General features: G+C 42.6%; 1 protein-coding gene and 9 gene segments (V, D, J or C); all 10 read right to left on the reverse strand.

Annotated features, from left to right (window-relative positions):
• The window catches only part of LOC121615601, a 3,161-nt gene extending 480 nt beyond the window's left edge, over positions 1-2,681 (reverse strand). Inside the window, exons 1-5 of the mRNA XM_041949986.1 lie at positions 2,404-2,681; positions 1,824-2,154; positions 1,661-1,694; positions 225-255; positions 1-141 (exon numbers count right to left, since the gene is read on the reverse strand). The exon at positions 1-141 is cut by the window's left edge and continues 480 nt beyond it. Of these exons, the coding sequence (XP_041805920.1) occupies positions 1-141; positions 225-255; positions 1,661-1,694; positions 1,824-2,154; positions 2,404-2,446 (580 nt within the window). The 5' untranslated portion in view covers positions 2,447-2,681. The remainder of the gene's footprint in view (positions 142-224; positions 256-1,660; positions 1,695-1,823; positions 2,155-2,403) is intronic.
• Positions 2,682-10,793: 8,112 nt separating this feature from the next.
• LOC121614493 lies at positions 10,794-12,953 on the reverse strand. The segment is given in 2 exon segments: positions 10,794-12,316; positions 12,563-12,953. Coding segments are annotated over 2 exon segments (411 nt in total).
• A 363-nt stretch (positions 12,954-13,316) lies between these two features.
• Positions 13,317-26,936, reverse strand: LOC121614492. The segment is given in 2 exon segments: positions 13,317-13,742; positions 26,640-26,936. Coding segments are annotated over 2 exon segments (417 nt in total).
• LOC121614494 lies at positions 20,141-21,076 on the reverse strand. The segment is given in 2 exon segments: positions 20,141-20,550; positions 20,797-21,076. Coding segments are annotated over 2 exon segments (411 nt in total).
• Positions 26,937-36,313: 9,377 nt separating the features above from the next.
• Positions 36,314-37,109, reverse strand: LOC121614443. The segment is given in 2 exon segments: positions 36,314-36,699; positions 36,946-37,109. Coding segments are annotated over 2 exon segments (411 nt in total).
• A 1,597-nt stretch (positions 37,110-38,706) lies between these two features.
• On the reverse strand, positions 38,707-39,573 carry LOC121614444 (the record flags this gene model as incomplete). The annotated part of the segment is given in 2 exon segments: positions 38,707-39,053; positions 39,332-39,573. Coding segments are annotated over 2 exon segments (390 nt in total), but the record flags the coding sequence as incomplete, so codon positions are not given.
• Positions 39,574-43,269: 3,696 nt separating this feature from the next.
• LOC121614440 lies at positions 43,270-44,252 on the reverse strand. The segment is given in 2 exon segments: positions 43,270-43,711; positions 43,990-44,252. Coding segments are annotated over 2 exon segments (429 nt in total).
• A 2,869-nt stretch (positions 44,253-47,121) lies between these two features.
• LOC121614442 lies at positions 47,122-48,001 on the reverse strand. The segment is given in 2 exon segments: positions 47,122-47,804; positions 47,901-48,001. Coding segments are annotated over 2 exon segments (414 nt in total).
• Positions 48,002-48,859: 858 nt separating this feature from the next.
• LOC121615602 lies at positions 48,860-49,814 on the reverse strand. The segment is given in 2 exon segments: positions 48,860-49,239; positions 49,518-49,814. Coding segments are annotated over 2 exon segments (423 nt in total).
• A 7,913-nt stretch (positions 49,815-57,727) lies between these two features.
• Positions 57,728-58,895, reverse strand: LOC121614441. The segment is given in 2 exon segments: positions 57,728-58,320; positions 58,599-58,895. Coding segments are annotated over 2 exon segments (423 nt in total).
• Between the last annotated feature and the right edge of the window lie 12,261 nt (positions 58,896-71,156).

Genomic DNA, 71,156 nt, shown 5'->3' on the forward strand with positions numbered 1-71,156 from the left:
GTTTTCCTGGATATTGTCGATACCAGAAGAAAGAATCACCAACAGTTGCTTGTTTGGAGTATTTGTAGGACAGAGTAACAGTGCTGTCTTCTAAACTGGACTCTTCATTGTTGACTGGACTGAGGTCTTCACAGCTGACACCTAAAGGAAAAAATAAGTCTGTAACTTTATGATGTGAAGGTTTGAATGAGTGAAGCTCTTTTAATGTTAATCATGTCACCTACCTCTTATTGTGAGCAGAAACAAAGTGACAAACAGACTGAAGTTGACTGACAGCATCTTAAAGATAAAGAGAATCTGTCTGTGTTTTGTATGAAACACCACTGTGAAAGTTTGTGTCTCTTCTGTTGTTGAGTCCCAGTTTTGCTCCTCCCTGAATCCCTCCCTCCTTCCTCTCACAACTCTGACAAATGGTGTGTTTGTCAGTGCTGTGGTGCTGTTATTCACCAAATCACATCATTTCCATCAGGGAAGAAGTACGGTGGCTGAGAGAGCTCAACGTGCTGCAACCTCAGAAAACTCATTCAAATCAAGAAAACATCATTGATTTGAAACACATTTGCAGCATTTAGAAAACATGCTGCAGATCCACAAAATGACAGCAGAAGTGTTTCCAGAGGACTCTGAAAGTGCTGAACACGGCTTGGACACGCTTGTTGTTGCTGCAGTTTGTGACTCATGTGGTTGTCTTGTGATCTAAGCCTATAGCAGCATTAACAGTGGACGGTCCAAGGCAAGCCTGAGCCAGCCCTCACTGTCAGCTTTATCAAAGAGGAAAGTTTTGTTTGTTTGTTTTTTACCATTTCAGGTGACTACCTCTTGAAGCTCATCAGAGAATGTCAAGAGTGTGCGAAGCAGTAATCAGAGCAAAGGGCGGCTATTTTGACGAAACTAGAATATAAATATGTTTTCAGTTATTTCACCTTTTGTTGTTAAGCACATAATTCCACATCTGTTCATTCATAGTTTTGATGCCTTCAGTGAGAATCTACAAAGTAAATAGTCATGAAAATGCATTGAATGAGAAGGTGTGTCCAAACTTTTGGCCTGTACTGTACACGAGGTAACAAGGAACAGGTGGAGACAATCAGGTTGGGGCATGTGGTTATTTTGTGATCCAAGCCTATAGCAGCATAAATAGGGGACGGTCCAAGCCTAGCCTGAGCCAGCCCTAACTGTCAGCTTGATCAAAGAGGAAAGTTTTAAGCCAACTATTCAACACAGAGAGAGCGTCTGCCTCGTGGACCGAGACTGGAAGATGGCTCCATCAACTTCATTAATCCCCAGCTGGGAAATTTGAGTATTACAGCAGCGTGTAATAACAGTTGGAAAGAAAAAAAGACATCGAGAAATAAAAAAAAACAAAAACAAAATACAAATATAAAAGTTGATGATATATATTAACATATTATACAAGCAATGATATAAAAGAAAGAAAAAATATGCATTCCCCCAATAAGTGTGGAAAATTAGCCATAGAAATATACTGCAACAAATGAACAAGTTTTACACGAATTGCACATGGTAATACTGAGAATACTGCTGCCCTTAGACCTTTTGGATATAAACTATCAACACTTCATCATTTTATCCTCTGAGACATTTGTTGGATATTTTGTCATAATTGGAGGGTTGTCTGAGGCTCAGTCCAGGACCTGACTGCATAATGAGTTGCTGTCTTAGTAACTGAGATGCTGAATAAACACAGATTACGACTGCAAACTCAATGAAAACAGCAGCACATTTGTGCAAAGACATTTTCTTAGCCAGTCTGGCCCTGTGTGTTTTAACTTTAGTGCTTCATTTTGTGTTGTTTTTATCACCACTGGCCACGACCATCACATCCCATTGAAGTTGAACAGTACAGAGCAGAGTCAGACACTGCAGCAGAGGAGATCTGCAGATTGACTCGATTTCTCTCCTCATTCAGTCGAGCAGTCAGTCGAGGGTTTGGAGGTGTTGCTTTCACCACTGACGGCTCTTTTGTATCAGTGATCAGGAGAAGGAACTGAGGAGCTGATCCAGGATGTTGTCGATACCACTGGAGATTATTGGCTTGAATTGAATAGTTACAGGACAGAGTAACACTCCGGCCCTCTGATGAAAACTCTTCAGCTCTGCTGGCAGTGATGTCATCTTCCATGGTGGAACCTACTGAGGGAAACGACATGTTTTATTGAGAGTTCTGTTCCAAAGTGAGAAATCCATCATTTGAAAAACATCACACATCAACGTTGATCAGTGAAAACAAATGATGCTGTGAACAGTTCAGTGATCAGTTATTAGTGATGAAGTCATCACATCTGGAATTCTAATTGTTAAATTGTGAACTTATTCATTCAGGATCTTTATTGCTTTAAAATATCTTTATACTTCTGGTTTTCTAGTCAAAAACATACAAACCTATGAGAGTTGAGAAGAACAAAATTGCAGTGAGTGTTTCCATCTTTGCAGAGGTGAAAAGTTGTCAGTGAACGTTCAGTATGAATGAGTTCTGTGAGTTGTTGGTCTGATGTTCACAGCTGGAAACAAACAGTTCTCATGAAACACTTCTGCAGTCAGTAGGAGGAGACTGGTCTTCATTTGTGAAGCTCATCATCACAGCTGTGTCTCATGAGTGAAAAGATTCAACACTGGATCATCACATCCCATTGAAGTTGAGCAGTGTGTGACTCCCTCTAGTGGACGTTGTGGAGTATTGTGTTGTGTTTCCTGCAGAGGTTTTTGTGCAGAGTTTTGCTGTTTCCTGTCACTGTGGGCTGCAGAGCACAGTAGTACACAGCAGAGTCAGACAGCTGAAGCTTCTGGATCTTCAGAGGAACTGACTTATTCTTGATTGCAGCATTAAATCTGTCTTTCTGGAACTCTGCAGCATTTTCTGCTGTTGTTGAGAAACGTTTCAACATGTACTTTGGGAAACCATTTTCTTCTTGTTTGTACCAGAACAAAGTTGGAGTGTTGGAACTGGTCTCAAATGTACAGTCCAGTGTAACTGTGTCTCCTTCAGTAGCAATGACATCTGCAGTTGGCTGGATCACTCTGTCTTCTCCTTTACACTCTGAGGAAGAAGAGAACATGCAGAGGAAGACATGAATCAATGAAGATGATTGATTAAAGTTACCTGGTCAGAGTCAGACACACAGACATGTAGAATAGTTGTGACGTTCACTGACCATGATCAGATTGAACCATTTCAGTTATTTGTACAAGGTAGCAAGTGCTGACAGAAACAATCTGTTCTGCTTTTTCTACAATGAACATTAAAATGTGTGAATGTGCAGCTCAGAAATATGTTGAAGAGTTTTCAAAGGAAACATGATGTGTTTTATTTCTCACCAAAGCAAAGAGCAGCAAGAATAATCCACAGCCAATGTTCCATGTGTACAACGAGGCTGAAATGAAGAGGAGAAAGTAGCTGATGTTCAGCATTCAGAGTGAGAATGGTTCTCTTCACAGCAGCAGTTATTATTGACAGATGGTTGAACACAGTGCAGAAGTAGTGCAGCGCCTGCTTGATAATGTGGCCCTCTAGTGGAGGTAAAAAGCTGAGTGGAACAGTGTGGAAAAAAGGCTTCCAGCAGCTCGTCAGTGTGTCAGCTTGTGTTTTTGTACAGAGACTGTGGGTTTGCTGTCACTGTGGGCCTCACAGCACAGTAGTACAGAGCAGAGTCAGTCACTGCAGCAGAGGAGATCTGCAGATCCATTTGGGTTTGATCCTCACTCACTTTCACAGTCAGTCTGGAGACTGAATTAGATATTACTGTTCCTGTTCCAAAGTGAGAGATGAGGAACTCTGGTGGTTTTCCTGGATATTGTCGATACCAGAAGAAATAATCACCACCAGTTGCTTGTTTGGAGTATTTGTAGGACAGAGTAACAGTGCTGTCTTCTAAACTGGACTCTTCATTGTTGACTGGACTGAGGTCTTCACAGCTGACACCTAAACAAAGAGATAACTCTGTTTTACCATGTTGTCAAAGTGTGACTGAATGAATCACATCCAACAAACATGTGACTGAAGCTTTTTCATGCTGCGTGATCTAACATACCTGTTAGAATGGAAAGAAACAGTAGAGAAAACACACAGTGATGCAGTGACAGCATGTTGAATAAAGGTATTGTTTGTGGTCTGTGTGTTGAACTCTGCTGAATATGGAAGTTTCTCTCTCTTCTATAGTTGAGAAACAGCTCAGCTCCTCCCTCAATCTCTCCGTCTCCTCTTCGATCGGTATTTTCACTTCTCTCTGTGACTCTTCCTCCTGGTTATGATCTCAGTTCTAGACTCAGTCAGTTGTAGGAAGGTCTGGAACAGCAACACTTCACATATAATAAACCAACTGACACAATTTCAATGATGAAAGAAACATTGACTGTTTGTCAACCGTACGCAATGTTATTGACTTTGGATGTTGACAGCATAATGTTAGCTTTTAAGCTAGCAGCTGAGCCAAAGGTTCTGTGAGCTGAGTGGACTACAAATATCTCCTGCTGCCGAGTCATTAGATCAACTTTATTAATCCCCTGCTAGGGAATTTGGTGTTCCAGGCAGCATCAATAAAACAAGCAACAGCAATGGCAATGGAAAAGAAAAAATACAAAATAAGAAGTTGACTATATGTACATTTTATACAAAAGACTATATAAATTATATTGCCAAATGGAAAGACCTCGATAAATACTGAAAAATTGCACAAGGATTGAAACAACACTTGCACGTGGTTGTTATGGACAAATTCAGTTACAAATATATATATATGTGTCACAGGGGAAATAAAACGATGTATGCCTAGTGTAATATTTAAGGAAGAAGGAATATAATATTGCACAGGTTGTAGCATGTATGAGGTAAAAGGATGTTTACAGTCGTGCAAAGAAAAACAGTATATGTGTGAACACAGTGCAACATTATACAATGCCTGAGTTAAATAACCTAATGGCTGTTGGAATGAATTACCTGCAGTAGCGTTCCTTCTTACGGGGTGGATGCAGCAGTCTGTTGCTGAAGGAGCTGCTCAGGGCCACCACTGTGTCATACAGGGGGTGGGAGGGGTTGTCAATGATGGATGTCAGCTTGGATAACATCCTCCTCCCACCTACTGGTGTCCAGAGGGCAGTCCAGGACAGATCCAGCTCTCTTGACTCTCTTTGTTAAGTCTCTTTCTGTCCCTATCAGAGCTTCCACAGCCCCAGCAGACCACTGCGTAAAAGACTGCAGATGCAACCACAGAGTCAAAAAATGTTTCAACAGTGTCCTACAAACTCCAAAGGACCTTTCTTAGCAGATGCAGATGACTTTGGCCCTTCCTGTACAGGGCATCTGTATTGGTAGTCCAGTCCAGTTTATTGTTGAGGTGGACACCCAGGGGTTTGTACTCCCCCACGATGTCAATGTCCAAACCTGGATGCTCACTGGTCACCTGTGACCCCTTCCTGCAGAAGTCTATCACTATCTCCCTGGTCTTGCTTGCGTTGATGTCTGTATCATTGGAGAACTTTTGGATGTGGCAGCTGTCCATGTTATATCTGAAGTCAGATATGCAGAGGTTGATGGGAAGGGAAAGGAGCTGTAAGCATCCTTCGTGTTTGCAGAAGTAAGTCCAGTTTTTTATTGTCTCTGGTGTGGCATTTGACATACTGGGTGAAGGTGGGGAGAGTTGAAGACAGGGAAGTGTGGTTGAAATCTCCAGAGATGAGGAGGAGCGCCTGGGGATGCGGTGTCTGCAGCTGTGAGACTACATGGGATTGTAAAGATTGTTCCAGACATCAGTCAAACTACCAGGTGTTACCAAGGAAACTGATTTATGGCTTGTGAAAAACTTTTTGATTGCAGAACTCAAGAAATTCTAAATAGATTCAGTTTTGGGGGGCAGGTGACCATGGTACAAGCAGGATAATGCTCAAGGTCAGATTTATTTGTTGAGCTCAACTCAGCTATTCATCATAATCATGTCTGAGAGGACAGTGATTCCAGGCTGTGTCATCACATCCTGTTGAAATTGAGCAGTGTGTGACTCCCTCTAGTGGACGTTGTGGATATTGTGTTGTGTTTGCTGCAGAGGTTTTTGTGCAGAGTTTTGCTGTTTCCTGTCACTGTGGGCTGCAGAGCACAGTAGTACACAGCAGAGTCAGACAGCTGAAGCTTCTGGATCTTCAGAGGAACTGACTTATTCTTGATTGCAGCATTAAATCTGTCTTTCTGGAACTCTGCAGCATTTTCTGCTGTTGTTGAGAAACATTTCAGCATGTACTTTGGGAAACCATTTTCTTCTTGTTTGTACCAGAACAGATAGGGACTTGAACTGGTCTCAAATGTACAGTCCAGTGTAACTGTGTCTCCTTCAGTAGCAATGACATCTGCTGTTGGCTGGATCACTCTGTCTTCTCCTTTACACTCTGAGGAAGAAGAGAACATGCAGAGGAAGACATGAATCAATGAAGATGATTGATTAAAGTTACCTGGTCAGAGTCAGACACACAGACATGTAGAATAGTTGTGACGTTCACTGACCGTGATCAGATTGAACCATTTCAGTTATTTCTACAAGGTAACAAGTGCTGACAGAAACAATCTGTTCTTCTTTTTCTACAATGAACATTAAAATGTGTGAATGTGAATGTGTTTTATTTCTCACCAAAGCAAAGAGCAGCAAGAATAATCCACAGCCAATGTTCCATGTGTACAACGAGGCTGAAATGAAGAGGAGAAAGTAGCTGATGTTCAGCATTCAGAGTGAGAATGGTTCTCTTCACAGCAGCAGTTATTATTGACAGATGGTTGAACACAGTGCAGAAGTAGTGCAGCGCCTGCTTGATAATGTGGCCCTCTAGTGGAGGTAAAAAGTTGAGTGGAACAGTGTGGAAAAAAGGCTTCCAGCAGCTCGTCAGTGTGTCAGCTTGTGTTTTTGTACAGAGACTGTGGGTTTGCTGTCACTGTGGGCCTCACAGCACAGTAGTACAGAGCAGAGTCAGTCACTGCAGCAGAGGAGATCTGCAGATCCATTCGGGTTTGATCCTCACTCACTTTCACAGTCAGTCTGGAGTTTGTTGCATTTTGTGTTCCCAAGTGAAAGATGGGGAACTCTGGTGGTTTTCCTGGATATTGTCGATACCAGAAGAAATAATCACTACCAGTTGCTTGTTTGGAGTATTTGTAGGACAGAGTAACAGTGCTGTCTTCTAAACTGGACTCTTCATTGTTGACTGGACTGAGGTCTTCACAGCTGACACCTAAAGGAAAAAATAAGTCTGTAGCTTTATGATGTGAAGGTTTGAATCAGTGAAGCTCTTTTAATGTTAATCATGTCACCTACCTCTTATTGTGAGCAGAAACAAAGTGACAAACAGACTGAAGTTGACTGACAGCATCTTAAAGATAAAGATAAAGAGAATCTGTCTGTGTTTTGTATGAAACACCACTGTGAAAGTTTGTGTCTCTTCTGTTGTTGAGTCCCAGTTTTGCTCCTCCCTGAATCCCTCCCTCCTTCCTCTCACAACTCTGACAAATGGTGTGTTTGTCAGTGCTGTGGTGCTGTTATTCACTAAATCACATCATTTCCATCAGGGAAGAAGTACGGTGGCTGAGAGAGCTCAACGTGCTGCAACCTCAGAAAACTCATTCAAATCAAGAAAACATCATTGATTTGAAACACATTTGCAGCATTTAGAAAACATGCTGCAGATCCACAAAATGACAGCAGAAGTGTTTCCAGAGGACTCTGAAAGTGCTGACCACGGCTTGGACACGCTTGTTGTTGCTGCAGTTTGTGACTCATGTGGTTGTCTTGTGATCTAAGGTTATAGCAGCATTAACAGGGGACGGTCCAAGGCAAGCCTGAGCCAGCCCTCACTGTCAGCTTTATCAAAGAGGAAAGTTTTAAGCCGACTCTTCAACACAGAGAGAGTGTCTGCCTCGTGGACCGAGACTGGAAGATGGTTCCACAGGAGAGGAGCTCGATAGCTCAAGGCTCTGGCTCCAGTTCTGCTTTTGGAGTTTTGAGGAGCAGTTTGTCAGCCTGCATTCTGGGACACAGTGTTGTCGTGGGGTAATAGGGTGTTATGAGCTCTTTGAGATACGATGGTGTCTGACCCTAACCCTAACTCTGATTTTTACAATGTTGCGGAGGTGAAACAAGGCAGTCCTTGAAATGTGTTTTCTGTGGGAGTTAAAGGACATATTCTGATCAAACTTAACTCCCAGATTCCTTACAGTGGGCCTGGAGGCCAGTCAGACTAGAGCAGCACAAAGTGAACGGTCATCCAGGTCTTTGTGTCCATCAGATTAGCTTGAAGTTTCGTTCAGTGCTTGGCTTCATCTGGCTTCATTGATAAATATATGTGGGTGTCATCTGCATAGCAAAGAAGGTTTCTGTTGTGTTTCCTGATGATATTGCCTCAAGGAAGCTTATATTGGGTGAATAGAATCAGTCCAAGCACAGAACCTTGAGGAACTCTGTGACTAACGACAGCATGCACAGAGGAATCATGGCTAACATGTACAAACTGGAATCGAGTGTCCCAGTCTCTGTAATAAGATGTGATGGTCAGTGGTGTGGAATGCAGAACGAAGCTGGACCAAGACAAGTCCTTCGTCTGATGTAATTAGGAGGTCATTTGTAATTAAAGCTACTTTAAAGGACTGTGGTCCGTAGCCTGTTGACAACAACAGGTTGATGATATCAAGTAAAGAAGTGCCAAAGAAGACAAAAACGTCTTTGAACAGCCTAGTTGGGATGCTGTCTGAGAGACAGGTTAATGGTTTGGGTTCATCAAACAGGATGAGAAGATCCAGCTCCCTTCAAAGAACCATAACAGCCATCACCGATACAATCAGCACAGTTTTAAGGTGGACAGCCAAGATGAGTGTCACCATTTCAGTATCTGACCAAATGTGAAATATGGTCACAATCTCCCCTTCTGTTCCTGAGTTACGGTGTTGAGTAATGGTCAGAAAAGTTTTTTTGCAGAACATTGTTGCGCTGCAGTGAAGTTGACCTTTGACCTTTTGGATATAAACTATCAACACTTCATCATTTTATCCTCTGAGACATTTGTCGGAAATTTTGTCATAATTGGAGGGTTGTCTGAGGCTCAGTCCAGGACCTGACTGCATAATGAGTTGCTGCCTTAGCAACTGAGGTGCTGAATAAACACAGATTACGACTGCAAACTCAATGAAAACAGCAGCACATTTGTGCAAAGACATTTTCTTAGTCAGTCTGGCCCTGTGTGTTTTAACTTTAGTGCTTCATTTTGTGTTGTTTTTATCACCACTGGCAAGAATCTACACGACCATCACATCCCATTGAAGTTGAACAGTGTGTGACTCCCTCTAGTGGACGTTGTGGAGTATTGTGTTGTGTTTGCCGCAGAGGTTTTTGTGCAGAGTTTTGGTGTTTCCTGTCACTGTGGGCCTCACAGCACAGTAGTACACAGCAGAGTCAGTCACTGCAGCAGAGGAGATCTGCAGATGAAACTCCTTTGTTCTTGTGTCTTGTTTAAAAGACAACCTCGCTGTTTTCCCTGAATATCCTGAGAGGAGAAACTGTGGAGATGAACTGGACCTCTGTTGATACCAGTAGAAGTAATCAGGAGAGCCTGAATAGTTACAGGAGAGAGTCACATTGTCTCCTTCCAAAGCCAGCATTGCATCATTAAATGGTTTCAGTAAATACTCTGAGGATCCTGAAAAGAACAAAAATATATTTCACTGTGACGTTTGTATTTCTTTAAATTCAGTTTAGTCGTAGAAAAACGTTTGAACTCACGAAACATGAAATGGTTTTGATGATGTCTGACGATCTCGTTAAAGTTCACTTACCAGTCTGAAACATGAAGATCATCATCCAAACGAAGAAGAGCTGCATTACTTTCTCTTGTAGTGAATGAACAACAGACAGAACACAGCAGCTCTTCAGCTCCTCCTCTTGCTTTGGTCTGTTTCCATTCAGGCTGATGGAAGCTTTAGAAATGACAGTGATGCTGCAGTCGTCATCACCGTCATCGTCATCATCATCATCATCATCAAGAGGGTCGGACTGACGGAGGAATCTTCAGAAAATTCAGCTGAGTGAATCTGTAGAGAAACAACTTTGTGAAAAGTCAAACAGCCTCAGCTGCTTGCTGCCCTTCAGACTGCATTCCCACTTGGTTTTGAAGTTGTGTTTCAGCCATTATTAACTGCTCATTCTCTGCTGGTATTTTCTCCTCCAGTTTTAAACACACCATTGTTTTCCCTCTTATAGAGAAAGTCATCCATCTGTTTTACTTATTTAGACTCATCTCTGAGCTGCCATTTTTACCTGAGATTTAAGATCAGAGTTTCTCCCCTCAGGTGATTTCTCTTATTAATTCTCTTTTTTTTGTCTCCACTCAGCTCTGAGACTGCTCTTGTCGAGGTCACAGAGACGACTTCCTGCTTGCTGCCTGCACAGACCTGTGCTCCATTTGAACTGTCCTTGACCTCAGCGCAGCCTTTGACATAGTGAACCACAACGTCTCCACCAGCCGTCTGAAAGACCATGTTGTCATCAGTGATGTGGCTTTGGATTGGTTCATGTCTAATCTGTCCAACAGCTCCTTCTCTGTTCTGGTTGGAGGGGCCTCCTCCTCTTGTGCGCCTCTCTTTTGTGGGGTCCACCAGGGGTCGATTCTGGGTCCCCTTGTGTGTTACCCCTGGGGCAAAATGATTCACAACTGCAGTGTCGCTTTTTAGTGGTATGCAGATGATGCACAACTCTATGTCTCAAGGAAGCCTGGTCATGACAATGATAACAATAATAATAATAAACTTTTATTTGCACAGCACCTTTCACCCAATGCAGCCTCAAAGAGCTTACCAACAAAGAAATGACATGCACCAAGTGCTTCACGTAGAAACACAGAATGAACATGAAAACAGGGATAGAAACTGAATGTATAATAAGATGGAGAATAAATCCCACTTGACTGACTGATAAACTGATTGGAGGACAATTTTCCATCAGTGCGCTTTAGTCAGGTCTCTGCTAAAAACATTAAATGCTCATTCTTTACAGTGATCAGGTCATTAGACAAAAATGATTTGTCAGCCAAGGATCTCACATTAACAAGAGATGACTTAAGCTGTGATGTTTGGATATATCCCATCAGGCTTTAAGTGGTCTTTAAAGTTCCAAAAGATGTTGAGATTGTCTGTAAACTTTAGCCCAGGGTGGGGCATGCCGCTTTCAGCCACATATTCAGAGCAGGGAGTCTGCTGAAAGAGTCCATTCCTTTCCCCGAGGTTGGAATGGGGCCTGGTATGAATACATGTTCTGACTGACAGTCGATCAGTTTCTCCAGCAGTGGGCACAAGTCTTTATTCAGAACCTCAGAGCCAGTTTTCTTACGCAGAATGTCAAAAGATCCAACGCGAATAATTCTCCTGTCATTTGGATGTGTAGAGAGGCTGACTGGAAACAGCTCTGTTAGCTCTCTGACAGGTGTGGCTATAACTCTATGAAGTACATATGGCAAAGCATATACATAAGTGATATATTTATTTATGGCTTTAGAGACTTTTGGAACCACCAGTAAAGCCTGCATTCTGGGATGCAAGGTGAAAAAAGGCAGTCCTTGAAATTTGTTTGATGTGGGAGTTAAGGGACATATCCTCATCAAAGATGACTCCCAAATTCCTGACAGTGGTGCTGGAGGCCAGTCAGCAATGCCATCCAGAGTACTTATATCAACAGAGTTTCAAAGGTGTTTGGAAATTGCAGCCTGAGTAACTGAGGTGCTGAATAAACACAGATTCCGACTGCAAATTCAATGAAAACAGCAGCACATTTGTGCAAGGACATTTTCTTAGTCAGTCTGGCCCTGTGTGTTTCAACTTTAGTGCTTCATTTTGTGTTGTTTTTATCTCCACTGGCAAGAATCGACACGACCATCACATCCCATTGAAGTTGAACTGTGTGTGACTCCCTCTAGTGGACGTTGTGGAGTATTGTGTTGTGTTTGCTGCAGAGGTTTTTGTGCCGAGTTTTGCTGTTTCCTGTCACTGTGGGCTGCAGAGCACAGTAGTGCACAGCAGAGTCAGTCACTTTAGCTGAGATGATCTCCACATCTACACGTTTCTCTGTTTTGTTGATGTGAGCTGAGAAACCAGAACCAGTTGGATGGATCGATCCTCCCTCTGTGATGTAGAGCAGGAACTCTGGTCTGGATCTCTGGTATTGTCGGTACCACTGGATATTGTCGATGCCACCCTCATATTTACAGGCCAGGTTGATGTTTCTTCCCTCTGCAACATGTTCTTCAGTCCTTTCTGGCTTTATGCTGTTCATGGAACTCAGGGCTGCAAAATGAGTTTTATTCATGTCAGTTAGTCTGCAAGAGATTCTCACATGAAGAGACTCAGAGGAGGTTCTGGACTTTTTCTGTCATCTTTGACCTTTTTCAGATGCATTCAATGAAGCAAAAGTCTTTTCTATCATGGAAATTGTTATCTTGCACAGATAAAGCTGTTGTTGTGAAATGTAGAGCAAATATCTGGTTAATACAGCAGGTTAAATGAGACTTTGATCTGTGTTGTAACACTCACCTATAAAGTGAGAGCAAAGTAAAAAGAGGTGAAGCAACATGTCTTTGGAGTTGTTAAAGTCAAAGAGACAGCAGAGCAGCAATGTTCTTCCACTGCAGGAGAATGAAAAACTAAAGCGCCTCTCTGCTGCACAGCCCTTCTCCTCAACATCAAGCTGACTGTGCTTTTAGTTCCTCAAACCTTTCTGCTCTGGAGACAGAAATCATCTCATTGGTTGAGTTGAATGTCAGTGGGCGGGGCCAGAGAGCAGCTTTTTCGAGCCTCTCTGACCAAAGTTCAGTTCAACCAGTGAGATGATTGGTTGATCCAGAGCAGCTCTGCCTCAGAGAAATGTTTTCTGGATGTCCAGGTTCAGTCCTCCACACCGTTCTTCTTCCATTTGTCCATTTGTGTCACATTTGAGGACTTAGTAAAGCAGGAGAGGACCTGACTAAAGTCCATCAGCCTCAAAGTTCTCCCCACTTGAATGTCTCGGTTCATCAGTATTTGGTCGTCCATGAAGTTATTTCTTCAGTCAAATATTGAATTTGTTGGTTTCAGATTGTTCATTTGCAGCCTGGATGACATTAATTTCTCAGATGCTCAGTGAGAACCTTGACATGATGATTTTCATGGATGTTTTAATATTCATGAAGGAGCAAACAGCTGTGGAGAGAAAGGACTCTCTTGGTGGATGCTTGTCAGCTTTTAGCTCAGTTGTCAGAGGATTTGCTGTGTGATTCTGTCTCATGGATGGAAACAGCTCATCGACACAGTTACCATCCAACAACACTTGATTTCATCAGTTTCTGCTAGTGTGACTCCCTCTAGTGGACGTTGTGGAGTATTGTGTTGTGTTTGCTGCAGAGGTTTTTGTGCAGAGTTTTGCTGTTTCCTGTCACTGTGGGCTGCAGAGCACAGTAGTACACAGCAGAGTCAGACAGCTGAAGCTTCTGGATCTTCAGAGGAACTGATGTCTTGTTGACTGTAGCATCAATTCTCTCTTGCTCTTCATAATTACTTGTTCCTCCAGAGAAACGTCGAAGCACAAGTTTCAGGAAACCATTTTCTTCTTGTTTGTACCAGAACAGATAGGGACTTGGGTCACTGGTCTCAAATGTACAGTCCAGTGTAACTGTGTCTCCTTCAGTAGCAATGACATCTGCTGTTGGCTGGATCACTCTGTCTTCTCCTTTACACTCTGAGGAAGAAGAGAACATGCAGAGGAAGACATGAATCAATGAGGATGATCGATTAAAGGAGATCAATCAGTAGGTTTAAGAGTTACCTAGCCAGAGAGTCAGAATCAGGATGTTTCTCAGCCAGTGTTTCATGTCTGCAGTGAGAGGGGAGGAGAGAGAGGAAGAACATTGATCCTCTGATGGATCTGGGCCTTCACCTCATTGGTCCTTCCTCTTTATCATCTGCTGAGGAACTCTCAACGTTTCCATCTCATGTAGGAGATCTGCAGGTCAGGATGCTTTTCTCCTGACAGTTCAGTGGAGAGCTTTGCGTCTGGTTTTAGAGACTCTGCTGCAGAGTCGATGGCAGGATTATTGGGAGGGGCTTCAGATCTTTGGGGGCGGCGACAATAAATCAATACTTTGATGACACTTTCAAATCAGGACCTACTGCAGATGTTGTCTGTTGCTTCCAGCCTCAAAGATTTATAACGGTTATAAAATCAAAGGAAGGAATCACTGAGTAACATTTCTATAGTTTTCAGATTGTGTGGCTGCCTTGAGCCGAGACTTTTTGTCTGAAAGATCATCATGAGTATAACGAGGAGTATGCAGCAGTTTCAGCCTTGAAAGACACGACGTGTAAGATATGACCAGAACTGTCGTTTAAAACATTGGAGAAATGAACAGACATGATCACGTGAGACAACTGAAGACTTTAGAGGACCAGAAGACTTTTTACCAAGAGGAATGAAGCAGCTTGACCACCTGAGAAAACAAAGAGCCTCATCCACAACTATCACCAAAGACTGCGAGCTAGCATCGATGCTAAACGGGTCAACACACAGTCTGAAGAACGAAGGATCTGCAAACAGTTGAACGGGAACATATCAGTATTTTCTTTATAACTTTGTTTTGTTTAATGATTGTTTCATTCTGTGATGCCTTATAGTTTCATTTGAATCCCACGAAAAATACAAACCTCAGCTCTAAATCTGTACATTATATACAAGGAGTATAAAACAGTATGGCCTTGAGAAGGATGGCTCAGCTCTCAATGGAAACATGTTGAATTGTTGATGAGTATTGAACAGCTGAGACGTCTTCTGTTGTCCAGCTCAGACTTTGAACTGAAGTATTAAAGGTGCTGCTGATTCTAATGTTTGTCACTGAACTAATAATACATGAAGTGGAATGACTAAATATTCACACAGAATCAGACTTTCCATGTTTGTTTCTGTTTAAATTGAAAATCACAGATCAGACTCTGCTTTCCCGGTGAAATGTGGAACTTGTAGTTTTCTGCAGCAGCTTCAGGTCCACAACAAAGATGGAGGAGTGTTTGTGGAAGCTGCTGTCTTTAAATGAACCACTTTTACTCTTCAACTGGTCAACAGTGCTACGACTGGATGTGTGCTGCAGATCTTAACGCCTGAAAATACAAATTGTGAGTAAATCCAGAGTTGATGTCTCAGTGTGTTTGATCCCCAGTTATTTCTGTCTTCATTTGCTTTTTGTTGTCACAGTTTCTTGAGTTTGAAGCATCATCCAGCTGGTTTGTCATTGATTTGCTGCTCATGTGAATCCTCCCACAGTGTTTGATGAGCAGCTGTAACCACAGTGACTCTGATCAAACAGGAATTAGCAGAATCCATCTGATTTGAAGCTGTGGTTTGAATCCCACTTCCCTCCTCTTTGAAGAGTCGTCAGATATGTGTGTTCAGCTTTTTGTGCAGCCTCTTCTACACTTTGTATCACTGTGTTTCCAGAGCACAGTAGTAGAGAGCTGTGTCTGCCAGGGTTAGCTTTCTTATGGTCAGTTCAGTTGAGTCTGTTGATGTTTGACTGTCATATCGATCATCAGGAATATATTCCACATCACTCCTTGATCTTGCACCTTTCCAGAGTATAAACTGAGGCGCCTGAAGGTCAGAATGATGTCTGTACCAGTAAAGGTAAATATAGGTCTCAGTTGTCTCATATTGACATGTGAGTGTGACAGATTCTCCTTCTCTTCCACTGACTTCATCTCGTTCAGGAGAGATTTTGTCTCCAGCTGTTGGTCCTGGAAAAAGTGGAGAAAATGAAGCCATTAGACGAACATTGTTCATGAGGCTGAGAGGAGAAGACAGTGGAAAATGTCAAGTGTACAGTGTGATTGTATGGACACTGACAGTAAAAGACAAACGCGACAGTTCCATGAACATTCATTGTTCCAAGATGATGAAAAGGTGAGGTGCATTGTGTCCCAGCAAAGAAATGAGAAACGTTGTGAAATACAGGTTGTGTGTATGTGGTTAATGCAGCAGGTGAAAGCAAACTTCAGCTGCTGTTCTGTTGTAACACTCACCTATAAGGTGACAGAAGAGGAAAAAGAGGTGAAGCAACATGTCTTTGGAGTGGTCAAAGTCCAACAGACAGCAGAGCAGCAATGTTCTTCCACTGCAGGAGAATGAGTAAGAAATCATGTGATTGGTTGAGTTGAAGCTCAGTGGGCGGGGCCAGTCACCTCTTGATGTTATTTTGTCAGTTCAGCTCAACCAATAAATTGTTCCTCTGTTCACAGTAGCTCTGTCTCTAATCTGTATTGCTTCTTTTTTCTTTGTTGGATTTGTCATCAGTGCAGTGACGCTGGCTCAGACCGAAAAGGCTTCATGATGTGTGACTCCCTCTAGTGGACGTTGTGGAGTATTGTGTTGTGTTTGCCGCAGAGGTTTTTGTGCAGAGTTTTGCTGTTTCCTGTCACTGTGGGCCTCACAGCACAGTAGTACAGAGCAGAGTCAGTCACTGCAGCAGAGGAGATCTGCAGATCGACTCGATTTCTCTCCTCATTCAGTTGAGCAGTCAGTCGAGGGTTTGGAGGTGTTGCTTTCACCACTGACGGCTCTTTTGTATCAGTGATCAGGAGAAGGAACTGAGGAGCTGATCCAGGATGTTGTCGATACCACTGGAGATTATCAGCTTTAACTGAATAGTTACAGGACAGAGTAACACTCCGGCCCTCTGATGAAAACTCTTCAGCTCTGCTGGCAGTGATGTCATCTTCCATGGTGGAACCTACTGAGGGAAACGACATGTTATGTTGAGAGTTCTGTCCCAAAGTGAGAAATCCATCATTTGAAAAACATCACACATCAACGTTGTTCAGTGAAAACAAATGATGCTGTGAACAGTTTAGTTATCAGTTATTAGTGATGAAGTCACATCTGGAATTCTAATTGTTAAATTGTGAACTTATTAATTCAGGATCTTGATTGCTTTAAAATATCTTTATATTTCTGGTTTTCTAGTCAAAAACATACAAACCTATGAGAGTTGAGAAGAACAAAATTGCAGTGAGTGTTTCCATCTTTGCAGAGGTGAAAAGTTGTCAGTGAACGTTCAGTATGAATGAGTTCTGTGAGTTGTTGGTCTGATGTTCACAGCTGGAAACAAACAGTTCTCATGAAACACTTCTGCAGTCAGTAGGAGGAGACTGGTCTTCATTTGTGAAGCTCATCATCACAGCTGTGTCTCATGAGTGAAAAGATTCAACACTGGATTATCACATCCCATTGAAGTTGAACAGTGTGTGACTCCCTCTAGTGGACGTTGTGGAGTATTGTGTTGTGTTTGCTGCAGAGGTTTTTGTGCAGAGTTTTGCTGTTTCCTGTCACTGTGGGCCTCACAGCACAGTAGTACACAGCAGAGTCAGTCACTGCAGCAGAGGAGATCTGCAGATCCATTTGGGTTTGATCCTCACTCACTTTCACAGTCAGTCTGGAGTTTGTTGCACGTTGTGTTCCCATGTGAAAGATGAGGAACTCTGGTGGTTTTCCTGGATATTGTCGATACCAGTAAAACTCATCACCACCAGTTGCTTGTTTGGAGTATTTGTAGGACAGAGTAACAGTGCTGTCTTCTAAACTGGACTCTTCATTGTTGACTGGACTGAGGTCTTCACAGCTGACACCTAAACAAAGAGATAACTCTGTTTTACCATGCTGTCAAAGTGTGACTGAATGAATCACATCCAACAAACATGTGACTGAAGCTTTTTCATGCTGCGTGATCTAACATACCTGTTAGAATGGAAAGAAACAGTAGAGAAAACACACAGTGATGCAGTGACAGCATGTTGAATAAAGGTAATGTTTGTGGTCTGTGTGTTGAACTCTGCTGAATATGGAAGTTTCTCTCTCTTCTATAGTTGAGAAACAGCTCAGCTCCTCCCTCAATCTCTCCGTCTCCTCTTCGATCTGTATTTTCACTTCTCTCTGTTACTCTTCCTCCTGGTTATGATCTCAGTTCTGGACTCAGTCAGTTGTAGTAAGGTCTGGAACAGCAACACTTCACATATATTAAACCAACTGACACAATTTCAATGATGAAAGAAACGAGTAATTTGAACATGAGAGGACCCAGGATTAAACCCTGTGGTTCACCACAAAACATCACAGGCAGAGAAAACTACAGAGAAATTTCTTTTATACAGAAAAGAACAAAATCAATCAAAGCCTGAGTCTGAGATGCAACCAGTTCATGGAAGGGTGTCCGTTGATACCTTATACCTACGTAGTTCCAGTGACACTGTCTGTTCACTGTTCTATTCAGCCTGTATCTATATTGAGTAACCATAAAGTACGCTGCACCCTAAACTAACTGATCCTTTGTATCACATCAACGATCATCTCACATCTCATTCGCTGTTCAACTGGCTGCTTCAGACTGTAGCGGACACGTGGCCCATCAGCTGTTCCTGAGCGTCTGGATATTGATTTGGGGACCATGACGAGGCCGGATAGCCGGCTAGTCTTGTTCTTAAACATACTGTCAAATTATATTTACTGTTTGTCAACCGTACGCAATGTTATTGACTTTGGATCTTGACAGCATAACGTTAGCTTTTAAGCTAGCAGCTGAGCCAAAGGTTCTGTGAGCTGAGTGGACTACAAATATCTCCTGCTGCCGAGTCATTAGATAAGATAAGATCAACTTTATTAAGCCCCTGCTAGGGAATTTGGTGTTACAGGCAGCATCAATAAAACGAGCAACAGCAATGGCAATGGAAAAGAAAAAATACAAAATAAGAAGTTGACTATATGTACATTTTATACAAAAGACTATATAAATTATATTGCCAAATGGAAAGACCTCGATAAATACTGAAAAATTGCACAAGGATTGAAACAACACTTGCATGTGGTTGTTATGGACAAATTCAGTTACAAATATATATATATGTGTCACAGGGGAAATAAAACGATGTATGCCTAGTGTAATATTTAAGGAAGAAGGAATATAATATTGCACAGGTTGTAGCATGTATGAGGTAAAAGGATGTTTACAGTAGTGCAAAGAAAAACAGTATATGTGTGAACACAGTGCTACATTATACAATGCCTGAGTTAAATAACCTAATGGCTGTTGGAATGAATTACCTGCAGTAGCGTTTCTTCTTACAGGGTGGATGCAGCAGTCTGTTGCTGAAGGAGCTGCTAAGGGCCACCACTGTGTCATACAGGGGGTGGGAGGGGTTGTCAATGGTGGATGTCAGCTTGGCTAACATCCTCCTCCCACCTACTGGTGTCCAGAGGGCAGTCCAGGACAGATCCAGCTCTCCTGACTCTCTTTGTTAAGTCTCTTTCTGTCCCTATCAGAGCTTCCACAGCCCCAGCAGACCACTGCGTAAAAGACTGCAGATGCAACCACAGAGTCATAAAATGTTTCAACAGTATCCTTCAAACTCCAAAGGACCTTTCTTAGCAGATGCAGATGACTTTGGCCCTTCCTGTACAGGGCATCTGTATTGGTAGTCCAGTCCAGTTTATTGTTGAGGTGGACACCCAGGGGTTTGTACTCCCCCACGATGTCAATGTCCAAACCTGGATGCTCACTGGTCACCTGTGACCCCTTCCTGCAGAAGTCTATCACTATCTCCCTGGTCTTGCTTGCGTTGATGTCTGTATCATCGGAGAACTTTTGGATGTGGCAGCTGTCCATCTAAAGTCAGATGTGCAGAGGTTGATGGGAAGGGAAAGGAGCTGTAAGCATCCTTTGTGTTTGCATAAGTTAGTCCAGTGTTTTATTGTCTCTGGTGTGGCATTTGACATACTGGGTGAAGGTGGGGAGAGTTGAAGACAGGGAAGTATGGTTGAAATCTCCAGAGATGAGGAGGAGGGCCTGGGGATGCGGTGTCTGCAGCTGTGAGACTACATGGGATTGTTAAGATTGTTCCAGGCATCAGGTGTTACCAAGGAAACTGATTTATGGCTTGTGAAAAACTTGCAGAACTCAAGAAATTCTTAATAGATTCAGTTTTGGGGGGCAGGTGACCATGGTACAAGCAGGATAATGCTCAAGGTCAGATTTATTTGTTGATCTCAACTCAGCTATCCATCATAATCATGTCTGAGAGGACAGTGAACCCAGGCTGTATCATCACATCCCGTTGAAATTGAGCAGTGTGTGACTCCCTCTAGTGGACGTTGTGGAGTATTGTGTTGTGTTTGCTGCAGAGGTTTTTGTGCAGAGTTTTGCTGTTTCCTGTCACTGTGGGCTGCAGAGCACAGTAGTACACAGCAGAGTCAGTCACTTTAGCTGAGATGATCTCCACATCTACACGTTTCTCTGTTTTGTTGATGTGAGCTGAGAAACCAGAACCAGTTGGATGGATTGATCCTCCCTCTGTGATGTAGAGCAGGAACTCTGGTCTGGATCTCTGGTATTGTCGGTACCACTGGATACTGTTGATAGCACCCTCATATTTACAGGCCAGGTTGATGTTTCTTCCCTCTGCAACATGTTCTTCAGTCCTTTCTGGCTTTATGCTGTTCATGGAACTCAGGGCTGCAAAATGAGTTTTATTCATGTCAGTTAGTCTGCAAGAGATTCTCACATGAAGAGACTCAGAGGAGGTTCTGGACTTTTTCTGTCATCTTTGACCTTTTTCAGATGCATTCAATGAAGCAAAAGTCTTTTCTATCATGGAAATTGTTATCTTGCACAGATAAAGCTGCAGTTCTGAAATGTAGAGCAAATATCTGGTTAATACAGCAGGTTAAATGAGACTTTGATCTGTGTTGTAACACTCACCTATAAAGTGAGAGCAAAGTAAAAAGAGGTGAAGCAACATGTCTTTGGAGTTGTTAAAGTCAAAGAGACAGCAGAGCAGCAATGTTCTTCCACTGCAGGAGAATGAAAAACTAAAGCGCCTCTCTGCTGCACAGCCCTTCTCCTCAACATCAAGCTGACTGTGCTTTTAGTTCCTCAAACCTTTCTGCTCTGGAGACAGAAATCATCTCATTGGTTGAGTTGAATGTCAGTGGGCGGGGCCAGAGAGCAGCTTTTTCGAGCCTCTCTGCTGACCAAAGTTCAGTTCAACCAGTGAGATGATTGGTTGATCCAGAGCAGCTCTGCTTCAGAGAAATGTTTTCTGGATCAGTCCTCCACACGGTTCTTCTTCCATTCATCCATTTGTTTCACATTTGAGGATTGAGTAAAGCAGGAGAGGACCTGACTTTCAGAGATGTTTTTAAAAAAAAAAAAAAAAAAACATCTCTGAACAGAGGGGGAGGTCTGAGACACCACCTTTCTCCCACATACAATTCTGTCCTTTCATCTCTCCCTAAGAGATTCAAAGATTTAGCCTCTGAAAACAAACAATAATTTTATCTACTTTTCAGAGATTTGGATCATTCTCAGGCTACAAAGTAAACATCTCTAAAACTGAATGCTACCCTGTCAATGCTTCAGCATTACTACTCAAACAATCTGACATCCCTTTTAAATTTAGTCTGTCTGGCTTTAGGTATCTAGGGATCAACGTAACCAGAACGCTAAACTCTCTTTTTTCTGCTAATTTCCTGCCTTTAATGTCTAATATTAAATCTGACCTCCAAAGATGGGGAAGCTTACCTCTCCCATTAATTGGAAGAATTAATGCAATCAAAATGAATATTTTGACTAGATTTCTATTTTTGTTCCACTGTCTCCCACTTTTCCTCCCAAAGCAGTTCTTTAAAACAATTGATCAGACTACTTCTCACTTCCTATGGTGTGGAAAGGCACCCAGGATCTGCAAATCCACACTTCAGAGATGTAAATTTAATGGTGGATTGTCACTTCCAAATTTTCAACTGTATTACTGGGCAGCACATATTCACAAGATTTCATTTTGGTTCAAATCAGTTGATCTGCCATGGTGTGATTTAGAGTCGCAGTCATGTGATTCATCCTCCCTAACTGCTTTGCTTACCTCTTCTATTCCATCCAACCTCTCTGGCTTTACAAGTAACCAAGTGGTTCATTCCACGCTTAAAATTTGGTATCAATTTAGGAAGCACTTCAAATTTAAGTCAGCATCTACATTAGCTCCTTTATTGAGGAATCATTTATTTCAACCTGCATTTACAGATTCAACCTTTTTTGCATGGCATAATAAGGGCCTGAAATGTTTTAAAGACTTTTACAAGGATGGCAGTTTTTGCAGCTTTACAGATCTCTCAAGAAAATTTCATCTCCCACCCTCCCATCTCTTCCGTTACTTTAAAATTAGACACTGTGCCAATGCTTTGTTTCCAGCTTTTCCATCTCTACCTCCAAATTTACAGTGGGAGGAACTTCTAACTCGCGATCCACTTCAGAAGTCACTCATCTCCAAAGTTTATAATGAAATCCTGTTTTTTGATTGTTCACCAATTACCAAAGTCAAGATTGCTTGGGAACAAGAACTGGGTCTACATTTGGGAGATGACTGGTGGGACACTGCTCTTAAGAAAATTCACACTAGCTCAGCCTGTGCTCGTCTCACACTTATACAGTTTAAAGTATTGTTTAGAGTCCATTATTCCAAAACTAGATTGTCACAAATCTATCCCAGCATCGCAGATAATTGTGACAAATGCCACGCTTCACCTTGTAACTTAACTCATATTGTTCATTACTCTCTCGTTTCTGGCAGAATTATTTTGATACCATGTCAAAAATATTTTCAATGACCATAACAGTCTCCCCCCATGTCGCTATATTCGGGTTCCCTGAAGACCACAACCGGTTTACCTCTAACCAATTAGATATTTTAGCCTTTACCTCCTTACTGGCACCATCTTCTTCTTCACTGGAAGTCAATCAAAGCTCCCTCCAGCACTCAGTGGTTCAATGACATCATGTCTTTTCTAAAGCTGGAGAAGATCAGATATTCCTTGAAAGGGAATTCTGATAAATTTTATAACAAGTGGCTTCCCTTTTTAACATTCTTTCACTCTCTGCAGTCTATGCCTCCTGATTGATGGACCCCAACCTCCTTTGCTTCCTTTTCTTCTTATCTTTATCATTATTATTATTTATTTGTTTTTTGTTGTTTTTATTTTATTATTGTATTTTTTTATCACTATCATTATTTTTACTTGTACATTTTTTGTTTGCTGCCCCATGTTCCTGTTAGGCCGCAAATACAAAAAAAGAAAACTTTCTAGGAGGTGGACTCTGTGCCTTGCTTTTCATTCCTCTTGATGCACAGTGTTTCTATTGTATCAACATTTTAAACTGTGATGCAGGCGTGATGTGATATTCAATGTAATTATGACATTGGTTTCTGCTCTAATGTGCCTTCCTCCTAATAAAAATATTTTAAAATAAAAAGAACATGAGAGGACCCAGGATTGAACCCTGTGGTTCACCACAAAACATCACAGGCTGAGAAAACTACAGAGAAACTTCTTTTATACAGAAAAGAACAAAATCAGTCAAAGCCTGAGTCTGAGACGCAACCAGTTCATGGACATGGGCGAATGCTTGATTGGACTACAAATATCTCTGTTTCCATTGTGTAAGAACATTATGGGATCACAAAGATGGAAATGGAAACCATGGAAAGTGAGTTTTAGCTTGTGAAAAACTGAAGATTTTGATTTGATAACTCATGAAAGTCAAAATTAATGGTCTTCTTATCTTATTTTTGAGGGGCGGGTGAGGAAAAGCAGGATAATGCCCAACCACGTGTCCTTCATCAGGAGTTAATGGACTCGTCCGTCCTCTGTGTTGTCCATTAATTCCTGATAACTGACACCTCTTTCATATTCTATTTCAGTTATTCTGTCAGTACGTGAATTAATCTTCATTCCAAAAGATAAATTCCATGAACAACTGAATTTTGGTCAAAAGAACATTGTGCTTTATTATATCTAAAAGTTAAAATCCCTCAATGTGTCCTGTTTCAGGTCTGATGAAAATGTTTCATATCAATAAGATTTGAAAAAATAATTTGTCACATGTTGCCATGGTTACCTTGGTGAAATGTAATTGTGAGTGAATGAGTTGTCAGTGGTTTAATTTCTTCATCTTTCAATGGTTCCAGACTGCATCATCACATCCCATTGAAGTTGAACAGTGTGTGACTCCCTCTAGTGGACGATGTGGAGTATTGTGTTGTGATTGCTGCAGAGGTTTTTGTGCAGAGTTTTGCTGTTTCCTGTCACTGTGGGCTGCAGAGCACAGTAGTACAGAGCAGAGTCAGTCACTGCAGCAGAGGAGATCTGCAGATCCATTTGGGTTTGATCCTCACTCACTTTCACAGTCAGTCTGGAGACTGGATTAGATACTTTTCCTGTTGCCGAGTGAGAGATGAGGAACTCTGGTGGTTTTCCTGGATATTGTCGATACCAGTAGAAATAATCACCACCAGTTGCTTGTTTGGAGTATTTGTAGGACAGAGTAACAGTGCTGTCTTCTAAACTGGACTCTTCATTGTTGACTGGACTGAGGTCTTCACAGCTGACACCTAAAGGAAAAAATAAGTCTGTAACTTTATGATGTGAAGGTTTGAATCAGTGAAGCTCTTTTAATGTTAATCATGTCACCTACCTCTTATTGTGAGCAGAAACAAAGTGACAAACAGACTGAAGTTGACTGACAGCATCTTAAAGATAAAGAGAATCTGTCTGTGTTTTGTATGAAACACCACTGTGAAAGTTTGTGTCTCTTCTGTTGTTGAGTCCCAGTTTTGCTCCTCCCTGAATCCCTCCCTCCTTCCTCTCACAACTCTGACAAATGGTGTGTTTGTCAGTGCTGTGGTGCTGTTATTCACTAAATCACATCATTTCCATCAGGGAAGAAGTACGGTGGCTGAGAGAGCTCAACGTGCTGCAACCTCAGAAAACTCATTCAAATCAAGAAAACATCATTGATTTGAAACACATTTGCAGCATTTAGAAAACATGCTGCAGATCCACAAAATGACAGCAGAAGAGTTTCCAGAGGACTCTGAAAGTGCTGAACACGGCTTGGACACGCTTGTTGTTGCTGCAGTTTGTGACTCATGTGGTTGTCTTGTGATCAAAGCCTATAGCAGCATTAACAGGGGACGGTCCAAGGCAAGCCTGAGCCAGCCCTAACTGTCAGCTTTATCAAAGAGGAAAGTTTTAAGCCGACTCTTCAACACAGAGAGAGTGTCTGCCTCATGGACCGAGACTGGAAGATGGTTCCACAGGAGAGGAGCTAGATAGCTGAAGGCTCTGGCTCCAGTTCTGCTTTTGGAGGTTTGAGGAACAGTTCATAAGCCTGCATTCTGGGACACAGTGTTGTTGTGGAGTAATAGGGTGTTATGAGCTCTTTGAGATACGATGGTGTCTGACCCTAACCCTAACACTGATTTTTACAATGTTGCGTAGGTGAAACAAGGCAGTCCTTGAAATGTGTTTTCTGTGGGAATTAAAGGACATATTCTGATCAAACTTAACTCCCAGATTCCTTATAGTGGGCCTGGAGGCCAGTCAGCAATGCCATCTACAGTAGCACAAAGTTAACGGTCATCCAGGTCTTTGTGTCCATCAGACAAGCTTGAAGTTTCGTTCAGTGCTTGGCTTCATCTGGCTTCATTGATAAATATATGTGGGTGTCATCTGCATAGCAATGAAGGTTTCTGGAGTGTTTCCTGATAGTATTGCCTCAAGGAAGCTTATATTGGGTGAATAGAGTCAGTCCAAGCACAGAACTTTGAGGAACTCTGTGACTAACGTTAGCATGCACAGAGGAATCATGGCTAACATGTACAAACTGGAATCGAGTGTCCCAGTCTCTGTAATAAGATGTGATGGTGAGTGGTGTGGAATGCAGAACGAAGCTGGAACAAGACAAGTCCTTCATCTGATGGCAGCAAAGACATTTTCTTTGTCAGTCTGGCCCTGTGTGTTTTAACTTTAGTGCTTCATTTTGTGTTGTTTTTATCACCACTGGCCACGACCATCACGTCCCATTGAAGTTGAACAGTGTGTGACTCCCTCTAGTGGACGTTGTGGAGTATTGTGTTGTGTTTGCTGCAGAGGTTTTTGTGCAGAGTTTTGCTGTTTCCTGTCACTGTGGGCTGCAGAGCACAGTAGTACACAGCAGAGTCAGACAGCTGAAGCTTCTGGATCTTCAGAGGAACTGACTTATTCTTGATTGCAGCATTAAATCTGTCTTTCTGGAACTCTGCAGCATTTTCTGCTGTTGTTGAGAAACGTTTCAACATGTACTTTGGGAAACCATTTTCTTCTTGTTTGTACCAAAACAAAGTTGGGCTTGGGTCACTGGTCTCAAATGTACAGTCCAGTGTAACTGTGTCTCCTTCAGTAGCAATGACATCTGCTGTTGCCTGGATCACTCTGTCTTCTCCTTTACACTCTGAGGAAGAAGAGAACATGCAGAGGAAGACATGAATCAATGAAGATGATTGATTAAAGTCACCTGGTCAGAGTCAGACACACAGACATGTAGAATAGTTGTGACGTTCACTGACCGTGATCAGATTGAACCATTTGAGTTATTTCTACAAGGTAACAAGTGCTGACAGAAACAATCTGTTCTGCTTTTTCTACAATGAACATTAAAATGTGTGAATGTGCAGCTCAGAAATATGTTGAAGAGTTTCCAAAGGAAACATGATGTGTTTTATTTCTCACCAAAGCAAAGAGCAGCAAGAATAATCCACAGCCAATGTTCCATGTGTACAACGAGGCTGAAATGAAGAGGAGAAAGTAGCTGATGTTCAGCATTCAGAGTGAGAATGGTTCTCTTCACAGCAGCAGTTATTATTGACAGATGGTTGAACACAGTGCAGAAGTAGTGCAGCGCCTGCTTGATAATGTGGCCCTCTAGTGGAGGTAAAAAGTTGAGTGGAACAGTGTGGAAAAAAGGCTTCCAGCAGCTCGTCAGTGTGTCAGCTTGTGTTTTTGTACAGAGACTGTGGGTTTGCTGTCACTGTGGGCCTCACAGCACAGTAGTACAGAGCAGAGTCAGTCACTGCAGCAGAGGAGATCTGCAGATCCATTTGGGTTTGATCCTCACTCACTTTCACAGTCAGTCTGGAGACTGGATTAGATATTACTGTTCCTGTTCCTGAGTGAGAGATGAGGAACTCTGGTGGTTTTCCTGGATATTGTCGATACCAGAAGAAATAATCACCACTAGTTGCTTGTTTGGAGTATTTGTAGGACAGAGTAACAGTGCTGTCTTCTAAACTGGACTCTTCATTGTTGACTGGACTGAGGTCTTCACAGCTGACACCTAAACAAAGAGATAACTCTGTTATACCATGTTGTCAAAGTGTGACTGAATGAATCACTTCCAACAAACATGTGACTGAAGCTTTTTCATGCTGCGTGATCTAACATACCTGTTAGAATGGAAAGAAACAGTAGAGAAAACACACAGTGATGCAGTGACAGCATGTTGAATAAAGGTAATGTTTGTGGTCTGTGTGTTGAACTCTGCTGAATATGCAAGTTTCTCTCTCTTCTATAGTTGAGAACCAGCTCAGCTCCTCCCTCAATCTCTCCGTCTCCTCTTCGATCTGGATTTTCACTTCTCTCTGTGACTCTTCCTCCTGGTTAACAGACTGCTAGCAGCACTTTGTACCAGCTGGAGGTGGGAAGGTTTTTCTTTGTTTGTGTGGTTTCTTTATAACAGGAGTCACAGAAAGGAAGCTGCATTGATTTACAGGATGGATCACTTTTTCAGGGTTCAGGGCAAAGAAAAGATGGACTTGTTTTCTATTCCTAAAGTGAAGACAACATTATTTCATCACTCTACAACTGAAGTCTGCTGATAATGAAAGAAAAGTAATTTGAACATGAGAGGACCCAGGATTGAACCCTCAAAGTCAAAGTCAAAGTCAGCTTTATTGTCAATTCTGCAGTATGTACAGGACAAACAGAGAATCGAAATTGCGTTACTCTTCAACCCTTTGTGACAGGACATATATTAGAAAAGAGATAAATAAAAAAACTGTACAATCTAAATAAAAACTGTACAAACTAAGTAAAAAAATTGTACAAACTAAACAATGAAACATTGAGAATGTAATAGTGCAAATGTAAACGGTAGTGCAAAAACAATTAGCTTAACAACTGGTGGTGAATAAAGTGACAGTGTGTTGTTTTCCTGAGGGGAGGGGTTCACATCAGTGAGAGTTTGTAGAGTCCAGGGTGTATACGTGTGTGTGTGTGTGTGTGTGTTTGTGAGAGTGTGTGTGGTGGGGGCATGTCAGAGTCCAGGGTGTGTGTGAGTGTGGTGGTGGTGGTGGTGGTGGTGGGGGGCGGGGCGGCAGCGGGGTGTATTTCAGTGTCCAGCCAGGGAGTGTGTGTGTGTGTGTGTGTGTGTGTGTTGGGGGGGGGGAGTTATAGTCCAGGTTGAGTGTTTGTGTGGAGGAGGGGGAGGGCAGGGAGAGAGTTCAGCATCCTGACAGCCTGGTGGACGAAGCTGTCCCGCAGTCTGCTGGTCTTGGCCCGCAGACTCTGCAGTCTCCTCCCTGATGGCAGCAGGCTGAAGAGGCTGTGTGACGGGTGGGTGGGGTCTCTCGCAATGCAGAGGGCTTTGCGAGTGAGGCGGGAGGTGTAGAGGTCGTGGAGGGAGGGGAGAGAAGCACCGACGATCTTCTCAGCTGCTCTCACGATGCGCTGGAGGTCCTTCCTGCAGGACGTGGAGCAGGCGCCATACCACACGGTGATGCTGCTGGTCAGGACGCTCTCGATGGTGCCTCTGTAGAAGGTGTGCATGATGGGGGCCGGGGCTCTAGCTTTCCTCAGTTTGCGGAGGAAGTAGAGGCGCTGGTTCGCTTTCTTGGCCAGCGATGTGGTGTTGGTGGTCCAGGAGAAGTCCTCAGTGACGTGCACACCCAGGAATTTGGTGCTGCTTACCCTCTCCACCGTAGCACCATTGATGGTAAGGGGGGCATACTGGGGGCGTCTTCTCCTGAAGTCCACAACAATCTCCTTCGTCTTCTCCACATTCAGAGAGAGATTGTTGTGTTCACACCACGAGGCCAGGCGGCTCACCTCGCTCCTGTTGTCCACCTCGTCGTCATTGCTGATGAGACCCACCACAGTTGTGTCATCGGCGAACTTGACGAGGAGGTTGGAGCTGTGGGACGGTGTGCAGTCGTGGGTCAGCAGGGTGAAGAGGAGGGGGCTCAGCACACATCCTTGGGGGGCCCCGTGTTCAGTGTGGTGGTGCTGGATGTGTTCCTGCCGACCCGAACTGCCTGAGGTCTCCCAGTCAGGAAGTCCAGCAGCCAGTTGCACAGGGAGGTGTTTAGTCCCAGCTGGTCCAGTTTTGTGATGAGCTGTTGTGGGATGATTGTGTTGAATGCTGAGCTGAAGTCTATGAACAGCATTCTGACGTAAGAGTCTTTTTTGTCCAGATGTGTGAGGGCTGAGTGGAGGGCAGTGGAGATGGCGTCATCGGTCGAGCGGTTGGGCCGATAAGCAAACTGTAAGGGGTCCAGGGAGGGTGGGAGGACAGTCTTGATGTGTTTCAACACTAGCCATTCGAAGCACTTCATGAGGATGGGGGTGAGTGCTACCGGACGGTAGTCGTTGAAACAGGAGGGCGACGACTTCTTCGGGACAGGGATGATGGTGGTGGTTTTGAAGCATGTGGGGACAACAGCTTGGCTCAGCGAGATGTTGAAGATGTCTGTGAAGACATCCGTGAGCTCTCCGGCACAGTCCCTCAGCACGCGACCAGGAATGTTGTCAGGACCAGAAGCTTTGCGAGCGTTGATCCTGCTGAGTGTCCTCCTCACACTGTCAGGGGACAGCGACAGCACCTGTTCGCCGGGAGGGGATGGGGATTTTTGTGCAGGTGTGCTGTTGTGTGCTGTGGTTCACCACAAAACCTCACAGGCTGAGAAAACTACAGAGAAACTTCTTTTTTACAGAAAAGAACAAAATCAATCAAAGCCAGAGTCTGAGATGCAACCAGTTCATGGACATGGGTGAATACTTGATTGGACTACAAATATCTCTGTTTCCATTGTGTTCCGTTATGGGATCACAATGATGGAAATGGAAAACCATGGAAACTGAATTATGGCTTGTGAAAAACTTTTTTCAGATTTTGATTTGAGAACTCATGAAAATCTAAATTAATGGTCTTCTTGTCTTATTTTTGAGGAGCAGGTGACCATGGTAAAAGCAGGATAATCCTTCATCAGGAGTTAATGGACTCGTCCGTCCTCTGTGTTGTCCATTGATTCCTGATAACTGACACCTCTTTCATATTTTATTTCAGTTATTCTGTCAGTACGTGAATTAATCTTCATTCCAAAAGATAAATTCCATGAACAACTGAATTTTGGTCAAAAGAACATTGTGCTTTATTATATGTAAAAGTTAACATCCTTCCTCAATGTGTCCTGTTTCAGGTCTGATGAAAATGTTTCATATCAATAAGATTTGAAAAAATCATTTGTTGCATGTTGCCATGGTTACCTTGTTAAATGTAATTGTGAGTGAATGAGTTGTCAGTGGTTTAATTTCTTCATCTTTCAGTGGTTCCAGACGGCATCATCACATCCCATTGAAGTTGAACAGTGTGTCACTCCCTCTAGTGGACGATGTGGAGTATTGTGTCGTGTGTGAATATTTTAACAAAGAATCCTGTCCTAACTTTTGATATTTCTGTGATCATTGTTACATTTACACCTCCTGATTTTTTGTAACTTCATCTTGGTTTCAATGTAACTCACCAGAAAAACCTCCACTCTGTCGTTGGACTCAACAATGAGTTGTTGTGTTGTTTAATATGGTGTCAGTGTCATATTATAGAGACTGTCAGTTGGTCCGCCTGTCCAGAGCTTCTGCAGATAATGAGGTACAATATGAAGCCTATTCACAACCTGCTTGGACATGTCGATGGCTCCAAATGGGATATTCTATTGAGAGCTCGTCGTTAGCAGGGATAGCACCAGTTTACCACCGTCAGTGTTCCATGATACAGAAAACACTCCCACAATGCAGCAGTCACATCCTTTGTTCTTGTGGGACAATAAAGATCTGAACTGAACTGAGTCAGCTTTATGGACCAAGTATGTAATCACATACAGCGAGTTCGACTCCATTTTAAAATTTGTCTCATTGTTACCCACAGTTTCATCTGAAATAACCTGCAGCTAAAAACAAGAGCAACAAGTGTAGTGTATGTGCATCACAGAAGTTGTGGACGTAAAACACGATTAAAATAGAAACAAGTTCAAACATAATTTAAAACTCAAGCAATCAAATGTGAATAAAAACAGATTAAACACAATGAAAAACTTGAGAATCAAACTGGGTCTTCAGGTTCAGCCGGCATCAAATATAGCTTCCTGGTTCTTTACATTTAGTCTGATGTAGGCAGTAAAGCTAATAGGACTAGATGTTTTAATCCCTTGGTCAGTAGGTAACTCTTGAACATAGCAGTCGGTGTGAAGTGGTGAAAGGGAGGGTATGTATTTCATTGGGGTCATCAGGTGGGTACCCTGCTTCATCGACGTTTCGTTGATTGAAACCCACAACGTCTCCAGAGGGCTCAACGATGTACCCAGCGTCCCAGGCACTGCAGGATGCTGGCTCCTTTGGTGTTGTTTGGTGCTCTTGAGTTTGGCCTGGTGGTACAAACTGTAGGAAGTGGACCTTTCCCTTTGCTGTTTGTGGAAGCTGATTTGTGGTGATTCGCTTCTGTTCCAGTGTCCATGCCATTTCTCTGACTTCTTGGTTATGTCTTCAAGTATAGCGCCCTTGGGTAAGACTTGTAGTGCATCCTGGCAGGATGTGCTCAAGGGATGCTGATGCTCGACACAGGGAACAGGCAGGATCTTCTCCATACCACAGTTTCAGATTTGAAAGGTGAGTGAGGTTTTGTGCAGTCCTCATTTAACTGGAGGAAATTCTGAACCAACCAGTCTTTAGTATTTTGCTTGGTTTTGGGGATTGAGGGGCTGGTTGATCTGACTAATCATCTGCATCACATTGAAAAGAGTGTTGTGTCATGAGTTTGGATGATTCTTCTGCATGGGAGCATATAAAGACATTGAAGAATTGTACCTAGAACTGAACCCTACAGAACCCCACATGAACTCTTTGCAGGCGTGGAGGACGAGCTGCCAATGCAAACAGTGACACCTCTGTTTGAAATGGAAGAATGGAACCAATCAAGAGCGGACCCAGAACTGCCGACCTGAGGTGTCAAGCCATCAAGGAGAATCGTGTGGTCAACAGTGTCAGAAGCTGCACTGAGATCTGGAAGAATTGAGATGTACTGGCATCCACAGCACAGAGGAGGTCATTTATGACTCTGAGGAGAGCTGCTTCTGTGCTGTGGCGTTCATGGAACCCTGACCAGAATTCCTCAAGAATATTGTGTTGGTTTAACAAAGACAGAATCTGATTAAAAGGAGCCTTTTATAAAACCTTCGATAAGATGGAGAATTTCAAGATTGGCCTGTAATCATGTGGACTAGTTGGGTCAAGATCAGACTTCTTGAGGAGTGGCTGAGCTATGGCATGCTTAAAATAGGACTGTACCTGTGGTGAGAGAACTGTTTACAGTCATCAGTGTGCTGGGACAACTGCTTCAGATCACTGTTTTAGGAGCTCTGTTGAAATGATATCAAGCTGACCGTGAGTGGGCTTCATGCCTGTGACTGGGTGGACATTGTTGGAAGCAGGAGGGTCCTCAAGACTCCATAGCTTTAGGCCACTGCTCTTTGACCTGATGCTGTCAGTTTTGTTTAGAAAGATATATATTTGAACTGCTCACAAACCTGAACGAAGACGATGACATGAACATTTTTATTATTTTATTATATAAAAACCAGTAGGTGGAAAAAGAAGAGGTATATTGTTGACCATTCTCTGACTCTCAATTCAAATCAAAGCTAATCTCCCCTGTGACACCAGAATGGTTCGAGCCGGCGCTGGAGCAGACAGAAAGAGACAACTGAGTGATCAAGGGAGGAAAAGTTGCAACAAAGAGACACATCATGTCTCTGGAACAACAACAAGACTCACAAAACTCTTTATGGTCCAGTGGTCTTAAAGTGGTCTTGAGTTTGAAGCATCATCCAGCTGGTTTGTCATTGATTTGCTGCTCATGTGAATCCTCCCACAGTGTTTGATGAGCAGCTGTAACCACAGTGACTCTGATCAAACAGGAATTGGCAGAATCCATCTGATTTGAAGCTGTGGTTTGAATCCCACTTCCCTCCTCTTTGAAGAGTCGTCAGATATGTGTGTTCAGCTTTTTGTGCAGCCTCTTCTACACTTTGTATCACTGTGTTTCCAGAGCACAGTAGTAGAGAGCTGTGTCTGCCAGGGTTAGCTTTCTTATGGTCAGTTCAGTTGATGCTCTTGATGTTTGACTGTCATATCGATCATCAGGAATATATTCCTCATCACTCCCTGATCTTGCACCTTTCCAGAGTATAAACTGAGGCGCCTGAAGGTCAGAATGATGTCTGTACCAGTGAAGAGAAGGATACTCTGATGTTGTCTCATATTGACATTTGAGTGTGACAGATTCTCCTTCTCTTCCACTGACTTCATCTCGTTCAGGAGAGATTTTGTCTCCAGCTGTTGGTCCTGGAAAAAGTGGAGAAAATGAAGCCATTAGACGAACATTGTTCATGAGGCTGAGAGGAGAAGACAGTGGAAAATGTCAAGTGTACAGTGTGATTGTATGGACACTGACAGTAAAAGACAAACGCTACAGTTCCATAAACATTCATTGTTCCAAGATGATGAAAAGGTGAGGTGCATTGTGTCCCAGCAAAGAAATGAGAAACGTTGTGAAATACAGGTTGTGTGTATGTGGTTAATGCAGCAGGTGAAAGCAAACTTCAGCTGCTGTTCTGTTGTAACACTCACCCATAAAGTGACAGAAGAGGAAAAAGAGCTGAAGCAACATGTCTTTGGAGTCGTCAAAGTCCAACAGACAGCAGAGCAGCAATGTTCTTCCACTGCAGGAGAATGAGTAAGAAATCATGTGATTGGTTGAGTTGAAGCTCAGTGGGCGGGGCCAGTCACCTCTTGATGTTATTTTGTCAGTTCAGCTCAACCAATAAATTGTTCCTCTGTTCACAGTAGCTCTGTCTCTAATCTGTATTACTTCTGTTTTCTTTGTTGGATTTGTCATCAGTGCAGTGACGCTGGCTCAGACCGAAAAGGCTTCATGGTGTGTGACTCCCTCTAGTGGACGTTGTGGAGTATTGTGTTGTGTTTGCTGCAGGGGTTTTTGTGCAGAGTTTTGCTGTTTCCTGTCACTGTGGGCCTCACAGCACAGTAGTACAGAGCAGAGTCAGTCACTGCAGCAGAGGAGATCTGCAGATCCATTTGGGTTTGATCCTCACTCACTTTCACAGTCAGTCTGGAGTTTGTTGCACGTTGTGTTCCCAAGTGAGAGATGAGGAACTCTGGTGGTTTCCCTGGATATTGTCGATACCAGTAAAACTCATTACGACCAGTTGCTTGTTTGGAGTATTTGTAGGACAGAGTAACAGTGCTGTCTTCTAAACTGGACTCTTCATTGTTGACTGGACTGAGGTCTTCACAGCTGACACCTAAAGGAAAAAAATAAGTCTGTAACTTTATGATGTGAAGGTTTGAATGAGTGAAGCTCTTTTAATGTTAATCATGTCACCTACCTCTTATTGTGAGCAGAAACAAAGTGACAAACAGACTGAAGTTGACTGACAGCATCTTAAAGATAAAGAGAATCTGTCTGTGTTTTGTATGAAACACCACTGTGAAATTTTGTGTCTTTTCTGTTGTTGAGTCCCAGTTTTGCTCCTCCCTGAATCCCTCCCTCCTTCCTCTCACAACTCTGACAAATGGTGTGTTGCTGCAGCTTGTGACTCATGTGGTTGTCTTGTGATCTAAGACTACAGCAGCATTAACAGGGGACGGTCCAAGGCAAGCCTGAGCCAGCCCTAACTGTCAGCTTTATCAAAGAGGAAAGTTTTAAGCCGACTCTTCAACACAGAGAGAGTGTCTGCCTCGTGGACCGAGACTGGAAGATGGTTCCACAGGAGACGAGAGAGATAGCTGAAGGATCTGGCTCAAGTTCTGCTTTTGGAGGTTTGAGGAACAGTTCATAAGCCTGTATTCTGGGACACGGTGTTGTTGTGGGGTAATAGGGTGTTATGAGCTCTTTGAGATACGATGGTGTCTGACCCTAACCCTAACTCTGATTTTTACAACGTTGCGTCGGTGAAACAAGGCAGTCCTTGAAATGTGTTTTTTCTGTGGGAATTAAAGGACATATTCTGATCAAACTTAACTCCCAGATTCCTTATAGTGGGCCTGGAGGCCAGTCAGCAATGCCATCCAGAGTAGCACAAAGTTAACGGTCATCCAGGTGTTTGTGTCCATAAGACAAACTTGAAGTTTCCTTAAGTGCTTGGCTTCATCTGGCTTCATTGATAAATATATGTGGGTGTCATCTGCATAGCAATGAAGGTTTCTGGAGTGTTTCCTGATAATATTGCCTCAAGGAAGCTTATATTGGGTGAATAGAGTCAGTCCAAGCACAGAACTTTGAGGAACTCTGTGACTAACGTTAGCATGCACAGAGGAATCATGGCTAACATGTACAAACTGGAATCGAGTGTCCCAGTCTCTGTAATAAGATGTGATGGTGAGTGGTGTGGAATGCAGAACGAAGCTGGAACAAGACAAGTCCTTCGTCTAATGTAATTATGAGGTCATTTGTAATTAAAGCTACTTTAAAGGACTGTGGTCCGTAGCCTGTTGACAACAACAGGTTGATCATATCAAATAAAGAAGTGCCAAAGAAGACAAAAACGTCTTTGAAAAGCCTAGTTGGGATGGTGTCTGAGAGACAGGTTAATGGTTTGGGTTCATCAAACAGGGTCAGAAGATCCAGCTCCCTTTCTAGAACCACAACTGCCATCACCGATACAATGAGCACAGTTTTAGTTGAGTAATGGTCAAAACAGTGTTTTTGCAGAACATTATTGTGCTGCAGTGAAGTTGACCTTTGACCTTTTGGATTTAAACTATCAACACTTCATCATTTTATCCTCTGAGACATTTGTCGGAAATTTATCGTAATTGGAGGGTTGTCTGAGGCTCAGTCCAGGACCTGACTGCATAATGAGTTGCTGCCTTAGTAACTGAGGTGCTGAATAAACACAGATTACGACTGCAAACTCAATGAAAACAGCAGCACATTTGTGCAAAGACATTTTCTTAGTCAGTCTGGCCCTGTGTGTTTTAACTTTAGTGCTTCATTTTGTGTTGTTTTTATCTTCACTGGCAAGAATCGACACAACCGTCACATCCCATTGAAGTTGAACAGTGTGTGACACCCTCTAGTGGACGTTGTGGAGTATTGTGTTGTGTTTGCTGCAGAGGTTTTTGTGCAGAGTTTTGCTGTTTCCTGTCACTGTGGGCTGCAGAGCACAGTAGTACACAGCAGAGTCAGTCACTTTAGCTGAGATGATCTCCACATCTACACGTTTCTCTGTTTTGTTGATGTGAGCTGAGAAAGCAGAACCAGTTGGATGGATCGATCCTCCCTCTGCGATGGAGAGCAGGAACTCTGGTCTGGATCTCTGGTATTGTCGGTACCACTGGATATTGGAGATAACACCCTCATATTTACAGGCCAGGTTGATGTTTCTTCCCTCTGCAACATGTTCTTCAGTCCTTTCTGGCTTTATGCTGTTCATGGAACTCAGGGCTGCAAAATGAGTTTTATTCATGTCAGTTAGTCTGCAAGAGATTCTCACATGAAGAGACTCAGAGGAGGTTCTGGACTTTTTCTGTCATCTTTGACCTTTTTCAGATGCATTCAATGAAGCAAAAGTCTTTTCTATCATGGAAATTGTTATCTGGCACAGATAAAGCTGTAGTTGTGAAATGTAGAGCAAATATCTGGTTAATACAGCAGGTTAAATGAGACTTTGATCTGTGTTGTAACACTCACCTATAAAGTGAGAGCAAAGTAAAAAGAGGTGAAGCAACATGTCTTTGGAGTTGTTAAAGTCAAAGAGACAGCAGAGCAGCAATGTTCTTCCACTGCAGGAGAATGAAAAACTAAAGCGCCTCTCTGCTGCACAGCCCTTCTCCTCAACATCAAGCTGACTGTGCTTTTAGTTCCTCAAACCTTTCTGCTCTGTAGACAGAAATCATCTCATTGGTTGAGTTGAATGTCAGTGGGCGGGGCCAGAGAGTAGCTTTTTCGAGCCTCTCTGCCGACCAAAGTTCAGTTCAAGCAGTGAGATGATTGGTTGATCCAGAGCAGCTCTGCCTCAGAGAAATGTTTTCTGGATGTCCAGGTTCAGTCCTTCACACCGTTCTTCTTCCATTTGTCCATTTGTGTCACATTTGAGGACTTAGTAAAGCAGGAGAGGACCTGACTAAAGTCCATCAGCCTCAAAGTTCTCCCCACTTGAATGTCTTGGTTCATCAGTATTTGGTCGTCCATGAAGTTATTTCTTCAGTCAAATATTGAATTTGTTGGTTTCAGATTGTTCATTTGCAGCCTGGATGACATTAATTTCTCAGATGCTCAGTGAGAACCTTGACATGATGATTTTCATGGATGTTTTAATATTCATGAAGGAGCAAACAGCTGTGGAGAGAAAGGACTCCCTTGGTGGATGCTTGTCAGCTTTTAGCTCAGTTGTCAGAGGATTTGCTGTGTGATTCTGTCTCATTGATGGAAACACCTCATCAACACAGTTACCATCCAACAACACTTGATTTCATCAGTTTCTGCTAGTGTGACTCCCTCTAGTGGACGTTGTGGAGTATTGTGTTGTGTTTGCTGCAGAGGTTTTTGTGCAGAGTTTTGCTGTTTCCTGTCACTGTGGGCTGCAGAGCACAGTAGTACACAGCAGAGTCAGTCACTGCAGCAGAGGAGATCTGCAGATCGACTCGATTTCTCTCCTCATTCAGTTGAGCAGTCAGTCGAGGGTTTGGAGGTGTTGCTTTCACCACTGACGGCTCTTTTGTATCAGTGATCAGGAGAAGGAACTGAGGAGCTGATCCAGGATGTTGTCGATACCACTGGAGATTTTCACCTTTAATTGAATATTTACAGGACAGAGTAACACTCCGGCCCTCTGATGAAAACTCTTTAGCTCTGCTGGCAGTGATGTCATCTTCCATGGTGGAACCTACTGAGGGAAACGACATGTTATATTGAGAGTTCTGTCCAAAAGTGAGAAATCCATCATTTGAAAAACATCACACATCAACGTTGATCAATGAAAACAAATGAAGCTGTGAACAGTTTAGTGATCAGTTATTAGTGATGAAGTCGTCACATCTGGAATTCTAATTGTTAAATTGTGAACTTATTCATTCAGGATCTTTATTGCTTTAAAATATCTTTATATTTCTGGTTTTCTAGTCAAAAACATACAAACCTATGAGAGTTGAGAAGAACAAAATTGCAGTGAGTGTTTCCATCTTTGCAGAGGTGAAAAGTTGTCAGTGAACGTTCAGTATGAATGAGTTCTGTGAGTTGTTGGTCTGATGTTCACAGCTGGAAACAAACAGTTCTCATGAAACACTTCTGCAGTCAGTAGGAGGGGACTGGTCTTCATTTGTGAAGCTCATCATCACAGCTGTGTCTCATGAGTGAAAAGATTCAACACTGTATCATCACATCTCATTGAAGTTGAGCAGTGTGTGACTCCCTCTAGTGGACGTTGTGGAGTATTGTGTTGTGTTTGCTGCAGAGGTTTTTGTGCAGAGTTTTGCTGTTTCCTGTCACTGTGGGCTGCAGAGCACAGTAGTACACAGCAGAGTCAGACAGCTGAAGCTTCTGGATCTTCAGAGGAACTGATTTTAAGGTGGAATTCAGTGTGGAAGAAAATCTCTCCTTGGACTCGTCTGGTGTGTTCCCTTGATCCCGTTGAAAGCGACTCAGTATGAATTTGGGGCTGTTGTTTCCATCCTGTTTGTACCAGAACAAAGATGGACTTCGGTCACTGCTCTCAAATGTACAGTCCAGCGTAACTGTGCCTCCTTCAGTAGCAATGACATCTGCTGTTGGCTGGATCACTCTGTCTTCTCCTTTACACTCTGAGGAAGAAGAGAACATGCAGAGGAAGACATGAATCAATGAAGATGATTGATTAAAGTGACCTGGTCAGAGTCAGACACACAGACATGTAGAATAGTTGTGACGTTCACTGACCGTGATCAGATTGAACCATTTGAGTTATTTCTACAAGGTAACAAGTGCTGACAGAAACAATCTGTTCTGCTTTTTCTACAATGAACATTAAAATGTGTGAATGTGCAGCTCAGAAATATGTTGAAGAGTTTTCAAAGGAAACATGATGTGTTTTATTTCTCACCAAAGCAAAGAGCAGCAAGAATAATCCACAGCCAATGTTCCATGTGTACAACGAGGCTGAAATGAAGAGGAGAAAGTAGCTGATGTTCAGCATTCAGAGTGAGAATGGTTCTCTTCACAGCAGCAGTTATTATTGACAGATGGTTGAACACAGTGCAGAAGTAGTGCAGCGCCTGCTTGATAATGTGGCCCTCTAGTGGAGGTAAAAAGTTGAGTGGAACAGTGTGGAAAAAAGGCTTCCAGCAGCTCGTCAGTGTGTCAGCTTGTGTTTTTGTACAGAGACTGTGGGTTTGCTGTCACTGTGGGCCTCACAGCACAGTAGTACAGAGCAGAGTCAGTCACTGCAGCAGAGGAGATCTGCAGATCCATTTGGGTTTGATCCTCATTCACTTTCACAGTCAGTCTGGAGACTGGATTAGATATTACTGTTCCTGTTCCTGAGTGAGAGATGAGGAACTCTGGTGGTTCTCCTGGATATTGTCGATACCAGAAGAAATAATCACCACCAGTTGCTTGTTTGGAGTATTTGTAGGACAGAGTAACAGTGCTGTCTTCTAAACTGGACTCTTCATTGTTGACTGGACTGAGGTCTTCACAGCTGACACCTAAAGGAAAAAATAAGTCTGTAACTTTATGATGTGAAGGTTTGAATGAGTGAAGCTCTTTTAATGTTAATCATGTCACCTACCTCTTATTGTGAGCAGAAACAAAGTGACAAACAGACTGAAGTTGACTGACAGCATCTTAAAGATAAAGAGAATCTGTCTGTGTTTTGTATGAAACACCACTGTGAAAGTTTGTGTCTCTTCTGTTGTTGAGTCACAGTTTTGCTCCTCCCTGAATCCCTCCCTCCTTCCTCTCACAACTCTTACAAATGGTGTGTTTGTCAGTGCTGTGGTGCTGTTATTCACTAAATCACATCATTTCCATCAGGGAAGAAGTACGGTGGCTGAGAGAGCTCAACGTGCTGCAACCTCAGAAAACTCATTCAAATCAAGAAAACATCATTGATTTGAAACACATTTGCAGCATTTAGAAAACATGCTGCAGATCCACAAAATGACAGCAGAAGTGTTTCCAGAGGACTCTGAAAGTGCCGAACACGGCTTGGACACGCTTGTTGTTGCTGCAGTTTGTGACTCATGTGGTTGTCTTGTGATCAAAGCCTATAGCAGCATTAACAGGGGACGGTCCAAGGCAAGCCTGAGCCAGCCCTCACTGTCAGCTTTATCAAAGAGGAAAGTTTTAAGCCGACTCTTCAACACAGAGAGAGTGTCTGCCTCGTGGACCGAGACTGGAAGATCCACTCTGACCCTAACCCTGTTTTTTTTTTTTTTTTTTTTACAATGAACACGGCTTGGACACGCTTGTTGTTGCTGCAGTTTGTGACTCATGAAGTTACTGACGTTGTTCTATGTATCATCTGTTCACTGTTTTTTTGTTATTGTTATTTTGTTTGTTGTTTGATATTTTGTTATTTGTTATTTTGTTGTGCTCAGTGTGATCTGCAGCGTTCACTGACCTCCAAAGACCACGCAGATTCAAAAAACAAGTTTGTGTTTTCAAGTTAAAAAATATAATAAAAATATAATGATATAATATCAAATATGTACAAATATAATATAAAGACATTTATATTTACGTAATAACAATAATATGTATGTCATTACACTTGCAAAATGAGTAATAATAATAACAGTTGCAGTCAAGCAGGACAACGATAGTCGGCTCAAGCATGATGCAAAACACATGCAGCTATGATCCATGTCAACCTGTGAGATGAGAATGCACAAAGACTCCAGGGAAGAAGCTAAGTTGGAAACATGTATTAATGGGTCATGAATGTGGACTGAGAGAGAGAGAGAGGAGGAGGAGGAGAGAGGAGCTCAGTGCATTGAAAGCCCGCCAGGAGTCAAAGCCTACAGCAGCACAACTAGAGGCTGGTCCAAAGCAAGCTTGAGCCAGCCCTGACTGTAACCTTTGTCAAAGAGGAAAGTTTTAAGCCAACTCTTAAACACAGAGACGGTGTCTGCCTCTTGACAGCTGAAGGCTCTGACTCTCGGAGTATTTTTAACACTTTTGGAACCATAAGTCAGCCTGCATTCTGGGACACAGTATTGTAGTGGGGTAGGAGGGTACAATGAGTTCTTTCAGATCAGATGGTGTTTGACCATTTCAAGCTTTTTGAGTTTTGATTTTAGAGAGAAATATGATCTCTGTTCCCAGTGTTTGTCAGAACACGTGCTGCAGTGTTCTGGATCAGATGGAGAGTCTTCAGTGACTTGTTGAGGCAGCCTGATAATCAGAACTTGCAATAATCCAGCATGGAAGAAACAAATGTTTGGACTAGTCTCTCTTCATTGTTTTGAGACAGGATGTGTCTGATTTTTTACAATGTGACATAGGTGAAATGGGCAGTCCTTGAAATGTGTTTTCTGTGTTAAAGGACATGTCCTGGTGAAACAAAACTTCCAGATTCCTGACAGTGAAGCTGGAGGCCAACACAATGCCATCCAGAGTACTTATGTCATCAAATTGTACGTTTCTTCAGTTAAACACCTCTACTGTCACTTCGGTTTTGTCTCAGTTTAGTAGCAGATTGTTAAAGGTTGTCCAGGTCTTTATGTCCTTCAGACATGCTTGAAGTTTTGTTTTTCCTAAGGTCAGATAAGATAAATCTGTATTCATCCCCAGCACGGCAAATTTGGGTGTTACAGGCAGAAGGCAATAGTCATAGAAATAACAACAGAATACAAAATAAAAGTTATCTACTGTATGTATATGTACATTTTATGCAAAACAACTGTCAAATAAATATTTTGCGATAAAAGAACTTATGTTGCCAAAAAAGATATCCTGTCAAAATGTACTGACAAATTGCCTCAAGGAAGCATAAACAGGGTGAACAGAATCAGTCCAACCACAGAACCTTGAGGAACTCTAACGTGACTAACGTTAGCATCCACAGAGGAATCATTAACATGCACAAACTGGAATCTGAAGAGTTGAACTTAAACCATCTCAGTGCAGTTCCTTTAATACCAATTAAGTTTCCAGTCTCTGTTGTAGGATGTGATGGTCAATGATGTGGAATGCAGCACGAAGCTGGAACAACAAGTACAGAGACAAGTTCATTGGTTAGTTTGACAAGTGCTGTCTCTGTGCTATGATACAGTCTAAGTCCTGACTGGAAGTCCTCAAATAAACAATTGTACTGTACAAAGTCAATAACAACTGATTGGTGACTGCTCTGTCAAGCATTTCGGAGAGAAAGGGGAGGTCAGATATAAGTCTATAGTTGTCTAAAGCCCCTGGATCAACACTGTGCTTTTTCAGAAGAGGTTTAATATCAGCAACTGTGAAGGACTGTGGGACGTAGCCTATTGACAACGACAGGTTGATCATATCTAGTAAAGAAGTGCCAATGAAGAGAAAAATTGATGGTTTTTGTTCATCAAACAGGGTCAGAAGATCCAGCTTCCTTCAAAGAACCACAACTGCCATCACTAATTCAATCAACACAGTTTTAAGGTGGAAAGCAAAGATTAGTGTCACCATTTCAATGTCTGAAATGTGAAAAAATGGTCTCCATCTCCCCTTCTGTTCCTGAGTTATGGTGTTGAGTAATGGCCAGAAAAGTGTTTTTGTCACAGTGAAGTTGACCTTTGACCCTTTTGGTATAAACATCAACACTTCATCATTTCATCCTCTGAGACATTTGTTGTAAATTTGGTCATAACTGGAGGGTTGTCTGAGGCTCAGTCCAGGACCTGACTGCATAATGAGTTGCTGCCTTAGTAACTGAGGTGCTGAATAAACATTACGACTGCAAACTCAATGAAAACAGCAGCACATTTGTGCAAAGACATTTTCTTAGCCAGTGTGGCCCTGTGTGTTTTAACGTTAGTGCTTCATTTTGTGTTGTTTTTATCACCACTGGCAAGAATCTACACGACCATCACATCCCACTGAAGTTGAGCAGTGTGTGACTCCCTCTAGTGGACGTTGTGGAGTATTGTGTTGTGTTTGCTGCAGAGGTTTTTGTGCAGAGTTTTGCTGTTTCCTGTCACTGTGGGCTGCAGAGCACAGTAGTACACAGCAGAGTCAGACAGCTGAAGCTTCTGGATCTTCAGAGGAACTGATTTTAGGGTGGAATTCAGTGTGGATGAAAATCTCTCCTTGGACTCGTCTGGTGTGTTCCCTTGATCCCGTTTAACGCGACTCAGTATGAATTTGGGGCTGTTGTTTCCATCCTGTTTGTACCAGAACAGATAGGAACTTGGGTTGCTGCTCTCAAATGTACAGTCCAGTGTAACTGTGTCTCCTTCAGTAGCAATGACATCTGCTGTTGGCTGGATCACTCTGTCTTCTCCTTTACACTCTGAGGAAGAAGAGAACATGCAGAGGAAGACATGAATCAATGAAGATGATTGATTAAAGTGACCTGGTCAGAGTCAGACACACAGACATGTAGAATAGTTGTGACGTTCACTGACCGTGATCAGATTGAACCATTTGAGTTATTTCTACAAGGTAACAAGTGCTGACAGAAACAATCTGTTCTGCTTTTTCTACAATGAACATTAAAATGTGTGAATGTGCAGCTCAGAAATATGTTGAACAGTTTTCAAAGGAAACATGATGTGTTTTATTTCTCACCAAAGCAAAGAGCAGCAAGAATAATCCACAGCCAATGTTCCATGTGTACAACGAGGCTGAAATGAAGAGGAGAAAGTAGCTGATGTTCAGCATTCAGAGTGAGAATGGTTCTCTTCACAGCAGCAGTTATTATTGACAGATGGTTGAACACAGTGCAGAAGTAGTGCAGCGCCTGCTTGATAATGTGGCCCTCTAGTGGAGGTAAAAAGTTGAGTGGAACAGTGTGGAAAAAAGGCTTCCAGCAGCTCGTCAGTGTGTCAGCTTGTGTTTTTGTGCAGAGACTGTGGGTTTGCTGTCACTGTGGGCCTCACAGCACAGTAGTACAGAGCAGAGTCAGTCACTGCAGCAGAGGAGATCTGCAGATCCATTTGGGTTTGATCCTCACTCACTTTCACAGTCAGTCTGGAGACTGGATTAGATATTACTGTTCCTGTTCCTGAGTGAGAGATGAGGAACTCTGGTGGTTTTCCTGGATATTGTCGATACCAGAAGAATAATCTTGAGCAGTTGCTTGTTTGGAGTATTTGTAGGACAGAGTAACAGTGCTGTCTTCTAAACTGGACTCTTCATTGTTGACTGGACTGAGGTCTTCACAGCTGACACCTAAACAAAGAGATAACTCTGTTATACCATGTTGTCAAAGTGTGACTGAATGAATCACATCCAACAAACATGTGACTGAAGCTTTTTCATGCTGCGTGATCTAACATACCTGTTAGAATGGAAAGAAACAGTAGAGAAAACACACAGTGATGCAGTGACAGCATGTTGAATAAAGGTAATGTTTGTGGTCTGTGTGTTGAACTCTGCTGAATATGGAAGTTTCTCTCTCTTCTATAGTTGAGAACCAGCTCAGCTCCTCCCTCAATCTCTCCGTCTCCTCTTCGATCTGTATTTTCACTTCTCTCTGTGACTCTTCCTCCTGGTTAACAGACTGCTAGCAGCACTTTGTACCAGCTGGAGGTGGGAAGGTTTTTCTTTGTTTGTGTGGTTTCTTTATAACAGGAGTCACAGAAAGGAAGCTGCATTGATTTTCAGGATGGATCACTTTTTCAGGGTTCAGGGCAAAGAAAAGATGGACTTGTTTTCTATTCCTAAAGTGAAGACAACATTATTTCATCACTCTACAACTGAAGTCTGCTGATAATGAAAGAAAAGATCAGCGTCAAATATTATTCCACATCATGAGCAGTATGCTAAACATTTAGCAAACAATTTAGCAAGATTTAATTTCAGCTGGTTGACTGAATTTAAATGATCTCAGTTCTGGACTCAGTCAGTTGTAGGAAGGTCTGGAACAGCAACAATTCACATATAATAAACCAACTGACACAATTTCAGTGATGAAAGAAACAAGCAATTTGAACATGAGAGGACCCAGGATTGAACCCTGTGGTTCACCACAACACATCACAGGCCGAGAAAACAACCAGAGAAACTTTTTTTATGCAGAAAAGAACAAAATCAATCAAAGCCTGAGTCTGAGATGCAACCAGTTCATGGCAGGGTGTCCGTTGATACCGTAGTTCCAGTGACACTGTCTGTTCACTGTTCTATTCAGCCTGTATCTATATTGAGTAACCATAAAGTACGCTGCCCCCTAAACTAACTGATCCTTTGTATCACATCAACGATCATCTCACATCTCATTCGCTGTTCAACTGGCTGCTTCAGGCTGTGGCGGACACGTGACCCATCTGCTGTTCCTGAGCGTCTGGATATTGATTTGGGGACTGTGACAAGGCCGGATAGCCGGCTAGTCTTGTTCTTAAACATACTGTCAAATTATATTTACTGTTTGTCAGCCGTACGCAATGTTATTGACTTTGGATCTTGACAGCATAATGTTAGCTTTTAAGCTAGCAGCTGAGCCAAAGGTTCTGTGAGCTAAGTGGACGACAAATATCTCCTGCTGCCGAGTCATTAGATAAGATAAGATCAACTTTATTAATCCCCTGCTAGGGAATTTGGTGTTTCAGGCAGCATCAACAAAACGAGCAACAGCAATGGCAATGGAAAAGAAAAAATACATAATAAGTTGACTATATGTACATTTTATACAAAAGACTATATAAATTATATTGCCAAATGGAAAGACCTCGATAAATATTGAAAAATTGCACAAGGATTGAAACAACACTTGCACGTGGTTGTTATGGACAAATTCAGTTACAAATATATATATATGTGTCACAGGGGAAATAAAACGATGTATGCCTAGTGTAATATTTAAGGAAGAAGGAATATAATATTGCACAGGTTGTAGCATGTATGAGGTAAAAGGATGTTTACAGTAGTGCAAAGAAAAACAGTATATGTGTGAACACAGTGCTACATTATACAATGCCTGAGTTAAATAACCTAATGGCTGTTGGAATGAATTACCTGCAGTAGCGTTTCTTCTTACAGGGTGGATGCAGCAGTCTGTTGCTGAAGGAGCTGCTAAGGGCCACCACTGTGTCATACAGGGGGTGGGAGGGGTTGTCAATGGTGGATGTCAGCTTGGCTAACATCCTCCTCCCACCTACTGGTGTCCAGAGGGCAGTCCAGGACAGATCCAGCTCTCCTGACTCTCTTTGTTAAGTCTCTTTCTGTCCCTATCAGAGCTTCCACAGCCCCAGCAGACCACTGCGTAAAAGACTGCAGATGCAACCACAGAGTCATAAAATGTTTCAACAGTATCCTTCAAACTCCAAAGGACCTTTCTTAGCAGATGCAGATGACTTTGGGCCTTCCTGTACAGGGCATCTGTATTGGTAGTCCAGTCCAGTTTATTGTTGAGGTGGACACCCAGGTGTTTGTACTCCCCCACGATGTCAATGTCCAAACCTGGATGCTCACTGGTGGGATCTGTGACCCCTTCCTGCAGACATCTATCACTATCTCCCTTGTCTTGCCTGCGTTGATGTCTGTATCATTGGAGAACTTTTGGATGTGGCAGCTGTCCATCTAAAGTCAGATGTGCAGAGGGTGATGGGAAGGGAAAGGAGCTGCAAGCATCCTTTGTGTTTGCAGAGGTTAGTCCAGTGTTTTATTGTCTCTGGTGTGGCATTTGACATACTGGGTGAAGGTGGGGAGAGTTGAAGACAGGGAAGTGTGGTTGAAATCTCCAGAGATGAGGAGGAGGGCCTGGGGATGCGGTGTCTGCAGCTGTGAGACTACATGGGATTGTTAAGATTGTTCCAGGCATCAGTCAAACTACCAGGTGTTACCAAGGAAACTGATTTATGGCTTGTGAAAAACTTTTTGATTGCAGAACTCAAGAAATTCTAAATAGATTCAGTTTTGGGGGGCAGGTGACCATGGTACAAGCAGGATAATGCTCAAGGTCAGATTTATTTGTTGATCTCAACTCAGAAATACATCATAATCATGTCTGAGAGGACAGTGATTCCAGGCTGTAGCATCATCATCCTGTTGAAATTGAGCAGTGTGTGACTCCCTCTAGTGGACGTTGTGGAGTATTGTGTTGTGTTTGCTGCAGAGGTTTTTGTGCAGAGTTTTGCTGTTTCCTGTCACTGTGGGCTGCAGAGCACAGTAGTACACAGCAGAGTCAGTCACTTTAGCTGAGATGATCTCCACATCTACACGTTTCTCTGTTTTGTTGATGTGAGCTGAGACACCAGAACCAGTTGGATGGATCGATCCTCCCTCTGTGATGTAGAGCAGGAACTCTGGTCTGGATCTCTGGTATTGTCGGTACCACTGGATATTGGAGATAACACCCTCATATTTACAGGCCAGGTTGATGTTTCTTCCCTCTGCAACATGTTCTTCAGTCCTTTCTGGCTTTATGCTGTTCATGGAACTCAGGGCTGCAAAATGAGTTTTATTCATGTCAGTTAGTCTGCAAGAGATTCTCACATGAAGAGACTCAGAGGAGGTTCTGGACTTTTTCTGTCATCTTTGACCTTTTTCAGATGCATTCAATGAAGCAAAAGTCTTTTCTATCATGGAAATTGTTATCTTGCACAGATAAAGCTGCAGTTCTGAAATGTAGAGCAAATATCTGGTTAATACAGCAGGTTAAATGAGACTTTGATCAGTGTTGTAACACTCACCTATAAAGTGAGAGCAAAGTAAAAAGAGGTGAAGCAACATGTCTTTGGAGGTGTTAAAGTCAAAGAGACAGCAGAGCAGCAATGTTCTTCCACTGCAGGAGAATGAAAAACTAAAGCGCCTCTCTGCTGCACAGCCCTTCTCCTCAACATCAAGCTGACTGTGCTTTTAGTTCCTCAAACCTTTCTGCTTTGGAGACAGAAATCATCTCATTGGTTGAGTTGAATGTCAGTGGGCGGGGCCAGAGAGCAGTTTTTTCAAGCCTCTCTGCAGACCAAAGTTCAGTTCAAGCAGTGAGATGATTGGTTGATCCAGAGCAGCTCTGCCTCAGAGAAATGTTTTCTGGATGTCCAGGTTCGGTCCTTCACACTGTTCTTCTTCCATTTGTCCATTTGTGTCACATTTGAGGACTTAGTAAAGCAGGAGAGGACCTGACTAAAGTCCATCAGCCTCAAACTTCTCCCCATTTGAATGTCTTGGTTCATCAGTATTTGGTCGTCCATGAAGTTATTTCTTCAGTCAAATATTGAATTTGTTGGTTTCAGATTGTTCATTTGCAGCCTGGATGACATTAATTTCTCAGATGCTAAGTGAGAACCTTGACATGATGATTTTCATGGATGTTTTAATATTCATGAAGGAGCAAACAGCTGTGGAGAGAAAGGACTCTCTTGGTGGATGCTTGTCAGCTTTTAGCTCAGTTGTCAGAGGATTTGCTGTGTGATTCTGTCTCATGGATGGAAACACCTCATCCACACAGTTACCATCCAAAAACACTTGATTTCATCAGTTTCTGCTAGTGTGACTCCCTCTAGTGGACGTTGTGGAGTATTGTGTTGTGTTTGCTGCAGAGGTTTTTGTGCAGAGTTTTGCTGTTTCCTGTCACTGTGGGCTGCAGAGCACAGTAGTACACAGCAGAGTCAGACAGCTGAAGCTTCTGGATCTTCAGAGGAACTGACTTATTCTTGATTGCAGCATCAAATCTGTCTTTCTGGAACTCTGCAGCATTTTCTGCTGTTGTTGAGAAACGTTTCAACATGTACTTTGGGAAACCATTTTCTTCTTGTTTGTACCAGAACAAAGATGGACTTGGGTAACTGGTCTCAAATGTACAGTCCAGCGTAACTGTGTCTCCTTCAGTAGCAATGACATCTGCTGTTGGCTGGATCACTCTGTCTTCTCCTTTACACTCTGAGGAAGAAGAGAACATGCAGAGGAAGACATGAATCAATGAAGATGATTGATTAAAGTTACCTGGTCAGAGTCAGACACACAGACATGTAGAATAGTTGTGACGTTCACTGACCGTGATCAGATTGAACCATTTGAGTTATTTCTACAAGGTAACAAGTGCTGACAGAAACAATCTGTTCTGCTTTTTCTACAATGAACATTAAAATGTGTGAATGTGCAGCTCAGAAATATGTTGAAGAGTTTTCAAAGGAAACATGATGTGTTTTATTTCTCACCAAAGCAAAGAGCAGCAAGAATAATCCACAGCCAATGTTCCATGTGTACAACGAGGCTGAAATGAAGAGGAGAAAGTAGCTGATGTTCAGCATTCAGAGTGAGAATGGTTCTCTTCACAGCAGCAGTTATTATTGACAGATGGTTGAACACAGTGCAGAAGTAGTGCAGCGCCTGCTTGATAATGTGGCCCTCTAGTGGAGGTAAAAAGTTGAGTGGAACAGTGTGGAAAAAAGGCTTCCAGCAGCTCGTCAGTGTGTCAGCTTGTGTTTTTGTACAGAGACTGTGGGTTTGCTGTCACTGTGGGCCTCACAGCACAGTAGTACAGAGCAGAGTCAGTCACTGCAGCAGAGGAGATCTGCAGATCCATTTGGGTTTGATCCTCACTCACTTTCACAGTCAGTCTGGAGACTGGATTAGATATTACTGTTCCTGTTCCTGAGTGAGAGATGAGGAACTCTGGTGGTTTTCCTGGATATTGTCGATACCAGTAGAAAGAATCACCACTAGTTGCTTGTTTGGAGTATTTGTAGGACAGAGTAACAGTGCTGTCTTCTAAACTGGACTCTTCATTGTTGACTGGACTGAGGTCTTCACAGCTGACACCTAAAGGAAAAAATAAGTCTGTAACTTTATGATGTGAAGGTTTGAATCAGTGAAGCTCTTTAATGTTAATCATGTCACCTACCTCTTATTGTGAGCAGAAACAAAGTGACAAACAGACTGACTGACAGCATCTTAAAGATAAAGAGAATCTGTCTGTGTTTTGTATGAAACACCACTGTGAAAGTTTGTGTCTCTTCTGTTGTTGAGTCCCAGTTTTGCTCCTCCCTGAATCCCTCCCTCCTTCCTCTCACAACTCTGACAAATGGTGTGTTTGTCAGTGCTGTGGTGCTGTTATTCACTAAATCACATCATTTCCATCAGGGAAGAAGTACGGTGTCTGAGAGAGCTCAACGTGCTGCAACCTCAGAAAACTCATTCAAATCAAGAAAACATCATTGATTTGAAACACATTTGCAGCATTTAGAAAACATGCTGCAGATCCACAAAATGACAGCAGAAGTGTTTCCAGAGGACTCTGAAAGTGCTGAACACGGCTTGGACACGCTTGTTGTTGCTGCAGTTTGTGACTCATGTGGTTGTCTTGTGATCAAAGCCTATAGCAGCATTAACAGGGGACGGTCCAAGGCAAGCCTGAGCCAGCCCTAACTGTCAGCTTTATCAAAGAGGAAAGTTTTAAGCCGACTCTTCAATCAATCAATCAATCAGACTTTATTTGTATAGCGCCTTCCAACATCCAAAAGGAGCACAAGGCGCTTAACAAGGAAAAAAAAATAAAAACAACAAATAAATAAAATAAATTAAAACAAGTAAAAAGAATTTAAAAAAACACACAGTCAGAAACAGACTAAGCATTAAACGCCAGGTGGTACAAGTGCATTTTAAGATGACATTTAAAAGCATTAAGATCAGAGACAGTCTGCAGCTGCGGTGGAAGAGAGTTCCAGAGCTTAGGGCTGTGAATGGCAAAAGAGCGGTCTCCATACTTTTTATATCTTGCCCTGGGGGCAACCAAGGAGATGTGGTTTGATGAGTGGAGAGTCCTGGCAGGTTGATAAATAGCCAGCAGCTCTTTGATGTAGGCAGGGGCCTGTCCATTTATGGCCTTGAAGAGGATCAGCACTCTGAAACGTACCGGGAGCCAGTGGAGCGCTCGGAGGGCCGGGGGTGATCTGTGCTGTTCGTAAGCCTGCATTCTGGGACACGGTGTTGTTGTGGAGTAATAGGGTGTTATGAGCTCTTTGAGATACGATGGTGTCTGACCCTAACCCTAACACTGATTTTTACAATGTTGTGTAGGTGAAACAAGGCAGTCCTTGAAATGTGTTTTCTGTGGGAATTAAAGGACATATTCTGATCAAACTTAACTCCCAGATTCCCTGCAGTGCTCCTCAGCAATGCCATCTAGAGTAGCACAAAGTTAACGGTCATGCAGGTCTTTGTGTCCAAAAGACCAAGAAAAGGGCTGATGAACATCCCCACAGTATTTACCCTTGAGGGAAATGAAATTGAGGTTGTACATCTGTATAAATATCTTGGTATTTTGCTTGATGACACCCTTACATTCAAAGCTCACATTGAAAATATTGTTAAGAAATTTAAACTGAAACTGGGTTTCTTATTTAGAAATAAATTTTGTTTTTCTTTTAATGTCAAGAAGCGCCTTGTGTCTGCAACTCTTGTACCCATTTTAGATTATGGACATCTGTTGTACATGAATGCTTCAGCTCAATGTCTGAATAAGATTGATTCTGTTTATCATGCTTCCCTGAGGTTCATTACTAACTGTAGGGCTCTAACCCATCACTGTGAATTATACTCCAGAGGTTGATTCACTGGTACACCTTCATATACAAAGCAATACTTGGACTACTGCCAACCTACATCTGCAGCCTCATCATGCTGAGGAGCGTTAACTCTTATGATCTGCGCTCCAATGACCAACTGCTGCTCTCTGTACTGCCTTATCGCACAGAGCAGGGAAAAAAGGCCTTTGTTTTATCTGCTCCTACCTCATGGAATAAGCTGCAAAAGGACATGAAACTAACAGAACTGATTCCATTGACTCCTTGATTTGTACTTGTTTTAAGTGAATTGTTTTTATAATCAAATTGAAATTTTTAACTTTGTAACTTGTGCTGCCACTTGGCCATGACGCCCTTGGAAAAGAGATTTTTAATCTCTGTTTGGACTTTTAAGTTCTTAGCCCTCCGAAAAGGCTTGACAGGAAGCACACAGTGGGTACAACTCGTGTTATCCTTTGTCTTCTTTTTATTTATAACAAAGGGACCTCAGGCGACACAGTTGTCACAGGCAACACAGGTCATAAACCTAGAATGGTTAATCAAAATAACATATTACATATAGTAACTTTTTTAATGTCAACAAACATAGCCTTTTTAATATTTATCAATCAAACATACTCCTATGAATTAAAGCCATGAACTAAAATACACACAGCAGACCCAAATGATTAATCACAATATAACCATTAGCAACTAACAGTTAAGCCAAATGCTAACAACAGCCAGCTAAACACTAGTTTAGAAGGCTAACGGCGTTAGCTTAACATGCTAACCGGCGATGCTAACCGCGAGCTAGCACGCTAATCGGGAGCAGTCAACAACTTTATCTCACACTCATATCACTCTCTAAGACTGCCTAGCAATGAAACGAACACCAAGCAATATATTTTTACGTTACACATTGTTAGTAGTCTGTTTCTTTAGCTGCAGCTCACCAATGGGCCGTGTGCCTCTGCCAAAATACCCGACACAACTGCCGTAAACGATAATACCGGAAATCATGCGGACCATTTCAAAATAAAAGCGGGAGTGCAAGCTCTTAAAATAAATGAGCTAGATTCACAAATAAAGGTCAAATAACTAAAGTCTTGACAATCTCAATGGGCCAATTTTCCTGGTAAAATAAAGGTTTAAAAAAAAAAAAAAGACAAGCTTGGAGTTTCGTTAAGTGCTTGGCTTCATCTGGCTTCATTGATAAATATATATGGGTGTCATCTGCATAGCAATGAAGGTTTGTGGAGTGTTTCCTGATAATATTGCATCAAGGAAGCTATCATGGCTAATCATGGCTAACATTTACAAACTGGAATCGAGTGTCCCAGTCTCTGTAATAAGATGTGATGGTCAGTGGTGTGGAATGCAGAACGAAGCTGGAACAAGACAAGTCCTTCGTCTGATGTAATTAGGAGGTCATTTGTAATGAAAGCTACTTTAAAGGACTGTGGTCCGTAGCCTGTTGACAACAACAGGTTGATGATATCAAGTAAAGAAGTGGCAAAGAAGACAAAAACGTCTTTGAACAACCTAGTTGGGATGGTGTCTGAGAGACAGGTTCATAGTTTGGGTTCATCAAACAGGGTGAGAAGATCCAGCTCCCGTCAAAGAACCACAACTGTCATCACCAAAACAATGAGCACAGTTTTAGTTGAGTAATGGTGAAAACAGTGTTTTTGCAGAACGTTATTGTGCTGCAGTGAAGTTGACCTTTGACCTTTTGGATATAAACTATCAACACTTCATCATTTTATCCTCTGAGACATTTGTCGGAAATTTTGTCATAATTGGAGGGTTGTCTGAGGCTCAGTCCAGGACCTGACTGCATAATGAGTTGCTGTCTTAGTAACTGAGGTGCTGAATAAACACAGATTACGACTGCAAACTCAATGAAAACAGACATTTTCTTAGTCACTCTGGCCCTGTGTGTTTCAACTTTAGTGCTTCATTTTGTGTTGTTTTTATCACCGCTGGCAAGAATCGACACGACCATCACATCCCATTGAAGTTGAACAGTGTGTGACTCCCTCTAGTGGACGTTGTGGAGTTTTGTGTTGTGTTTGCTGCAGAGGTTTTTGTGCAGAGTTTTGCTGTTTCCTGTCACTGTGGGCTGCAGAGCACAGTAGTACACAGCAGAGTCAGTCACTTTAGCTGAGATGATCTCCACATCTACACGTTTCTCTGTTTTGTTGATGTGAGCTGAGAAACCAGAACCAGTTGGATGGATCGATCCTCCCTCTGTGATGGAGAGCAGGAACTCTGGTCTGGATCTCTGGTATTGTCGGTACCACTGGATACTGTAGATAGCACCCTCATATTTACAGGCCAGGTTGATGTTTCTTCCCTCTGCAACATGTTCTTCAGTCCTTTCTGGCTTTATGCTGTTCATGGAACTCAGGGCTGCAAAATGAGTTTTATTCATGTCAGTTAGTCTGCAAGAGATTCTCACATGAAGAGACTCAGAGGAGGTTCTGGACTTTTTCTGTCATCTTTGACCTTTTTCAGATGCATTCAATTAAGCAAAAGTCTTTTCTATCATGGAAATTGTTATCTTGCACAGATAAAGCTGTAGTTGTGAAATGTAGAGCAAATATCTGGTTAATACAGCAGGTTAAATGAGACTTTGATCTGTGTTGTAACACTCACCTATAAAGTGAGAGCAAAGTAAAAAGAGGTGAAGCAACATGTCTTTGGAGTTGTTAAAGTCAAAGAGACAGCAGAGCAGCAATGTTCTTCCACTGCAGGAGAATGAAAAACTAAAGCGCCTCTCTGCTGCACAGCCCTTCTCCTCAACATCAAGCTGACTGTGCTTTTAGTTCCTCAAACCTTTCTGCTCTGGAGACAGAAATCATCTCATTGGTTGAGTTGAATGTCAGTGGGTGGGGTTAAATCTTTAGCGGCACAGATGTCAACAATAATAAAGTCTGCATGTATTGCAGCGTTGACTGACGTCAGTGTGCAGTTTCCGGGTGTTTTTTTCAGAATAAGAGCGGAATGACATTTTGGACATGGATGTTGTTAAATTTCAAAACAAGAGTTAAATGGAAGACACAAAGAAAGAGTTTCCTGGCCAGAGAGTCACAGACAGATTGTGACTCATGTGGTTGTCTTGTGATCTCAGCCTATAGCAGCATTAACAGGGGACGGTCCAAGGCAAGCCTGAGCCAGCCCTAACTGTCAGCTTTAACAAAGAGGAAAGTTTTAAGCCAACTCTTAAACACTGAGAGGGTGTCTGCCTCCTGGACCGAGACTGCTTTTGGAGGTTTGAGGAACCATAAGTAAGGGACAGAAGCACATAACCTTGAGGAACTCTCTGACAAACGATTGTGTGCACAGAGAAATCATCATTAACATGTACAAACTGGAATCGATTTGAAATGTTGGGCTTCAACCATCTCATTGCAGTTCCTTTAACCCCTTAACACCGATTGTCGTGAATTCGCAGCATACCGCTTTAATCCACATTGCAGCCAAATCGTGCATGCATTCCTCTATTGCTGATTTGTGCATATTCAACACACACCTAAGAACCTTTTGCAAGCACTGGTTTCTCGTCGGATCGGTCAAAGTGAAAACTACATCCGTTGTGTTGGTGTTACAATGTAATGGTTGTAAGCCAATGTTGTGGCTGTTTTGATGAAATGAATGAATTTTGAATGGCGTTTATGATGTACATTTATGAAATTTGAAAAAAAAGTATTTTTATTGCATTTAAGCATTAACGCCTCTTGTTGCCAATTTGCATCATACCTAAATTTATATCTATTGTATGTGCTACAGAAAAATTAAATGAACAAACTCCTCTTAATTTAGGATCAATTTGAAAGCAAAAACACAAAGAATTAATTTTTGAATATAATTTTAAATAAATTCAAGCGTCAAGGGGTTAAAAGCAATGAAGTGTCCCAGTCTGTGTAATAAAATCTGATGGTCAGTGGTGTGGAATGCAGCACGAAGCTGGAACAAGACCTCGTCTGATGTAATTAAGAGGTCATTTCTAACTGTCTCAAGGTTTCTCCAAACGGCAACTGGACTTGTTTGCAGTTCTAGAAGACGTTTCGCCTCTCATCCAAAAGGCTTCTTCAGCTCTAACTGACTGGTGCAGTTCTCAGGTATTTGTCTTGCAGAGTCGTGAACCCGTCTGGCTATCATGTGAGTCATTAAGGTCACATGGGCTAGGGTGCTCTTGCTCTTTGATTCTCACCATGCACTGGAACATAAGCTGGGGGTTATCAGAACCCTGGACTCAGAACACAAGGACAGAAGGCAAGAAAAGGAACAAGAACACATCAGGCAAGCATTCAGAACATGTGGATACCCTAACTGGGCCTTCATCAAGAGCGCAAAAAGACACAGAACAGAAACAGTCGAAAAGGACTGCAAATGGAACAGTATTGAAAAACTCAGGAGGATCTTCATCAAACACCACATCCCTGTGCATTTCGAGCTCAATAACAACCTGAGGCAGAGACTGGGGACACTCTTTTGAGGACAATAATGAATGTATTCTGGCCTGGGAAGACAGATGGTTTGAAAGAGAAGTGAAAGAAGCCATCCATGTCAAACTGGAAAGATCATCACTAAACCGAGGGGGTGGCCCAAGACACCACCCATCAGCCACTTGCAATGCTGTACTCAGACCCCTCCCCAGGCAGCTCAACAGCCATTCACACCAAGAGCCAGGTGACTTTGATGACTCACATGATAGCCAGACGTGTTCATGACTCTGTAAGAGGATAATACCTGAGACTTCCCACCAGTCAGTTCGAACTAAAGAAGCCTTTTGGATGAGAGGCGAAACATATTCTAGAACCTCAAACAAGTTCAGTTGCCCTTTGGAAAAAAACCTTTGATTTACCTCAGTAATAACATCGACATCAACACCACCTCCTCCTCCACCTGCTGCACTCTGATATCATGACATCATTGTTTCTTTTCCGAGCTGAATGATCATATAAAAGCAATGAACTGTGTGTATGAGCTCTCCTTGACTGGCAGTGTGCGTCCTGGAGGGTTGTCTGAGGTTCTTAATCAGTCTGGCCCTGTGTGTTTTAACTTTAGTGCTTCATTTTGTGTTGTTTTTATCACCACTGGCAAGAATCGACACGACCATCACATCCCATTGAAGTTGAACAGTGTGTGACTCCCTCTAGTGGACGTTGTGTAGTATTGTGTTGTGTTTGCTGCAGAGGTTTTTGTGCAGAGTTTTGCTGTTTCCTGTCACTGTGGGCCTCACAGCACAGTAGTACACAGCAGAGTCAGTCACTGCAGCAGAGGAGATCTGCAGATCGACTCGATTTCTCTCCTCATTCAGTTGAGCAGTCAGTCGAGGGTTTGGAGGTGTTGCTTTCACCACTGACGGCTCTTTTGTATCAGTGATCAGGAGAAGGAACTGAGGAGCTGATCCAGGATGTTGTCGATACCACTGGAGATTATTGGCTTGAATTGAATAGTTACAGGACAGAGTAACACTCCGGCCCTCTGATGAAAACTCTTCAGCTCTGCTGGCAGTGATGTCATCTTCCATGGTGGAACCTACTGAGGGAAACGACATGTTATGTTGAGAGTTCTGTCCCAAAGTGAGAGATCCATCATTTGAAAAACATCACACATCAACGTTGATCAATGAAAACAAATGATGCTGTGAACAGTTTAGTGATCAGTTATTAGTGATGAAGTCGTCACATCTGGAATTTTAATTGTTAAATTGTGAACTTATTCATTCAGGATCTTTATTGCTTGAAACAAATCTTTATATTTCTGGTTTTTAGTCAAAAACATACAAACCTATGAGAGTTGAGAAGAACAAAATTGCAGTGAGTGTTTCCATCTTTGCAGAGGTGAAAAGTTGTCAGTGAACGTTCAGTATGAATGAGTTTTGTGAGTTGTTGGTCTGATGTTCACAGCTGGAAACAAACAGTTCTCATGAAACACTTCTGCAGTCAGTAGGAGGAGACTGGTCTTCATTTGTGAAGCTCATCATCACAGCTGTGTCTCATGAGTGAAAAGATTCAACACTGGATCATCACATCCCATTGAAGTTGAGCAGTGTGTGACTCCCTCTAGTGGACGTTGTGGAGTATTGTGTTGTGTTTGCTGCAGAGGTTTTTGTGCAGAGTTTTGCTGTTTCCTGTCACTGTGGGCTGCAGAGCACAGTAGTACACAGCAGAGTCAGACAGCTGAAGCTTCTGGATCTTCAGAGGAACTGACTTATTCTTGATTGCAGCATCAAATCTGTCTTTCTGGAACTCTGCAGCATTTTCTGCTGTTGTTGAGAAACGTTTCAACATGAACTTTGGGAAACCATTTTCTTCTTGTTTGTACCAGAACAAAGTTGGAGTGTTGGAACTGGTCTCAAATGTACAGTCCAGTGTAACTGTGCCTCCTTCAGTAGCAATGACATCTGCTGTTGGCTGGATCACTCTGTCTTCTCCTTTACACTCTGAGGAAGAAGAGAACATGCAGAGGAAGACATGAATCAATGAAGATGATTGATTAAAGTGACCTGGTCAGAGTCAGACACACAGACATGTAGAATAGTTGTGACGTTCACTGACCGTGATCAGATTGAACCATTTCAGTTATTTCTACAAGGTAACAAGTGCTGACAGAAACAATCTGTTCTGCTTTTTCTACAATGAACATTAAAATGTGTGAATGTGCAGCTCAGAAATATGTTGAAGAGTTTTCAAAGGAAACATGATGTGTTTTATTTCTCACCAAAGCAAAGAGCAGCAAGAATAATCCACAGCCAATGTTCCATGTGTACAACGAGGCTGAAATGAAGAGGAGAAAGTAGCTGATGTTCAGCATTCAGAGTGAGAATGGTTCTCTTCACAGCAGCAGTTATTATTGACAGATGGTTGAACACAGTGCAGAAGTAGTGCAGCGCCTGCTTGATAATGTGGCCCTCTAGTGGAGGTAAAAAGTTGAGTGGAACAGTGTGGAAAAAAGGCTTCCAGCAGCTCGTCAGTGTGTCAGCTTGTGTTTTTGTACAGAGACTGTGGGTTTGCTGTCACTGTGGGCCTCACAGCACAGTAGTACAGAGCAGAGTCAGTCACTGCAGCAGAGGAGATCTGCAGATCCATTTGGGTTTGATCCTCACTCACTTTCACAGTCAGTCTGGAGACTGGATTAGATATTACTGTTCCTGTTCCTGAGTGAGAGATGAGGAACTCTGGTGGTTTTCCTGGATATTGTCGATACCAGTAGAAAGAATCACCACTAGTTGCTTGTTTGGAGTATTTGTAGGACAGAGTAACAGTGCTGTCTTCTAAACTGGACTCTTCATTGTTGACTGGACTGAGGTCTTCACAGCTGACACCTAAACAAAGAGATAACTCTGTTATACCATGTTGTCAAAGTGTGACTGAATGAATCACGTCCAACAAACATGTGACTGAAGCTTTTTCATGCTGCGTGATCTAACATACCTGTTAGAATGGAAAGAAACAGTAGAGAAAACACACAGTGATGCAGTGACAGCATGTTGAATAAAGGTAATGTTTGTGGTCTGTGTGTTGAACTCTGCTGAATATGGAAGTTTCTCTCTCTTCTATAGTTGAGAACCAGCTCAGCTCCTCCCTCAATCTCTCCGTCTCCTCTTCGATCTGTATTTTCACTTCTCTCTGTGACTCTTCCTCCTGGTTAACAGACTGCTAGCAGCACTTTGTAACAGCTGGAGGTGGGAAGGTTTTTCTTTGTTTGTGTGGTTTCTTTATAACAGGAGTCACAGAAAGGAAGCTGCATTGATTTACAGGATGGATCACTTTTTCAGGGTTCAGGGCAAAGAAAAGATGGACTTGTTTTCTATTCCTAAAGTGAAGACAACATTATTTCATCACTCTACAACTGAAGTCTGCTGATAATGAAAGAAAAGTAATTTGAACATGAGAGGACCCAGGATTGAACCCTGTGGTTCACCACAAAACCTCACAGCCTGAGAAAACTACAGAGAAACTTCTTTTATACAGAAAAGAACAAAATCAATCAAAGCCTGAGTCTGAGATGCAACCAGTTCATGGACATGGGTGAATACTTGATTGGACTACAAATGTCTCTGTTTCCATTGTGTAAGAACATTATGGGATCACAATGATGGAAATGGAAACCATGGAAACTGAATTATGGCTTGTGAAAAACTTAAGATTTTGATTTGACAACTCATGAAAATCTAAATTAATGGTCTTCTTGTTTTATTTTTGAGGGGCAGGTGACCATGGTAAAAGCAGGATAATCCTTCATCAGGAGTTAATGGACTCGTCCGTCCTCTGTGTTGTCCATTGATTCCTGATAACTGACACCTCTTTCATATTCTATTTCAGTTATTCTGTCAGTACGTGAATTAATCTTCATTCCAAAAGATAAATTCCATGAACAACTGAATTTTGGTCAAAAGAACATTGTGCTTTATTGTATGTAAAAGTTAAAATCCTTCCTCAATGTGTCCTGTTTCAGGTCTGATGAAAATGTTTCATGTCAATAAGATTTGAAAAAAATAATTTGTCACATGTTGCCATGGTTACCTTGTTAAATGTAATTGTGAGTGAATGAGTTGTCAGTGGTTTAATTTCTTCATCTTTCAGTGGTTCCAGACTGCATCATCACATCCTATTGAAGTTGAACAGTGTGTGACTCCCTCTAGTGGACGATGTGGGGTATTGTGTCGTGTGTGAATATTTTAACAAAGAATCCTGTCCTAACTTTTGATATTTCTGTGATCATTGTTACATTTACACCTCCTGATTTTTTGTAACTTCATCTTGGTTTCAATGTAACTCACCAGAAAAACCTCCACTCTGTCATTGGACTCAACAATGAGTTGTTGTGTTGTTTAATATGGTGTCAGTGTCATATTATAGAGACTGTCAGTTGGTCCGCCTGTCCAGAGCTTCTGCAGATAATGGGGTGCAATATGAAGCCTATTCACAACCTGCTTGGACATGTCGATGGCTCCAAATGGGATATTCTATTGAGAGCTCGTCGTTAGCAGGGATAGCACCAGTTTACCACCGTGAGTGTTCAGGCGTCAGTGTTCCATGATACAGCAAACACTCCCACAATGCAGCAGTTACATCCTTTGTTCTTGTGGGACAATAAAGATCTGAACTGAACTGAGTCAGCTTTATGGACCAAGTATGTAATCACATACAGCGAGTTTGACTCCATTTTAAAAATTGTCTCATTGTTACCCACAGTTTCATCTGAAATAACCTGCAGCTAAAAACAAGAGCAACAAGTGTAGTGTATGTGCATCACAGAAGTTGTGGACGTAAAACACGATTAAAATAGAAACAAGTTCAAACATAATTTAAAACTCAAGCAATCAAAGGTGAATAAAAACAGATTAAACACAATGAAAAACTTGAGAATCAAACTGGGTCTTCAGGTTCAGCCGGCATCAAATATAGCTTCCTGGTTCTTTACATTTAGTCTGATGTAGGCAGTAAAGCTAATAGGACTAGATGTTTTAATCCCTTGGTCAGTAGGTAACTCTTGAACATGGCAGTCGGTGTGAAGTGGTGAAAGGGAGGGTATGTATTTCATTGGGGTCAACAGGTGGGTACCCTGCTTCATCGACGTTTCGTTGATTGAAACCCACAACGTCTCCAGAGGGCTCAACGATGTACCCAGCGTCCCAGGCACTGCAGGATGCTGGCTCCTTTGGTGTTGTTTGGTGCTCTAGAGTTTGGCCTGGTGGTACAAACTGTAGGAAGTGGACCTTTCCCTTTGCTGTTTGTGGAAGCTGATTTGTGGTGATTCGCTTCTGTTCCAGTGTAGATGCCATTTCTCTGACTTCTTGGTTATGTCTCCAAGTATAGCGCCCTTGGGTAAGACTTGTAGTGCATCCTGGCAGGATGTGCTCAAGGGATGCAGATGCTCAACACAAGGAACAGGCGGGATCTTCTCCATACCACAGTTTCAGATTTGAAAGGTGAGTGAGGTTTTGTGCAGTCCTCATTTAACTGGAGGAAATTCTGAACCAACCAGTCTTTAGTATTTTGCTTGGTTTTGGGGATTGAGGGGCTGGTTGATCTGACTAATCATCTGCATCACATTGAAAAGAGTGTTGTGTCATGAGTTTGGATGATTCTTCTGCATGGGAGCATATAAAGACAGTGAAGAATTGTACCTGGAACTGAACCCTACAGAACCCCACATGAACTCTTTGCAGGCGTGGAGGACGAGCTGCCAATGCAAACAGTGACACCTCTGTTTGAAATGGAAGAATGGAACCAATCAAGGGCGGACCCAGAACTGCCGACCTGAGGTGTCAAGCCATCAAGGAGAATCGTGTGGTCGACAGTGTCAGAAGCTGCACTGAGATCTGGAAGAATTGAGATGTACTGGCATCCACAGCACAGAGGAGGTCATTTATGACTCTGAGGAGAGCTGCTTCTGTGCTGTGGCGTTCATGGAACCCTGACCAGAATTCCTCAAGAATATTGTGTTGGTTTAACAAAGACAGAATCTGATTAAAAGGAGCCTTTTATAAAACCTTCGATAAGATGGAGAATTTCAAGATTGGCCTGTAATCATGTGGACTAGTTGGGTCAAGATCAGACTACTTGAGGAGTGGCTGAGCTATGGCATGCTTAAAACAGGACTGTACCTGTGGAGAGAGACCTGTTTACAGTCATCAGTGTGCTGGGACAACTGCTTCAGATCACTGTTTTAGGAGCTCTGTTGAAATGATATCAAGCTGACCGTGAGTGGTCTTCATGCCTGTGACTGGGTGGACATTGTTGGAAGCAGGGGGGACCTCAAGACTCAATAGCTTTAGGCCACTGGTCTTTGACCTGATGCTGTCAGTTTTGTTTAGAAAGATATATATTTGAACTGCTCACAAACCTGAACGAAGACGATGACATAAACATTTTTATTATTTTATTATATAAAAACCAGTAGGTGGAAAAAGAAGAGGTATATTGTTGACCATTCTCTGACTCTCAATTCAAATCAAAGCTAATCTCCCCTGTGACACCAGAATGGTTCGAGCCGGCGCTGGAGCAGACAGAAAGAGACAACTGAGTGATCAAGGGAGAAAAAGTTGAAGAGACACATCATGTCTCTGGAACAAGACTCACAAAACTCTTTATGGTCCAGTCGTCTTAAAGTGGTCTTGAGTTTGAAGCATCATCCAGCTGGTTTGTCATTGATTTGCTGCTCATGTGAATCCTCCCACAGTGTATGATGAGCAGCTGTAACCACAGTGACTCTGATCAAACAGGAATTAGCAGAATCCATCTGATTTGAAGCTGTGGTTTGAATCCCACTTCCCTCCTCTTTGAAGAGTCGTCAGATATGTGTGTTCAGCTTTTTGTGCAGCCTCTTCTACACTTTGTATCACTGTGTTTCCAGAGCACAGTAGTAGAGAGCTGTGTCTGCCAGGGTTAGCTTTCTTATGGTCAGTTCAGTTGATGCTCTTGATGTTTGACTGTCATATCGATCATCAGGAATATATTGCACATCACTACTTGATCTTGCACCTTTCCAGAGTATAAACTGAGGCGCCTGAAGGTCAGAATGATGTCTGTACCAGTGAAGATAAGGATACTCTGATGTTCTCATATTGACATTTGAGTGCGACAGATTCTCCTTCTCTTCCACTGACTTCATCTCGTTCAGGAGAGATTTTGTCTCCAGCTGTTGGTCCTGGAAAAAGTGGAGAAAATGAAGCCATTAGACGAACATTGTTCATGAGGCTGAGAGGAGAAGACAGTGGAAAATGTCAAGTGTACAGTGTGATTGTATGGACACTGACAGTAAAAGACAAACGCTACAGTTCCATGAACATTCATTGTTCCAAGATGATGAAAAGGTGAGGTGCATTGTGTCCCAGCAAAGAAATGAGAAACGTTGTGAAATACAGGTTGTGTGTATGTGGTTAATGCAGCAGGTGAAAGCAAACTTCAGCTGCTGTTCTGTTGTAACACTCACCTATAAAGTGACAGAAGAGGAAAAAGAGGTGAAGCAACATGTCTTTGGAGTCGTCAAAGTCCAACAGACAGCAGAGCAGCAATGTTCTTCCACTGCAGGAGAATGAGTAAGAAATCATGTGATTGGTTGAGTTGAAGCTCAGTGGGCGGGGCCAATCACCTCTTGATGTTATTCTGTCAGTTCAGCTCAACCAATAAATTGTTCCTCTGTTCACAGTAGCTCTGTCTCTAATCTGCATTGCTTCTTTTTTCTTTGTTGGATTTGTCATCAGTGCAGTGACGCTGGCTCAGACCGAAAAGGCTTCATGGTGTGTGACTCCCTCTAGTGGACATTGTGGAGTATTGTGTTGTGTTTGCTGCAGAGGTTTTTGTGCAGAGTTTTGCTGTTTCCTGTCACTGTGGGCCTCACAGCACAGTAGTACAGAGCAGAGTCAGTCACTGCAGCAGAGGAGATCTGCAGATCCATTTGGGTTTGATCCTCACTCACTTTCACAGTCAGTCTGGAGTTTGTTGCACGTTGTGTTCCCAAGTGAGAGATGAGGAACTCTGGTGGTTTCCCTGGATATTGTCGATACCAGAAGAAATAATCACTAACAGTTGCTTGTTTGGAGTATTTGTAGGACAGAGTAACAGTGCTGTCTTCTAAACTGGACTCTTCATTGTTGACTGGACTGAGGTCTTCACAGCTGACACCTAAAGGAAAAAATAAGTCTGTAACTTTATGATGTGAAGGTTTGAATCAGTGAAGCTCTTTTAATGTTAATCATGTCACCTACCTCTTATTGTGAGCAGAAACAAAGTGACAAACAGACTGAAGTTGACTGACAGCATCTTAAAGATAAAGAGAATCTGTCTGTGTTTTGTATGAAACACCACTGTGAAAGTTTGTGTCTCTTCTGTTGTTGAGTCCCAGTTTTGCTCCTCCCTGAATCCCTCCCTCCTTCCTCTCACAACTCTGACAAATGGTGTGTTTGTCAGTGCTGTGGTGCTGTTATTAACTAAATCACATCATTTCCATCAGGGAAGAAGTACGGTGGCTGAGAGAGCTCAACGTGCTGCAACCTCAGAAAACTCATTCAAATCAAGAAAACATCATTGATTTGAAACACATTTGCAGCATTTAGAAAACATGCTGCAGATCCACAAAATGACAGCAGAAGTGTTTCCAGAGGACTCTGAAAGTGCTGAACACGGCTTGGACACGCTTGTTGTTGCTGCAGTTTGTGACTCATGTGGTTGTCTTGTGATCTAAGGCTATAGCAGCATTAACAGGGGACGGTCCAAGGCAAGCCTGAGCCAGCCCTAACTGTCAGCTTTATCAAAGAGGAAAGTTTTAAGCCGACTCTTCAACACAGAGAGAGTGTCTGCCTCGTGGACCGAGACTGGAAGATCTAGTCTGACCCTAACCCTGTTTTTTTTTTTTTTTTTTTACAATGAATCAGGCTTGGACATTCTTCTTGTTGCTGCAGTTTGTGACTCATGAAGTTACTGACGTTGTTCTATGTGTCATCTGTTCACTGTTTTTCTGTTATTTTGTTGTGCTCAGTGTGATCTGCAGCGTTCACTGACCTCCAAAGACCACGCAGATTCAAAAAACAAGTTTGTGTTTTCAAGTTAAACAATATAATAAAACATATATAAATATAATATAAAATATATATAAATATAATATAAAGACATTTATATTTACGTAATAACAATAATATATATGTCATTACACTTGCAAAATGAGTAATAATAATAACAGTTGCAGTCAAGCAGGACAACGATAGTCGGCTCAAGCATGATGCATAACACACATGCAGCTACGATCCATGTTAACCTGTGAGATGAGAATGCACAACGACTCCAGGGAAGAAGCTAAGTTTGATCCATGTATTGATGGGTCATGAATGTGGACTGATTGAGAGAGAGAGAGGAGGAGAGAGGAGCTCAGTGCATCATAGAAAGCCCCCCAGCAGTCAAAGCCTACAGCAGCACAACTAGAGGCTGGTCAAAAGCAAGCCTGAGCCAGCCCTAACTATAACTTTGTCAAATAGGAAGGTTTTAAGCCGACTCTTCAACACAGAGACGGTGTCTGCCTCATGGACCAAGACTGGAAGATGGTTCCACAGGAGAGGAGCTTGACAGCTGAAGGCTCTGACTCTCGTATTGTTTTTGAACACTTTTGGAACCAGAAGTCAGCCTGCATTCTGGGACACGGTGTTGTAGTGGGGTCGGAGGGTGCGATGAGCTCTTTCAGATCAGATGGTGTTTGACCATTTCAAGCTTTTTGAATTTTGATTTTAAATTCTATTCTGGATTTTTCAGGGAGCCAGTGCAGAGAGGCTGATATGAGAGAAATATGATCTCTGTTCCTCGTACGATCAGCACAGTTTTAAGGTGGACAGCCAAGATTAGTATCACCATTTCAATGTCTGACCAAATGTGAAAATATGGTCTCAATCTCCCCCTCTGTTCCTGAGTTACGGTGTTGAGTCATGTCCAGAAAAGTGTTTTTGTGGAACATGATGATGTCACAGTGAAGTTGACCTTTGACCTTTTTGGTATAAACTATCCACACTTCATCATTTCATCCTCTGAGACATTTGTAGTAATGTAATGGGCAGTCATATGTTCTGTGAGGTCATGGTGACTTTGACCTTTGACCTTCCACCACCAAATTGTAATAAGTTCGTCCTTAAGTCCAAGTGGATGTTTGTGCCAAATGTGAAGAAAATCCCTGAAGGTGTTCTGGAGTTATGGTGTTGATGAGAATGGGACTTTCGGATGGACGGCTGTCTTCGGCATTGAAGGTGAAGCCATTAGGCTTTTATTCATCATTCATCATGTCATCACATCTCTTTGAAGTTGAACAGTGTGTGACTCCCTCTAGTGGACGTTGTGGAGTATTGTGTTGTGTTTGCTGCAGAGGTTTTTGTGCAGAGTTTTGCTGTTTCCTGTCACTGTGGGCCTCACAGCACAGTAGTACACAGCAGAGTCAGACAGCTGAAGCTTCTGGATCTTCAGAGGAACTGATTTTAAGGTGGAATTCACTGTGGAAGAAAATCTCTCCTTGGACTCGTCTGGTGTGTTCCCTTGATCCCGTTGAAAGCGACTCAGTATGAATTTGGGGCTGTTGTTTCCATCCTGTTTGTACCAGAACAAAGATGGACCTGGGTCACTGCTCTCAAATGTACAGTCCAGTGTAACTGTGCCTCCTTCAGTAGCAATGACATCTGCTGTTGGCTGGATCACTCTGTCTTCTCCTTTACACTCTGAGGAAGAAGAGAACATGCAGAGGAAGACATGAATCAATGAAGATGATTGATTAAAGTTACCTGGTCAGAGTCAGACACACAGACATGTAGAACAGTTGTGACGTTCACTGACCATGATCAGATTGAACCATTTCAGTTATTTCTACAAGGTAACAAGTGCTGACAGAAACAATCTGTTCTGCTTTTTCTACAATGAACATTAAAATGTGTGAATGTGCAGCTCAGAAATATGTTGAAGAGTTTTCAAAGGAAACATGATGTGTTTTATTTCTCACCAAAGCAAAGAGCAGCAAGAATAATCCACAGCCAATGTTCCATGTGTACAACGAGGCTGAAATGAAGAGGAGAAAGTAGCTGATGTTCAGCATTCAGAGTGAGAATGGTTCTCTTCACAGCAGCAGTTATTATTGACAGATGGTTGAACACAGTGCAGAAGTAGTGCAGCGCCTGCTTGATAATGTGGCCCTCTAGTGGAGGTAAAAAGTTGAGTGGAACAGTGTGGAAAAAAGGCTTCCAGCAGCTCGTCAGTGTGTCAGCTTGTGTTTTTGTACAGAGACTGTGGGTTTGCTGTCACTGTGGGCCTCACAGCACAGTAGTACAGAGCAGAGTCAGTCACTGCAGCAGAGGAGATCTGCAGATCCATTTGGGTTTGATCCTCACTCACTTTCACAGTCAGTCTGGAGACTGGATTAGATATTACTGTTCCTGTTCCTGAGTGAGAGATGAGGAACTCTGGTGGTTTTCCTGGATATTGTCGATACCAGTAAAACTCATCACTACCAGTTGCTTGTTTGGAGTATTTGTAGGACAGAGTAACAGTGCTGTCTTCTAAACTGGACTCTTCATTGTTGACTGGACTGAGGTCTTCACAGCTGACACCTAAACAAAGAGATAACTCTGTTATACCATGTTGTCAAAGTGTGACTGAATGAATCACTTCCAACAAACATGTGACTGAAGCTTTTTCATGCTGCGTGATCTAACATACCTGTTAGAATGGAAAGAAACAGTAGAGAAAACACACAGTGATGCAGTGACAGCATGTTGAATAAAGGTAATGTTTGTGGTCTGTGTGTTGAACTCTGCTGAATATGGAAGTTTCTCTCTCTTCTATAGTTGAGAAACAGCTCAGCTCCTCCCTCAATCTCTCCGTCTCCTCTTCGATCTGTATTTTCACTTCTCTCTGTGACTCTTCCTCCTGGTTAACAGACTGCTAGCAGCACTTTGTACCAGCTGGAGGTGGGAAGGTTTTTCTTTGTTTGTGTGGTTTCTTTATAACAGGAGTCACAGAAAGGAAGCTGCATTGATTTTCAGGATGGATCACTTTTTCAGGGTTCAGGGCAAAGACAAGATGGACTTGTTTTCTATTCCTAAAGTGAAGACAACATTATTTCATCACTCTACAACTGAAGTCTGCTGATAATGAAAGAAAAGTAATTTGAACATGAGAGGACCCAGGATTGAACCCTGTGGTTCACCACAAAACATCACAGGCTGAGAAAACTACAGAGAAACTTCTTTTTTACAGAAAAGAACAAAATCAATCAAAGCCTGAGTCTGAGATGCAACCAGTTCATGGACATGGGTGAATACTTGATTGGACTACAAATATCTCTGTTTCCATTGTGTAAGAACATTATGGGATCACAATGATGGAAATGGAAACCATGGAAACTAAATTATGGCTTGTGAAAAACTTAAGATTTTGATTTGAGAACTCATGAAAATCTAAATTAATGGTCTTCTTGTTTTATTTTTGAGGGGCAGGTGACCATGGTAAAAGCAGGATAATGCCCAACCAGGTGTCCTTCAACTGGAGTTAATGGACTCGTCCGTCCTCTGTGTTGTCCATTGATTCCTGATAACTGACACCTCTTTCATATTCTATTTCAGTTATTCTGTCAGTACGTGAATTAATCTTCATTCCAAAAGATAAATTTCATGAACAACTGAATTTTGGTCAAAAGAACATTGTGCTTTATTATATCTAAAAGTTAAAATCCTTCCTCAATGTTTACTGTTTCAGGTCTGATGAAAATGTTTCATATCAATAAGATTTGAAAAAAATATTTGTCACATGTTGCCATGGTTACCTTGTTAAATGTAATTGTGAGTGAATGAGTTGTCAGTGGTTTAATTTCTTCATCTTTCAGTGATTCCAGACTGCATCATCACATCCTATTGAAGTTGAACAGTGTGTGACTCCCTCTAGTGGACGTTGTGGAGTATTGTCGTGTGTGAATATTTTAACAAAGAATCCTGTCCGAACTTTTGATATTTCTGTGATCATTGTTACATTTACACCTCCTGATCTTAATCTTGGTTTCAATGTAACTCACCAGAAAAGCCTCCACTCTGTCTTTGTACTCAATCATGAGTTGTTGTGATTTAAATATGGTCTCAGTGTCATATTATAGAGACTGTCAGTTGTTTTTTTAATTTTAAAATTTGTCTCGTTGTTACCCACAGTTTCATCTGAAATAACCTGCAGCTAAAAACAAGAGCAACAAGTTTAAAGTTTCTTTTTTTTTTTTTCATTTACGTCGCACTTTACAAAGCAAACATGTTTTTTGCACCAAAGTGCTTCACAATGAAAGATATGTATACAGGCAGCAGGACACGTAGCGTATGTGCATCACAGAAGTTGTGGATGTAAAACAAGATTAAAATAGAAACAAGTTCAAACAAGGCCTACGGGCCGAACAACAGTGTAGAGTACCCACCCTTCTTGGAGTCCGTGGGAGGGGCGCTGGAAAGTGTTTCGACTGGGGACTCTGTCGTTCTACTGGGGTACTTCAACGCTCACGTGGGCAGCGACAGTGTTACCTGCAGGGGCGTGATTGGGAAGAACGGCCTCCCCGATCTGAACCTGAGCGATGTTCTGTTATTGGGCTTCTGTGCCAGTCACAGTTTGTCCATAACGACCACCATGTTCAAGCATAAGAGTGTCCATCAGTGCACGTGGCACCAGGACACTCTAGGCGGGCGGTCAATGATGGACTTCGTGGTTGTGTCATCTGACCTTCGACCGTATGTCTTGGACACTCGGGTGAAGAGAGGGGCTGAGCTGTCAACTGATCACCACCTGGTGGTGAGTTGGATCCGCTGGCGGAGGAGAAAGCTGGACAGACTTGGCAGGCCCAAATGGGTGGTGAGGGTCTGTTGGGAACGTCTGGCGGAACCCTCTGTCAGAGGGGTTTTCAACTCAACATGTTCTCCACCTCCATTTTTGACGCAGCTGTTCGGAGCTGTGGCCGTAAGGTCTCTGGTGCCTGTTGTGGCGGCAATCCCCGAACCCGGTGGTGGACACCAGAAGTAAGGGATGCCGTCAAGCTGGAAAAAGAGTCCTATCGAGCATGGTTGGTTCGTGGGACTCCTGAGGCAGCTGACGGGTACCGGCAGGCCAGGCATGCTGCGGCACGGATGGTTGTGGAAGCAAAAACACAGGTATGGGAAAAGTTCGGGGAGGCCATGGAGGAGGATTATCAGTCGGCTACAAAGAGATTCTGGCAAACCGTCCGGCACCTCAGAAGGGGGAAGCAGTACCCTTCCAACACTGTTTACAGTGGAGGTGGGGAGCTGTTGACTTCGACTAGGGATATTGTCTGACGGTGGAAAGAATACTTTGAGGATTTCCCCAATCCCATTGCCACGCCTTCCATAGAGGAAGCAGGGGCTGGAGACTCAGAGGTTGGCTCATCCATCATTCAGGCTAATGTTACCGAGGTAGTTTGGAAGCTCCTCGGTGGCAAGGCACCGGGGGTGGATGAGATCCGCCCTGAGTGCCTCAAGTCCCTGGATGCTGTTGGGCTATCTTGGTTGACACGCCTCTGCAACATCGCGTGGCAGTTGGGGACAGCAGGTTAAACGCAATGAAAAGCCTGAGAATCAAACTGGGTCGTCAGGTTCAGCTTGTCTAATGGCCTCCGGCAGGCTGCTCCCGTGCTGAGGACTTGCTAGAAGAAAAACCCTGTCCCGGCCTCTGCACAGCCAGCATGGCACTAAAGGAGGATCTAAGGGGTCCGGTTGTGCTGTTAAAGGCTGAGAAGTTCTGAGATATATGTCAGGGCAAGACCACG

This window comes from Chelmon rostratus, chromosome 12, assembly GCF_017976325.1.
Source record: "Chelmon rostratus isolate fCheRos1 chromosome 12, fCheRos1.pri, whole genome shotgun sequence".
In the NCBI taxonomy this organism is placed as follows: domain Eukaryota; kingdom Metazoa; phylum Chordata; class Actinopteri; order Chaetodontiformes; family Chaetodontidae; genus Chelmon; species Chelmon rostratus.